Below are 72,089 nucleotides of genomic sequence, written 5' to 3'. Positions count from 1 at the left end.
GGGCCAAGGCTTGAATTGTTAATGATAGTCTTGGAATCCTTCGGTTTGGATGAATTCTAAAAATGCATGCATCAAAGTTCAGTGTTCGTGAAAATAGTACATTTGGTCATGTAAATGAGACCCAACAGGACTTTTCAAGTAGGATGATTACATTCAAGGAAATTAAACCAAAGAGTCCTTAAATGTGCTAGTAGTACTTATATTTATGCAATAGTTGTACAGGTGTAAATGATCTGCTGCTTTGAATATCGAGGACATATTTATTTTTTCTTTATTTAAAGTAAAAAAGTATTTAGGGGGCATAATCTTGTTAATCTCTCCCCTGTTTTATAAGGTATGTTTCAGTTAATCACTACAGTAATAAATGCTTTGAATCTGCATCATTAAAGTCAAGGTACATTGCAGAATGTGGCACGCACCATGTGAAAACAACCTGTTAGGGCATCTTGAGATGCTTTGCCTTTGGGCTTTACTCTGGTAATGTTATCAGTGGGATTCCCAACATTTAATAAATCACACCCCTTACTTGTTAACGAACATAAATCACAGATTGTGACGAGGGTCTGAAATGTTGTCCCAAACCACCTTGGAAAATAAATGTTTGGATATTTGATGATGGTTTGGCTAGGACAGTGTGAGTATTTCTGTCTAGCGAGGAACACGGTTTTATTTATTATTTATTTTTAACAGAGTACTTAACTAGGCAGCGGGTTGGTGGTGTAGGGTTCACTGCCATATTGTACACCAAGATCATATGTGGAAAAGTTTACATATAATTTAATTTCTACATCTACTTTCTAAACTTTCTCATTGTAGTCATCTTCCCCTTATGCTGTGACTATTTTGCCTAGTAATTCTTTCAAGACTTTCAGTAATAGTCGGGAAGAGAAGGAATTCTTGAGCAATCATTTTGGAATTGGAACTGAGGTGAAATTCCATCATTGAACCATTGAAACCGGGGTGTCTTATTGAGCTGACCTTTCTGAAATATGTACCCTTGGAAAGTATTACCGATCAACATGCAACAAATACTGCTGAATAGCCTAGCAGTGCCAATTTGGCTTATTTGCTTGTGTTGGGATCAAGAGGTTATCTTCCGTACACATTGGAGTTTTCTTTAGATGGAACAGATTAGATTGTGTATGGGAGTAGAGCGGAGTACTTTTTACTCCCTGGAAATGGGTCCAAACCTCAGCACGAATCTCCAAATTCTAGAAATCCATTACATCTACCGCAGGAGTTAAAATGGGGTAGGCAGGCAGTATATTACAGTAAATTATGGCTGAGTCCTGCCACCTGTCTTGCGAGTCCCAATCTTCTGTGAGGTGATGGCTGGTCAATGACTTGGCCAATTTGTGACCCGAATGTGCATTCACCCAGTTCAGTTTAACTACTGGAACACGTTCTGATGATAGCCGATTGGCTCCTAAGAGAGGAGGCTATTTTATCAGAACTAATTGGCTGCTATCAACCAATCAAATTGTGTCTGTGTGAACACCCTTTTCACCCATCTGATAGGCCTATAGTAGCCTTATCACAAACAAACTGTTTACATCTTACATTGGCAAATGTAGATTTTTGAAGTTTCTTTGAGGCACTTTATCAGACTTTTAGGAATGGTGATGCTTAAAGGAACTTGTCCAGTATCTTGCTTCAGGTAGCAATTTGTATGTGTGTTTCAAAAAAAAACCTATTGTAGGTTGTGTGGTTTACAAAAGGGCTTTTTAGACACCGAGGTGTCTCCAGCAACACTACTAAGTGTCACTTTTACATTAATATGACTTTACTTTGTTAGGATGTGCTGCATGTTGGCTTTCATTAATCTTCATTGTGTGTATTTTGTTCTTTCTCCTCATTCCTGATTTTTCCCTTTTTTATTGACTAATTCTAAGACTTTTCTAGGAGTGAAGTATAGGAATATTTTATATATATTTTTTTTTCCTCAAAAGGATGAATTTTGCAAAATGCTCAAATTTTTTGCAGTTATATTTTTGCTATAAATGGCACTTGTCAGATATGTTTCTTGTGTGAACGTGCTTGTTGCACTTTTGTAATCTATTAACGCATCACAGCTTCAGCTAAATTGTGCAACGATCGCTCCAATTTCTTTGAAAAGAAGGTCCTGAAAACTGTGGCTCATCTAGAGTTAAATCTAGCAACGTGCAATTTAGAGACGATCCATGTTGGTCCCAGATGGTCAACTACTGCTAACCTATCTGAATTTGTACAGATCTCTTTGGCAGAGTCGGGGCAGGCATTTTGATGTGCAAGTTGGGATCTTTGGCTGACCCTTGCCCGCTTCAGATTTTAGCATCTGGTGATTAATCCCATCTTTCAATCACCTATTCAATCTATCAATTCAATCTGCTAGTGTTCCTTTATAGAGGAAGGAGGCTAAGTCGATCCCTTTACTGAAAAAACCTTCTGGCAATGTAATGCAATTGTCTAACTTTAGGCCCAGATCATTGGTCCCTGAAGCGTCTAAGATGCTGGAAAAGTTAGGGACTTCCCTGCTTTCAGGCTATTTAGAACAGTGGGACGTACTTTGTTTTTCGCAATCGGGCTTCAGACCTCGACAAACCATAGAGACAGCACTGTTGAAAGTGGTAGACTTAATTAAACTGGCGCTGGATCAGGGCAAACTGGTGGCCCTGATCCAGTTAGATTTGTCAGCAGCCTTTTAAACTGTATCTATTCAATTCTGATGCAATGCTTAATGGAAGTAGATATTTCTGGTTCTGCTCTTGATTGGCTCTGGTCCTTCTTGGAAAATTGCAGTGAAGCAGTCTGGTTGGCTCCTTACTCTTCTGACTCTAAAATATGAAGTTTTCAGTGCCACAAGGTTCAGCACTACATCCTACCCTTTTTAATATTTACATGCAGCCCCTTGCCCCCCTAGTGGAAACATTTGGATTCAGGATTATAGCTTATGCTGATGATACGCCTCTTTTTCTTTCTATGGATAAAAACACAGCAGAGGCCTGTTCAGCCTTCAAGGATTGTTTAGCGGCGATCTTTAACTGGGTGCAGGAGAGCAATCTACAGTTGAACGGGAAAAACTGAAATCTTGAAGCTTGGATCACCATGACCAACTAGGGCTTGCACTGCTGGCCAGAGTGGGTGGCAGCTCCTACTCCTCCCCCCTCTTCTGGCTCGAAATCTGGGAGTTAAGATCGATTCAAATTTATCTATGCGCTCTCAGACCACTACCGTGTGGGCTCATGTTTTATGTTATCGAGATCATTAAAAAAATTGCCATGACTACTTTCATTTCAAGCTCAGTAGATGGTGATTCATTACACCATTAGCCTTTATCTTCTTGTGCCTGAATACCTCCTGAAGAGAATACGCTTTTTATGGTTCTGGTCTGCATTACCTTTTGGTAAGACTTCAGCCGTATCGTCGGAGTAGATCTCTTCGTTCATCAGAGGCCTGCAAATTACTGGATCCGAAAATCAAATGAAAAAAATTGTGAAAACATCATTTAACTATCAAGCATTATGTGTTTGGAATCTTCTTACAGTCCATCTTCGCAAGATTAGGTCAGAGACACTAGTCCGGAAAAGCATCAAAATGGCCGTGCCTTGTGAGAGGGCTTTTTTTCATTAGTTGGATGATTGAGCAGTTCCTCCTAGCGCCAGGACACTCTTCGGAGTAGCGGTAGCACTCTCTACATAACTGACTGATTGATTGATCACATGGCAAACCGTTTCAAAAGGTCAAACTCTATATAGATTGTGCTTTTGTTTAATGACCGATGTAAAGACCATATCACTGGCCATAAGCGATTTACTCTGCCCAGAAACTACCTTTACAGGGAGCAAGTTAAGTGGAAGAGGTAAAACAATGTATCTTAGTCAAAACGTTTTAAGGGTTTTAACATGTATTTCTTCTATAGTTTCTAAAACCTGCTTATCTTTCCATATTTCTGTCATGAAGCTCCTGACTTCCTTCACCTACTGTCAACACCTTCATAGACACTCTTATTCCACTGACCACTCCTGACGTAGACCCACTCATCTTCCACTGCCATTTCTACAAATCCACAGGCACTGTTGTGAGGGTTTAAAGCTACCAACTATCTATTCACTCTTAAACCCACCCTCCCTCTGCTGTAAATTAGGGCCCTCCTCCCTATTTTAACACCTACACAACCTCATCCAGTTTTTATTGGATGGATAATATAAGTAACATCCGTGGGGTTTGAGAGGGGGTGCGGCTCAGCCATTCATCCTTGAAAGGTTGATGAAATGCGTACCATAGACTTGGGTAATGGCAAACACGTGTTAGTTATTTTGCCTAGGAAGCCTCAGCATCAAGCACTATTTCACAAGCAAATTATTATTATTTATACTTCATTAAATGCTTGTGTATACCTGGGGGGCACAGCTTACCTCCTTTATTCTAGAGTCCTCTTGTTTCCCAAATCTTAATTGGTTGCCTCTTCTGAGACCATGAATTTAACCTTTTAACCTTTTGTATTCAAAAGGGTAGCTTGGCAGCCTAATGTGCTGGCTGTAGGTGTGTGTATGCTGCATGGTACTCACTCCAAAGTATTGAAGCACTGTATGAAGTTTGCAACAGAGCTTCTGTCACCTAGCACACAAGTAGTCTTTTTTTATTGACTTGAGAAGGATTAAAAGTGGAGTCCATGGTCGGGCTGGGAATAAATAGGCCTGGACACCAAAATAAGAGGGCCCTGCTGGTGAATTAGAAAGCTAAAAAAGTAGTCCTTGTTTGCAAATTGGGGCAGTTTTTCATTGATTCCCATAGCTTGTATCATTCCCCGTCGTCGGAATGGGAGCCTCGGTAAATAAAAAATAACATAGCAGTAGGTACAAAAGAGAAAGAAAGGCCTAGGCCTCATCTCATTTTGTAGCATATCCACCTCTTTTTGTAAAAGAGACCAAAAACATGGAACAACCAATCCGATTAGCCTCACCCCATAGAACATTCCTGAGAGCCTCAGATTTTCTACCGCACGTTGTGCTAAGGGAGTCTCCACTGAGCTCTGCTCAGATTTTTCTACAACTTTTGGATTTCAACTTTGTTCTCTTCAGGATGTCAGATGAGGAAAAGAAAGCTTTATTTAAGGCCTGTGCTACTTGTTCTAAAAAAATAAAAAGGCTTTACATTGAGGACAAGCATAAGGACTGCATTTATTGCTTGTACCCTGATCACAAGTCCACTAATTGTAGATCTGCAGAACCTTCTCTGCCAAGAGTCTGAGAGACAGGGAAGGACGACTTTTGACCTGGTTACAGAAGATGAAGTCACATAAAGAAGTAATATCTAGTGACGGTGAAGATTCCTCCTCCACTATATCTTCAAGGAGGTCTAAAAAGAGGAGTAGGTCTCCCCCTTCAACTTTGACTGAACCCCCTGCTAAGGCCTCTCAAAAGACCTCTGATACGTCTGACAGGCCCAGTCCCTCACCGAGGTGTAAAGGAGAGGGAGGGACTTGTTCCTGAGGTTCTTTCCGCTCAGAAGGGGAGTCATGGACCTTCTACTGCCTCTCCAACAACTGAAAAAGCAAAAGTGTTAAAAGAAAAAAAAAAAAAACATCTGCACCTCATGAGCAAAAATCTGACAAGAAAACCCGTTTGTCGTCGACTACATCATCAGGTACGTCGACAGCATCTAAAATTCACCAGGCGTCTATTGCAGCTCCATCGCTGGTCCCATAGTCGAGAGAGCTTCGCCGCCGACGACTTCGTCGACGTTACAGGTTCCTATCTCCGTGTCGTCGACGAGGATGACGCTGACGATGCTGTTGACTGACAACGACGACTATGTCAATGACAACGGCAACGATGGAACTGACGTCTACCTCGTCGACTGTACCGTTGACAGTCCTTTCTCAGACGACGATCATTCCAGATCCTGCTTCACCATCATCGAATCCTATAGACATCAGAGGTTTCCATAATCTTATGGAGAGAGCTTCCAAAAGGTTTGGCCTTCCCATTCCGGTGGTACAGTCGGACTGTTTCCTCTATGATATCAAGGAGCCTTATAGAAAATCCATCTGTTCTATCCCAATTGTGGAGCATGTATGGAGTGAGGGAATAAATGTGATGCAGCCTCCAGCTACCTTCATCCCGGTTCTTCCGCGACTGGAGAAAAAATATAAGGCTCCTGACAATATTCCCGCCTGCCTGGTTAATTAACCGAAGCCGGACTCTGTTATCTTTCAGGTGGCTCAAAGAAAGTCATAGAATCCATTGGCACCCCTTACAACACCACCTGATAAGGAGGGCAGGTGCCTGGAAAATGTGGGCAAGAGGTTTTCTTCTATGTCCAGACTCCTTGTTAGAGCTTCCAATGCACTTGCAATTTTGGAACATATGATCGCCAAATGTGGTGCGATTTATCTCCATTTATAGATCAACTGCCAGATAATTCTAAGGCTGACTCGAAGAAGATCCTGGAGGAGGAAGAGCGGTCTTCCTCAGAAATTACTGATTGTTAGGAGAACGTGAAGTTGCCCAAAATTCTGCGTTCCGCGACTTCGCGAAATTTTTTGCTTGTTCGCGTTCTCAAAATGCGTGTTTGCAAGATATTTCCCCCCAAGCACGCAAACAGCAATTGCGAACAGGAAAAAAGCATCGTGAACAAGCAATTCCGCGTGTTCGCGGAGATTTTTTACCGTTTTGCAGAGATTTGCGTAACGCGATTCCGCAAATTCTGCCCACCCCTATCGATTTTGCGATGGACATCGCCACAACTGCTTTTCGCTCCTTGGCAGGTTCAGCTGCCCTAAGACGGCAAGGCTGGCTTTAGGCTACCTGGTTTTGCCCACCTGGTTTCGCCCTGAGGCACAGAATAAGAATTTGGATTTGCCATTCGATGGAGACATGCTTTTTGGCAAGCATATAGACGACGCACTACAAGACACCAAAAAGACACAAACAGCAAGGTCCTTGGGGACATTGCAATAGAACGCTACTCCTATTCACAATCTTTACAATCATACAAACCTCAGTACTCCACGCCAAAGCCAGTCGGCGTCTTTCTCTCGCCAACCTTCAAGAGGTCGACTGGGGCGTCAGGGGACACCAATAGCGGCTTCCCGGCTCTACCTACTGTTCCTTCACCCCTTGTACCATCCGTAGGGGGCAGGATATCACAATGTCTCAACAGCTGGAAGATCATAACATCAGATCGGTGGGTCCTCAATATCATCTGGTTTAGCCACACATTACAATTTTGAAACCTCCCGCCATTCAGATCCCCTTGCGCCACCAAATCAAAACATCTACATCTTCTACGTCTCGAAGCTCGTCAGCTGCTCATCAACGGAGCGGTAGAGCCAGTACCTCTAAGAGGAGAAGGGTTCTATTACAGGTTTTTCCTGGTTCGCAAGACGAAGGAAAAATGGCGCCCAATCTTAGACCTGAGGGAGCTCAACACCTTTCTCATAAAACTCTTGTTTCGGATGGTATCTCTTCAGGATATCTTGCGTCTTCTGAATCCAGGAGATTACATGGCGACTCTGGATCTTGAGGACACATGCTTCCATCTCCCTATCCACCCAGCTCACAGGAGATTTTTACGCTTCACAGTAGCCAAGAGCCACTTTCAATTCAAGGTCCTGCCTTTCGGGCTCAGATCCACTCCGCGGATATTCACAAAGGTATTGGCCCCAGTTGCAGCATTCCTCGGGAAGCAGTATCTACAGGTTTTTCCCCACCTGGACGATTGGTTGATAAAAGCTCCATCTTCACAGGCAACTACAAGAGCAGTCGAAAGTTGCATTCAGCTTTTCAATCCTCTGGGTCTTCAACTCAACCAGGACAAGTCAGTCCTTCTTCCATCCAGGAAGGCCAAGTTTCTAGAATCCATTCTCGATTTGACTTGCTGCAAAGCTTTCCCATCAGAGGAAAGACAGAAAAAGCTGATTCTTTCTGCCCGTCAATTGCAAAGAAGACAATCTCTGTTGGTCCGTCTATACAAATCTCTCCTAGGATCGATTACATCCTGCATACCCTTAATTCCTCATTGCAGACTTCGTATGCGCCCCTTGCAAGAACAACTGGACATGCAATGGCGCCAGTCGGAGGGCACGTACGACGACATAATAGCGGTTACTCCTCCTATGAAAGAGGTGGCCAATTGGTGGACGATCAAAGACATTATATCAAAAGGTCTCACTTTCAGGGTTGCTCCAGCTTATTTGATACTGACCACGGATACCTCACTAGAAGGCTGGGGAGCGGTTTTGCAAGACCTCCAAGTAAGCGATCACTGAACACCCGAACAACGCACTCTCCACATCAATCTTCTAGAGCTCAAGACGATTCATTTAGCTTTGCAGGCTTTCCTTCCGAGGAGTTTGAACTCTACCGTCCTGGTCCGTATGGACAACACGCCGGCCATGCATTATGTGAACGAATAGGGTGGAACAAGATCTCAACTTCTTTCAAAAGAGGCTCAGGAAATTTGGAAATTGACAATTCTCCCAAAAATTGCTCTCTCAGCAGAGCATCTCCCAGGTACCCTCAACACGACAGCAGATACATTGAGTCATCTGATATCGGTCTGTCACAAGTGGGAAGTGGATCAGGACACTCTTGACAGAGTTTTCACATGTTGGGGCACTCCGTCCATAGACCTATTTGCTACCCCAGATAACCGGAAATGCCGGTTCTATGCAAGCAGGTATCACCATCGTGGTTCGTTGGGGAATGCTCTTCCGATGGCCTGGTCTGGCTCATTTGTTTACACCTTTCCTCCAATTCCCCTGATTACAAGGCTACTCTGAAAACTCAAGACGGAACCCTGTACAATGATTCTAATAGCGCTGGCGTGGCCCTGCCAATTCTGGTTCACAGAGCTTCTCCTACTCTCTCAGGAATAGCCGGTTCACCTACGTCCCATTCCGTCTCTATTGACCATATCCCAGGGCCAGGTGGTGCACCCTGATCCGAGCTCTCTTCAGTTGACAGCGTGGCTCCTGAGCACCAAGAATTCCAGAGTTTAAAGATTCCTCAGGAGTGTAAAGAAATTTTAACTCCAGCCTGCGCACCAAGTACAAATAAGACCTATTGCGCAAAATGGAAACGCTTCTGCTTATGGTGCCACAGAGAAAACCTTCATCCGTTCTCTTCTGCTCCTCATCAGATATTGCCATACATTCTATCTCTGGCCAAGTCAGGCCTTGCACATTCCTCTATCGAGGTACGCCTGGCGGCCATCTCTAGTTTCAAGCGGACGTCCTCTGGTCCTTCTCTCTGGTCTGCAAGAATTGTCAAACAATTCCTGAAAGGACTTTTTAGGGTTTTCCCTCCAGTTCGGCCTTGGCCTCCCATGTGGCAACTCAACTTGGTTCTGGCTCATCTCATGAGAACTCCGTTTGAGCCTATTCATAGAGCGGATCTTAAATTTCTGTCATGAAAAGTGGCCCTCCTCTAAGTCTTGACGTCAGCTAGGAGGGTTGTGGAACTTCAAGCTCTCACCATTATGGAACCTTTTTTACAGTTCAAAAACGACACTAATTCTAAGAACAAATCCAAAATTTATTCCAAAGGTCCCTTCGGATTTCCATTTGAATGAACCTGTCGTTCTAAAATCTTTTTTCCCTCGACCTGCGACTCCATCAGAAAGGTCTCTTCATTCCTTGGATGTCCAGAGGTGTCTGAAATTTTATCTGGAGCGCACAAAGGATTTCGGGAAATCTTCACAACTCTTTGTTGCTTTTAGTGCTCCTCGGAGAGGTTTTCCCCTTTCAAAACAAGGAATCTCACGTTGGCTTTATAGTGCATTTCACTATTGCCACAAAGCGGCGGGTAAGCCGCTAAAAGGACATGCAAGAGCTCACTCCACAAGATCAGTTTCATCATCTGCTGCTCTCTTCGCTGGAGTTCCTATCAAAGACAGTTGTAGGGCAACTACTTGGAGCAATGCCCACACTTTCACAAAGCACTACTGCTTGGACTCTTCCACAAGGAGTGAGGCGGCAGTGGGACAAACAGTCCTGAGGAACCTCTTCCAATGAGCGGGGAGCTTTCCCTTCTATCCCTACTGCCTATTATTGCACATTTTGTATCTTATGTTTACTTGATTACTGTTTCAATGTCTCTTAACTTCTTATGAAAGTATGGATACAGATTTATTTCAGTTTTTATGTTACAAAATGTGCTTTATTGTTTACTGCTAGCTACTCTGATACAAGCTATGGGAATCTATGAAAGTTACAATACTGGAGTAAGAAAACAAGTTACTTACTTGTAACTATGATTCTCCAGTATTGGTAACGTTCATTGATTCCCATGCGCCCACCCTCCTCCCCTGGGAAACCTCAGCCTTCAGCAATTGTGGTTACTGTTACACAACGGCTACGAAAATCTGAGGCTCGCTCTGGAAGGTTCTATGGGGTGAGGCTAATCTGATTGGTTGTTGCATGTTTTTAGTCTCTTTTAGAAAAAGAGGTGGATAGGCTACAAAATGAGATGAGGCATAGGCCTTTCTTTCTCTTTTGTACCTACTGCTTTGTTGTTTTTTATTTATCGAGGCTCCCATTCAGACGACGGGGAATGATACAAGCTATGGGAATCTATGAAAATTATCAATACTGGAGAACCAAAGTTACAGGTAAGTAACTTGTTTTCTTCAATATCAGGAAAATCAGTAGTAAAGATTGGCCAGATCCACCATAAAACAGGCCTAGAAACCACCAAAAAAAGGTCTGTACATTGACCTGTCAGACCAGCCCTTAGTGCGCTGCCTTGATGCCCTATAGATCAGTCTGACCATGGCTGAGTCGGGCCATTGGATTAAAGTCTGTTCAGCAAACTCATTAATATCCTGAGTCATTACAATCCTAACATGTTATGTTCTAAATAATGGGTTGCAATATTTGGTGCATAAAGAGGCCACCAATATTCACTGTCTTACTTTTTTTATACCTTTTCACAAACGATTTTTAGATGTAGGATTCCATTCAGCTGCTTTCCTATACCTAAGATGTTAAGAGGAAAATGGTTGCTATTCTGGTGTGCTTGATTACACACAGTCTTCAGTTTTACACAGCAGAAGCAGAGGAAACAGTTTTGTAGCCCCTCACTCTGAACTCTCACACTGCCTAAATTCTGGCTACTGGAAAGCATCCACTGTGAAAAGATCAACTCCTTTCTCATGCAATGATTAAAAAATGGTACATACAAATGTAATAGCTAGATCAATTTGCTCATAAACTGCAGTTTGAAGAATACTTCCATGTGAAACTATGCACTGCTTTTTTCCCAATACTCTGACCACCAGGAACTCGTTTACTTACTGTGCCTCCTGTCTTGGGACCACTAAACGGAGATACATAGCCAATACAAAGATAGATTTTGGCTGGTCATTAGTAGGTGAAGGAAGTGGTCGAATGTGCACACGAAGAGAAGAAGTTGAGATGGTGATGTGATAAAATGTCGTGGCCAGGAGAAGTGTGAGTGGCAGTGGAAAGAGGAGATTCAGAACCTGTGTGCACTACCTACCTGCCCAGTTACAAGCAACAACCTTTATTTCATATAGTTAAATGATGTGTTAAAATCGCTGCCTGCTATTGTCATTGATGCCTCTTGCTTTAATACGCTCTGTAAATGTTAGAAAGTGCTAAACTGGCTGACAACCGTGTGAAAGGAGATGACCCAAAGCAGAGAAAAAACTCAACAGCCAGGCAACTCTAAGAAAGGACTAATTTAAAAATAACCATGTTTTCACCTGCCTGTGAAAGATCAGATAAGATTTTGAACTCCTGATGTGTTCTGTGAGGAATTCCACAACATGGCTGCCACCACTGTGAAAGCCCGTCCTCCCTCCCCATTACCCCCCACCCCCCCACCCAACCTGGCTTTCCTACTCCTAGGAACCACCACCTTACTACGTCCCGCTGATCTCCGAGGCCTCATGGGAGCATACCAGTTGAAGGCCGTCCTAAGATAAGTCTACCCCTGTAGATGGAGGGTCTTATGAGCCAAGCAAATGGATTTAAAAAACTCCTGTACTGGCAATCAGTGGTGTAAGGATATCAGTCCCTCCCTGGCTGAGGATTGTTTTGGTAGTCCCAGAGCCAAACGTGCTGCCACATTTTTGATCCTGTGGAGCTTATTTAGTGAGTACTAGTCGACATTTAGGTAAAAGGTATTGCAGTAGGCCAAGTGAGATGTATTATGCGAGATGACTTTGATGAAAAAAGGCAGGATTTTCTCCAAGAACTTAAGATCCAGAAGCAGGAGCTCACTGTTCTATAAACCTGAGTGTCGAAGGTTAGTGCTATCGAAAATCACACTCAGATTACTGTCCGCAGCCACCGGAACAGGTAAAGTGCCAGAAGTTTCTGGCCACCATCGGTTGTTCCAGATCGAGATATCCATTCCGAAAACTATGATTTCTGCTTTCTCCCCATTCTTTTTGAGCCAGTTCTCCCTCATCCACTCTGATTCCAGTAATTCAAGCACTAGACCTGTCAGCCACCTCTTCGCTATTATCTGAGATGGAAACTATGATCTGGGTGTCATCCATATAGGACAACACCTAGAAACCAAAAAAACTCACTAGTTTTTCCAGAAGGGACGATCTGCAAATTAAATAGGGTAGGACAGATAGAGGACCCTTGGGGAATACCACAAGGGTGCTGGAACAGTTTAGCTTTGAAATCCCCACAGCGGACTGTAAGAGTCCTATCCAGCAGGAATGATTCCAACAAATTAAGTGCCTTGTCCTTCAGACCGGCCTGACACAGCCTTTGCACCAACAGAGATGGAGATATGGTGTCAAAGGCTACCGACCGGTCTATCAGTAGCAGAATAGCCGCTCCTCCCTGGTCAACTTGTCTGCGAATGGAAGCAGCAGTCAATATAAGTGCTGATTCGGTGCTGCGATTCCTCCTGAACACGTTTTGCGAAGGGTCAAGGACTTCTTGATCGGAGAGATACTGGGCCAATTCCGGGTTGATATGCTTCTCCAGGATTTTAGCTGGATCAGGCGAGAAAGCGATCAGGTGCAGATTTTTTTTAATCACCAGAATCCCCCCTAAGGCTTTTTCTTCAGATGATTGACAATGGCCTCCTTCCAACCCTGCTTGTACACACCAGACTCCAAGACCTGCGAATAGACCTTCTCCAAGGTCTCCGCAGTAAGGTCTAGGACAAGATGCAACATCCTGGGCAGACCAGGATTGTCCGGTGAGCCTGAGGTGATTCCTCCTAACCGAGTCTTAATTTTAGTCGTAGGCAGCTGAGCGAACTTGGCTAAGCGTCTTGGATTAGGCGATTCTGGAGTGACACCTTCCCTGCTGGAAGTAATAGTTCTTCCATCCCAAAATCCCTATGGCTATCTGTGTGTGCAGGGAAGTCTGTGAAGATCTTTGTGATCCGAAGAAATATTCCGCCTTATTGCCAGAAAACTTGAATTTTCTACTGTCTGATATATAGGAGGTGACTGGAGGGTGCGCACCATATTAAAGAGTTCTTTAGGAATGGTAATCGCAGATCTAATCCTCTGGGAGAAGTACGTTGATTCAGCTTCCTTGTTAGCACTTCTGCATTTGAGAATAAGTTCCCTAGGTTTGTTTTTCTCTTCCAATATAGGAGCCAATCTCCATCTTCGTTCTTACATCTTACACTGCCTTTGAAGGCCCTTAAGCTCCTCTGAAAACCACGGGGCAGATGGTTTCCTCCTGCCCTTCCGGCTAGCTCTAACCAGAGGGGCGACCTCCTCAATGGCCGACCTAACTCATTTAAGTCTTTGCCGGTGAACCAGGACCCCTTAGGTCCTTCTCATTAAATTTCACAAGGGCATGTGAGAAATTGCCCACAGTTAAATAGTTAACATTAAAATACACATTATCACAAGCAAGATGTATGGGTCGCTAGCACTACATTTGACCTTATGATCTGCAGTTAAACCTGTTGTGTACATCTTTATTGCAACGTTCTGTTTGTGCAGTACTTATCTATATATGTCAGATTGTGCTAATTTAATGATCTATGTTTTTAAAATGTGTCTGAGCTTTTTATTCATTTAGCAATTCAAATATATTTTGTTGAAAATATTTTTGAGATTGTTTAGATTGAATGTTCGAAAGAAAATCCCAGATTTGATGCATGATGAATAAGCTAAACCATTTTATACTTTGTGCACTGACGAGATTTCAATGAATAAATATTGCCATTGTTGTATAATTAATTGATTATGAAAACAAAATGTAACTTTTGGACAGAATTGTTCTGTAACAGGGTATGAATAAATATTGACACTCTGAACCACATTACATGCAACTTTAAATACCTCCTGAACTATAACTGACAACTGGGGTGGGGGAAAGAGAAATTATAACGTTTTTTTCTGTTTGTTTTACTGCTGGAATTTCAAAAGCCAGTTACAACTAAGTCAGAAACTTAAGTTGCAGTACCCCAGTACAAAATTTATTTTGAACGTTTAATGATGATTACCAAAGCGCTTTTTGCAACATGTGTAAATATATGGAATCGTGAAGCTGGTCAAAGAATAGGTAAAAAATAAAGAGTGTACCCTTACTCAAATGTTAAGTTGTCTAATTATCTGTTATTGTTACTTTCCCACACAACAGATGCACTTGATGAGATGTTAGTGCATGAGTATTGCCATCTTTGTATAATTAATTGATTATGAAAACAAAATTTAATTTATGAACAGAATTGTTATGAAACAGGGTATGAAGAAATATTGACACAGTGCGTGCACCTTTAGATGCCTCCTGAACTATAACAGATAACTGGGGGACCAAATAATAAAGCTTTTTTTCTGTTTCTTTTATTGATGGAATTTCAAAACCAGTCACACCAAGGTCAGAAGTATGTTAAAGTACCTCACAGTAAAATAACTTTAAAATAGGTCAGTGTGCGAAAAAAAAAATCTACATTTAATGAAGATTGCCGAGTTGCTTTTTGCAATATACATCATTATAATACAGATGCTGGTCAAGGAAGTGGTAAAAATATAGATTGTACCCCTTCTCAAAGCATACTTCCTCTGACAGAGTAAGGGTTGTCTGAGAAGGACATACCACTGCCAGTAATGGACGGTGTAATGATTTCCCTCCCCCCTCCACCCCCCGGATCTGTCACACCAGGAGAAACCTGGCGGTGACGGACAGGAAAATAACAGTAATGACCCCCCATCCTGGGAGAAAACTCCCAGGGTGTTGGGGGTGGGGGTCAATTCGTTTTTTTTTCCCCCCCCCCAAAACAAACTCTGTGAGAAAATTACTTTTTTCGCATGAACACCCCCAAATTTTGGACTTGAGCTGCTGCTTTTTCAGCTCTGAGGGTTCACTGAGGCCGGCTAACCAGACCTCTGTGCCAGTGCTCTGACCCTCAAAAGTGAATAGTTAATTGGCTTATACACAATTGATGTAAGTGATCTTAATTATAAGTCCCTAGTATATGGTACCAGGGGTGCCCATGGCCTGTAAATTAAAGTATCCCTCATAGGCTGCAGCACTTATTGTGCCACCATGAGTGTGACAAAGTAAAACATTTAAAAGCATCAATTTGGGGGTTTTACTATTAGGGCATTAAAAAAAATACATGCCCTGTTTTTAAATATATTGCACCCTGCAATGGGGTTCAATAGTCCTTGGCAAAGTTATAGTCCTTGGATCATATATTACCTACTGGCGGTCGCCAGTAGGTAGTTATAGTTAGGACCTAGGAAATCCACAACATTCTATTTGGAATAACTTTGGCGCCGGTTGACGAATCTTCGCGAAATTTTCAAAACTGGTGCAGCGCTCTGTTCCGCTCCTATCCTGAAAGTCTTGAGGTGATACGGGAAGCGGGAGCTGAAAAAAAAAAGGGGGGTCCCAAAACGTGTTTTCCCCATGCAATTCTCCATAGCTACCGTTCATCATAGCTACAGCCCGAACGGCTGAACGGAATTACACCAAATTTGGCAAAGTTATAGTCCTTGGTTCAGACGCGTGCCTTTTGCTTATATGGTGTAAATCTATTCAGTAGTTCCTGAGAAAATTACAAGTACATATATATCTACGCCTCGGTGGGTGCGCGGATTATAAGCGCATCGTCTCGATCACGATCACGCGCAGAATGCTGATTGGCTGTCAAGTGGTTGTCAACAGTCGAAACCAGGAAGTGTTGGCAGCCATTTTGTGCTTCGGTAGAAGCGAGGATCTAGAAATTAGTGGAACAAGTGTTTAAAACGTATAAAGGAGTCAGGTAAGAAATATTTTGACCCTCTAGACCTGCTTAGGGGGTCCCACAAGGACCCCTCGGGCCCCAAAAAGATTTTATTTTTTGTTTGAAAAAACTGAGAAATGTGCGGTGGGTGCATGGATCTGCTGTAAAAAAAATTACAACGAAGCGCGGGCTCCTGTGCTTGTTTAAAAATTAGCTACGTGGGAAGGAGAAATCCTGGGGTCTAAAATATTGTATTTGAAGCGGGGGCCGAGATAAAATGGGGGGTCCCAAAACGTATTTTACCCATGAAATTTTCTATAGGAACCGTTCATCACGGCTACAGCCCGAACGGCTGAATGGAATTACACCAAATTTAGCAAAGTGGTACTCTTTGGTTTAGACTAGTGCCTTTTGCTTAAATGGTGTAAATCGGTTCAGTAGTTCCTGAGAAAATTACAATTAAAAATACATATATATTTATGACCTCGGTGGATCTGCGCACTCTGAGCGCACCATCCCGATCACGCACTGAATGCTAATTGGCTTTCAAGTGGTTGTTAACATTTAAAACCAGAAAGTGTTGGCAGCCACTTTGTGTCTCGGTAGAAGTGAGGTTGAAGAAGTCAGTGGAAGAAGTGTGGAAAACGTATAAAGGGGGTAGGGTACAAATATCTTGACCCTCTATAGCTGCTTAGAGGGTCCGCAACGACTCCCAGGGCCCAATTTTATTTTATTTTTCTTCTAAATGCGGCAAAGTGCGCTTAGGGTGCACCGATCATGCCATAAGCAAACAAATAAAAGGAACCGCGGGTTGTAATATTTGGCTACCGGGGGGGCCAAATTCCCGGGGCAAAAGTTTTAAATTTTATGGGGTCCCAGAGGGGCTTCCTAGCACCGGAGATTGCCCCCCTCCGGGGCTAAAACATTAATGGGTGGCGGGGTGGCTCAACCGCCACCCCACCAGTAAAATAGATGGGTGGGGGGCTTTAAGGCCCACTACCCCTGGGGTTTTTTCAAAAATGGTGGAGAGGGTCTCAAAGGCTCCTCCAGTCCTAGGGACAGCCATTTCTGTTTGCAATGGCTCTCTGGTGTGCACGCGTTGCGTGCACGACTCCAAGGGAAAAAAAGTAATATTTTTCAGATATACATGAAGCTTATGTGTTTAGATTTTGGGTGGCTCTAAAAAGAGCCCTTGTGTTTGAGAGATTTTGAGTACCTATGCAGAGTCTAAAGTTCAAGAGGAAGACTGTTACCCTCATCTGTAAAATGTACACCATCTGTCCTATAGATGGCATCGATATTGAAACACAGATTGTTGTGATAAATGGACCCCATTCTATAATCTCGGAGAAAAGCAGAAACAGATTTATTGACCTGTTTCCTAGCTTTCTCAATCTGTGGACAAAATTGATTGGACCAGTTCCATTTCTGCCTTTGGCATATGTTGGAATAGACAAAGGCAGTTTGGGGGGGAAAAGTGATCTCAATTGTCCAAAGGTGTCCTTCATAAGCATTTACAGACCTACCCCAGTCAAAGTGCCTCGGTCATTGCCACCACTGAAAAAACCATAGGTTTCAGGCAGGTTATAGTTAGGAATTATCATTTAAAAAACCTTAGAAATTCACTGAAAAAACCATAGGTTTCAGACAGGTTATAGTTGGGAATTATCATTTAAAAAACCTTAGAAATTCACTGAAAAAACCATAGGTTTCAGGGATGTTATAGTTAGCTGGACATTTCACTCGTACAAAACCATTGAAATATTTCCGTTATAGTTAGTTGTACTAACTGTAACTCGCGCGCCCACAATCCACTGCTGACGATGTCACATATTACATCATTCATTACATGGTCCATGACATCACTGATGACCTCTCAAATGACATCACTGATGACATCATCCACGTGACAATCAGATACACCTCATCATACAGTAGTATAACCTTTCAACACTCCTAAAATATGGAGTACCATATTTGAAACCATTGACACACCAATACAAGTATCTAAAAACCCACTCAGTGGCCAAGATGGCGGAGTAGGGAGACGCTTCTATCCGGAGCTCCCGACCCCGTCTTGTTCCTGGGCCTTTAAAATAGCCTGTTCTCCCCCCTTTTGGCGCTCGATAGCGTTGGGAAAGTGGCGGAAACTACTGAGCCGCGTCCAGGCTTGTGACCGACCTGGAATTCGCCCGGCCGGCGGTGGATCGGGTGCGGAGCAGTCAGGCTCCGGGACCGGAGGCGGCGGCGGCCTACGGCTGAGACGCGGCCTGGGACGAGACTGATCCGGGTCGCGGAGGGAGCCGGCGGAGGCACCGCACAGAGAAGCGACAAAGCAGCTTGGGGACCGCGGCGGAGGCCGGGAGCGGCGCACAAGACACCGATCAGCCAGCCGAGTGACCCTACCCCTAGAGCGGGCAGCACCCTAAATCAAGGCCGAGGCTGAGGCCAACATCGCGGAGGCCCCCACGGAGCGGACGGCGGAGAGACCCCGGGGAATACGGGCAGGACCGGGGATTGCTACGAACGGAACTGAGGCCGTTACTGCTCTGGGGGCCGATCCGGAGGCGTCTCCCCGGGTGCGGCGCTCGGCGGGCCCAGTCTTCAGGAGCAGAGAAGGTCCGGAATCGCGTGGAGGCCGGAGGTGGCGAAGGGGCTTGGTGCGGTGCCGGGCCCGGCCTCTGACGCCCGGGAAGGTGAGGAGGACGCCAGCGGGACTCTGGATTGTTCCGGGGCCCCAGTGATCGCTTGGAAGGCCTGCAGGACACGCCGCCTAGAGGGTCGGGAGGCCACCAAAACAGAGACCGTGGTTGCGGCCTACAGTGGAAAGGACCAGCAGGGGGGGGAAGGCTTGCCCGGGAGAGGTCGGATCAAGTGGCCCATGGACAGCGGCTGAATCTCCTTTGCCCAGATCTACGGTGCCGGAGTGAGGTGAGGGCCCGTACAGCGGAGGGCACTACTCTAGGCCATGAAGCCCCGCAATTGAGACACTCAGTGGTGGGGCATAGAGGAGGACACTGTGCTGGGGGCCGCTGTCGCCTACACCCCCCGGGGATACAGACTGTGTGCTCGCGTGCGGCTCCCCCCGGAGTGCAGATGGGGGGGGGGTGGGGTCGAGCGGGCTGCTTGAGACGGAGAGGCCTACAGGCAACGAGCTGGGACACAAGCCAGTGCAGACAACCCTGCGGTGAAGCTCCGGTGCACCCACGCGCTGGCCGGCCCAGGAGACTGCGGGCGAGACGGTCCTCTGTGGGCCGTATCAGAAAGAGTGAAGATCAGACAGCCCCTGTGCCACCGGACACCGCAGTGCGGACGGCTGAACCCCCGGGGCACCGACTCAGCCGGGTTGCTGGTGTTATCGTCACTGACAGGGGTGTGACTGAGGTGACAGATTGGACGAGCGGAGTTAAATCTGGTGGGCACACCGGAAGGCGCCAACCTCTGCCAGGAAGTGGACGGCAGGGCAAGCACCCTGCGGACTGCCTTAGCAAAGTGGTACGAGAACGGAGTGAAAGGCCTTTGGGCAAGATGGCGGGACAAAAGGGCCGTAAAACGAATGAACGCACGCTCCCTGAGATGCTCTGCAGGACCCAAGCCAGAGGAGATAGGAGCCAGCCCTCGCCGGGCTCTGCGGGAGGCTCACACTCAGCGGGAGGCGGTGAACCTCCAGTCACCAGATACTTTTTGGAATCCCTATTTGGCACATTGCGAGACGATTTCCAAACGCTGAAACAAGAAGTGGCAGGAAAGGTACGCAAAGTACGGAGAGAAGTGGACGGCCTGGGGAGAGAGTGGCCACGGTGGAGACCTCCACGCAGCGGCAGGACGAGGAAATTGCGCAACTACAGCAAGAAGTGCTACGCCTTAGAGACCAACACTTGGACCTTCAGGCACACAATGAGGATTTGGAAAACAGGTCTCGACGGAACAACATAAGGGTTCGAGGAATACCATCTAAAGAAGAGGGCACGGATGTGGCAGGATTTCTACAGGACCTCTTCAGGGACGTACTAGGGGAATCTGCGGATTTCCCTGTACGTATAAACAGGGCGCACAGAGTGGGGCCCCCGAGGCGCGCATCGGCCCCGCCGCCAGACATACTAGCCTTTCTCCCGGACTTCCCTCTGAAGGAACGGATCATGGCGGAGGCAAGAAAGAAGCAAGCGCTGACTTTTTTCGCGGTCATCCTGTGGCTTTATATCAGGACCTGTCCGCTACCACGCTACAAAAACGTAAGCCGTTTAAAATAGCGACGGACTTTCGAAAACCATACGAAACAGCCTACTCGTGGGGACATCCTTTCCGCCTTCTCTTCAAATGGAACGGAGAAATGCATCAACTGCGGTCCCTGCAGGACACGTGTGAAGTACTGGGAATCACCTGGAGGAGGAGGAATCCGCCACGCCGAGACGGAGGCGCACCACCGGTGATGGATGGCGCAGGGTCTCGAGGCGCAGACCGTCGGCTGCAGCTCAGAGGCCAGGATCACCCACTATCAGAGCTGACATGGCAAGCGCCATCCAGGCAGCATCCAGAGACTCGGCCGTTGCTGAGGGTGTCGCGCTGACAGCGTAAGATTGCTCCGGGGGGAGAACGGCATAGCATTGCTGTTGCTGCAGGCTCTGGGATGCGAGGGGGGGGGAGGGGGCAGTGTGTGGCTGGACGTCCACCTAGATACCATACCACGGACCTGTCCGTCAGGGACATGACTGGGACAATTCGTTCAGAGGTTCTGGAGGGTTGGGAGAGAGAGAGGGGGGGAGGGGGGAGTTGGGGATGGGAGTTGGTAGAGAGAAGGGGGGGTTGAGGAGTTGTGGGACAAGGGGGTTGGGAGTTGGTTTTGGGGGGAGGAGTCCATCCAGTGCGTTCGGTGCCTTAGCACTGCCCCAAGGGGGCACCTGTGTCTGTTTTGCCCACAGTCTGACATCTTCTAGCTCTGTTCACTTGCTTCTATCCCACTGGTCTCATCACTCATGGCGACTCTAAAAGTAGTGACACTTAATGTCAAGGGGCTTAACAACCCAACTAAGCGGAAGGCAGTCCTGTCTTTACTGGAGGATACGCAAGCGGATTTTTGTCTCCTACAGGATACTCACCTGCTGGCGCGTGATAGCCATTGACTGCGCTCACGTAAATTTCCCACGCAGTTCTTTTCCTCGAATACCACTAACACAGCCGGAGTGGCAATCCTGGTGTCTAGGTCCTTCAGGGGAGAGATTCTACACAAATTTGCAGAACCGAAAGGGAGGCTTTTGGCGTATAGGCTTAAAACCCGAACGTTCACTATTGGGACACTATACAGTCAAAACGAGCATCAAGAACGCTTCCTTCACTCTGCACTGGTGGACATAACAGCGTCCCCGGACAGACACATCATACTGGGAGGAGATTTGAACGTGGTCTTCGACTCTTCTGTAGATAGGTCCACTCAACGCCACCCACAAACGGGGGAATTGTCACAGGCGGGAAAGACCCAACTCGTAGATTTGGATCTTCACGATCTTTGGCGCCGACTACACCCCACTGATAGGGATTACTCCTACTACTCACACGCCCACAAGACATATGCAAGACTAGACCATCTTCTAGTTACTGGACCGGTTCGGGATTTAGCCACGGCATCCAAGATTGGGGTCCTCTCTCTGTCAGACCATGCGCTGGTCTCAGGAACATTCGCTTGGCCGGCGGGTCGGACTCCACGTGGGGTGTGGCGACTCAGGGACACTCTCCTACACAAAAAGACAGTGGTAAAACACATCATAGAGGCGATTGATGAATACCAATCACACAATGACAACGCCGACACCTCGTTGGCGACCCAGTGGGCAGCACTCAAGGCAGTATTGAGGGGAGAATTCATTGCGATTTCCTCTGCAGAAAATAGAGACCGGTGCCAAAAACGTGACGAACTCACGCAGAAGGTCCGGGAACTGGAGCAGGTACATCGCCGTACGGGGGCCCCCAGGAAATGGAGGCAGCTGAAGGCAGCGAGGAAACTCCTGTCAGCCTTAGACATGGACAGGGCGGAATATGCGGCGCTGCGCCTGAAACACGCGTATTATACAGGAGGAGATAGATGTGGTTGTCTTTTAGCAAACAAACTCAGGTTCGCACATCAATGTCACCGGGTGAAGGAGATCGTGGCTGGTGATGGCACGAAAGTCACAGAGGATGGCCAGATAGCCGAGGCCTTCCATAGATTCTATGCTGAGCTCTACACAGGGGAACGAATGTCGACACGGGAGATGGAAGACTATCTAGACACGGTTACCCTATCATCGCTGGCGCCGATACAGGCAGAGTATTTAGAACGGGAGATTCGGGTCGAGGAGGTGTTGGCAGCCATCTCCAGACTCAAGCATGGGAAGGCCCCGGGTCCGGATGGCTACACCACACTCTTTTATAGGACATTCAGTACCACGTTGGCACCCATCCTCGCTAAACTTTTTAACTCCTTTCCCATCCCGGGGGCTATCCCGCCTGATCTCTTATCAGCCACGGTGTCGGTCATACCCAAACCGGGGAAAGACCGGACCCAATGCAGTTCGTATCGACCGATCTCACTCCTGAATGTCGACCTCAAACTGTACACCGGGATTCTTGCGGCGAGACTGGCACTCCATCTGCCGGGACTGGTGGAGCCAGACCAGGCGGGCTTTGTACCCGGGAGACAGAGGGTGGATAACACCAAGAGAGTGGTGCATATCTTGGAAAAGGCTTCTCGAGTTCCTGGGGAGAAAATGCTGTTGTCGGTCGACGCTGAGAAAGCGTTCGACCGGGTGCACTGGCCTTATCTAGAACGGGTGATGGAGAAAATGGGCATTGGCGAGAAATTCCGTTCCTTGGTGTTCAATTGCTACAAATTCCCGTCAGCGACGGTAAGGGTGAACGGTTGTAGCTCCCAGGGGTTCGCCATTGAGCGAGGCACCAGGCAGGGGTGCCCGCTGTCCCCCCTCCTCTATGCTCTGTACATGGAGCCATTCGCCCAGAGAATACGCCAGAACCCAGATGCGATTGGAGTAAAGATGGGAGGATATACCCATACAGTCAGCCTCTACGCTGACAATGTGATTCTGACTTTGGAGGACCCGAAGCGTGCTCTCCCAGCATGCGTCGGTGAGTTGGAGGCCTTCTCGAGGGTGGCAGGATTCAGAATGAACATGGGGAAATCGGTAGCGCTGGACATCTCCCTGACTGCTACCACGAGGTCGGCGATACAGGAGCGCTTCCCCATGCACTGGTCGTCGCGCCAAGTACAGTACTTGGGTATCCAGCTGGCACCCACGTTGCCAGCAATGGTGACCGCTAACTACGCGGCTCTGAGTAAGAAGATTAAGGAGGAATTGGAGAGATGTGGTAAGGGCATGATATCCTGGCTTGGCAGGGTGGCGGCGGTCAAAATGACAGTCCTGCCCCAGATCCTGTACCTGTTCCGGGCGTTGCCGCTCCAGCCACCCAAGGGATGGCTCCAGCAGACGTAGGCGGACTTATCCCGCTTCGTCTGGCAGGGCCGCAAACCCCGGATGAAGAGGACACTCTCCACACTGGCACCTGAGTCGGGGGGACTGGGTATTCCAGACCTACGCAAGTATTTTCAAGCAGCGCAGCTGAGGTACCTGGTGGAATGGAGCAGGTGGGAGTCAGACAAGCACTGGTTATTCCAGGACCAGGCGGTCGCGGGCCGCCCATTACAGGAAATACCCTTCCTGCGTAGGGCACATAGCCCTCCTAATCTCTACGCGTCCTTCGTCACACGGGTCCCATTTAGGGTATGGGACGCTACCAATAAGATCTACGACCTCACCACGTTCCCCTCTCCGTTCACCCCACTGGTGGATAACCCGGACTTCACCCCAGGGATGGAACCGGGGGCCTTCGCGCACTGGCGAACAGCTGGATGCAGGGCACTCTTCCAATTGTATGACGTGGGCGGGATTCTTCCCTTTCAGAGTCTCAAAGAGGACTTTCAGCTGTCTGAAACGGACAGGATGCGCTACTGGCAGGTGAGGCACTGGGCTCTGCAGCCACAGGTGAGAGAGACGGCAGACAGGAAACTGCTGCCATACGAGAAATGGTTGGTAACCCGCACATCGGATGCGAAACTCATTTCGGATCTTTACAAGATGCTACAACCCCCTCCCGTCCACCTTCATAACCCCGGTAGAGAACGATGGAACAAGGAGCTGGGTAGGACACTGAGTCATAAAGAATGGGAACAAATCTCGTACCGCGCACAGCACTCTGCTTATCACATAGGACTCACTGAAACATTTACTAAGGTGTCCACATATTGGTATCACACCCCGGAACGGCTGCACGAGATGAACAGACATGTAGAGAACACCTGTTGGCGGGAGTGTGGACAAATCGGTGCACTCACACATGTCCTGTGGGACTGCCCGCTGTTACATTCTTATTGGAAAGAAGTGATTGACGAGATCGATGCTCACTTCGAAATAGAGTTGCCCCGCCTCCCAGCGTACGTCCTGTTGGGTCTCCCTAACGGTTTAATGTACCCACTGAAATCTCGCAGGGGGAGGCAAATTGCCATTGCACTGGGCTCGGCAGTTCAAAACATCCTCATACTCTGGCGCACAACCACAGTCCCATCCACCACAGGTTGGCTACACAGATTGTGGCACGTATTGGGCATGGAAAAATTATCTCTCATGCTAGCCGAGGAAGTGGAACAATTTGAGGAGCTATGGCAACCATTCCATACACTACTGGCCGCGGAATTCAGGGAGCTCACCTGTCCAAAGTACCTGAGACTACTGAGAATCACTAAGGAAATCAAAAGGGGGAGTGAAGAGGTGATGCCTGTGGGCACCGAGGTGGGCACGTCCTCCTCTTATCAGGGATATAGGTTAATCAGAAAGGGCCACCTCACATTGGGTGGATGTGTATCCCGATGTCATTGGAATACACCATCTTTGTTAAAATACCCCTCACACACCAAAAGGGCCCTTGGTGTCATGCTTCATCATCGGGGTCTTCCCGTCCCGCTGCGGGGCGGGGCAGTGCTGCGACAAGCGGATACGCTGGAGCACCTTTAGATGGAGGTGCTTTATGTGTTGGGAGTGAGTGTCAGTGGGGTCAGGGGTGATATAAGGTGTGAGTTTAAAAAATACCTGGCCTAGTGGAAAGAAAATTTTTATTAAACACTGGCTGGTATTATTAAAAAAAGTGAAACGGAGAGATAGAGCAGGTTAATGGGCTCTCTCTCCTAAGTGGGTCAACATGTTTCGAGGCACGGGGCCTCTTCGTCAGGACCTAGGGGAGATCCCCCTGTCACTCACTAATGTTTTCTCCACAAAAGTAGAAAAAAGTGTATGTACAAATAGTGAACAAAAAGGACTATGTGAGTAACTACAAATTAATAATTACAACACATATATGCTACCACACTAATAATGTAGTATGCCTGCAAGGTAAGAGAGATAGATTAAAAAGGCGCCGATCCCAAGGTGCGCTTAATTCTAATTTACCTGTAAAGGAAAATGAGAAACACACACAGAAATATATACAAGTGTGGGATCATATGTAAACATTGAAGATTGTTGAAGAATTCCTTCAGCTCACATACAGCCAGGCATACACATAATAAGTAACATACATAAGTTCTACATAGCCAGAGGTTTTTGATATGGAAATGCATACTTATCAATGGGGGGGTCAATGCCTCATGAGCCAGCATAAGACTGAAGGGTATGGTGGGGTATCAGCTGCAGAGAAGAAAGAAGTGGATATAATGTAATCCTCCCCTCCAGAAAAGGTATGAGGTAACTCAATCAGGTAAGGTTAGAATAAAGGCTCCATCCTACTCGAGACGGCTATGCCGTACTTACTGTGCCCCTAGCACGCTTGTGCTTCCTCCTTCGTCCGCGGCTTCCGTGGATATGAAGGGGGGAGAGGGCGGTGTGTTTTTATACTAGATGGTAATTGGGTAAATGATCAATTAAGCGTGGCGGGAAGCTCGCCGGGTATGCATGGCCAGAAAGGGATATACGGGGGCGGCCATGTTGGAGTGTTAGATAGAACCCATAGAACTTGGTTCCTCCGTTTATAGTGCCCGTTTAGTAACGATTGTTGGCATTATTCTGGAGTATAAGGCTAATTCTGGCTAGATAGATAGCCGGACCGGGAGGTTTTGACCGCAGCGGCACCAGGCGCTGTCTGGTTTATCTCTGCGCAAGCGCCCTGGCTGGTACACTTCCGCGTATGCGCGTAGGGTAGACACAGAAGCCGGTGCGCATGCGCACCGTTTTGCCCGTGTAGTGCTGCTAGCTGACACGCGCGCTGCTCAGAGGAGTCATAAGAATGTAAAGGGATTATGACTGGAGGGGCTAGTATAAATGAAAACTATATTGTCAGGTAATTTTTATCTGGAGAGGTGTAATATGGAACAATAATATCCATTTTGGGACGGCTGGAGGAGTTAGAGATAAAGACAGTTATTTAGATATTAGAGCAGGGGATGTAACCACTATTGCGATACAATCCCGTCTATGTACACCCCTCAGATACCTGGGTGGCTGGAAGAGGTGGGACTCATGGGGAACTCGTGCTGTAGTACATCTATGTTACAGTGGCCATTATTCCAGACAGTGAAAATCTTATTTGTAGACAGGGTGTAAAGTACTCCAGGCCCTTAAAGATGCAGTTGAGACCACGGGATGTCATCGTTCAGGCCAGTGCGATGTGTCCCCAGGCGGAACACCCAACGCTGTTCTTTTGATAGGTCTCTATCATTGGGGAAGGCCTCAATGACCGTCCACTTTAGGTCATGGACACTGTGTCCTACAGTGGCAAAGTGTGCAGACATTTTTGTGGATGACCTGTTGCAGCGTACATTGCTGCGGTGTTCACCCATTCGAATTTTCACGGGTCTGCTGGTCATACCTACATACTCCTTGTTGCACGGACAGGTGATCAAATACACCACATTGCGACTGTTACAATTTGTGAACGATCGCTGCTCCCATGTAGAGTGGTTAGAGAAGGTGATGCTCCTGCTCTTTTTTGTGTATTGGCAAGATATACAAGCCCCACAGGGGTGGTGTCCACTAATCCCTGCGACTCTAGAGGGTTCAATTGTGCTTGTTGTTCTTGGTCTTGTGTGCACCAGGAGATCCTTAAGGTTCATTCCCCTCCTATGTGCAAACATTGGTTTGGGAAAATCCAGTTGGCCACATGATAGCACCCTCCAATGTTTGTTCACGATTTTCGTGATCTGGTTGGAGTTGGTGTTGTAGGTGGTAACGCAAATGGGGCGTGGATCTGGTTCTTTTGCTTCCGTGTCGTCCAGGAGGGCTTCCCTGTTGTTATTACGAGCACGCTTCAGACCTTTACGAACAATTTTCGCTGGGTACTGTCTGTTTAGGAGTTTGTTCTCCAGGTCTGCTGCTTGAGTCTTAAAGTCATCTATATTGCTACAGTTACGCCGTAGGCGGAGAAATTGTCCATATGGAAGATTCTCACGCAAGTGGCGCGGGTGGAAGCTACTGTACAGAAGTAGACTGTTCTTAGCTGTAGGCTTGAAATGGGTGCTAGTTGCAAGTTTGCCATTTTTCGGGAAGATGTTCAGGTCTAGAAATACCAGATTTTCGTTGGAAGCAGTGTGAGTAAATCTCAGGAACTGATCTTGCTGGTTAAGCCAGTTCATGAAGCAGTTAACAGAGTCTAGGTCGCCCTTCCAGATGACAAAAATGTCATCTATGTACCTCTTCCATGTAAGTACATGATGCCTATGGGGATTGCTCTGATCCAGGATTTTGGTGGATTCCAGGTGATGTACGTAAAGACCTGCCAGACTGGGGGCACAAGTGCTCCCCATGCTTGTCCCGTGTCTTTGGAGGTAGTAGGTGTCCTCATATTGAAAGAAGTTTTTAGTGAGGGACAGGGAGATGCATTCGAGGACAACTTGTCTGGGGGTGTGGTAATCCCATGGTGTGGAGAATAGTACTTCCTCTATTATCTCCAAGGTTTCTCTATGTGGGAGACTTGTGTAGAGGCTCTCCACGTCAAGTCCCACAAGAAGATCGTGTTCGGGGTCAAAGGGAACATCATTGATCAATTGAAGGACTGCCTTAGTATCCCTCAGGTAGGTGTCGGTGCTTTGTACAATTGGCCGGAGGAATGCGTCAGCAAACTTAGATAGTGGTTCCAAGATCGAGTTTATACCAGACACTATTGGACGCCCAGGTGGATATGGAGCGTCCTTGTGAATCTTAGGTATAGTGTAAAAGTACGGTACTTTTGGTTTGTCTTGGATTAGAAACTCACTTTCTTTTCTAGTCAGCCAATCATGCGCTCTCGCTTCCTCAATCATTATCTGGATCGAGATCCTCACTTCCTCTGTAGGATCTTCTCTTAGTACCTGGTAGTTCCGTACATCACTCAGTAGTTTTTTGCATTCCCTGTCGTAGTTACTATAGGTCTGTACAACCGTTGCCCCGCCTTTGTCGGCTGGTTTTATCACAATAGTTCGGTTATTCGCAAGTTCCTGCAGTGCAGCCTGTTCCTGTCTAGAGGTGTTCCTAAAGGGGATCTTGTCACCAATGGGTAGTCTCTCAAGATCCTCCATTACTGCTTTTTCGAAAGTCAGGAGTTCTACAGGTATTGTAGAATCTAGTGGGGTAAAAGTTGACTTTTTCTTTAACCCCGTATCGGACTCCTCGGTACCTATGTTAGTGGCATCCTGAAAAAAAGCCCGAAGTTTAAGTTTCCTCATGAACTCCTTCATCTCTTGGCAAATTTTGAATTTATCCATTTTTTTCGTGGGTACATAGCCTAAACCTTTTGACAGAACCTTCACTTGGTCTTCTGTTAGGTCTTGGTCCGACAAATTCACTACTAGGTTCCCCGGCTGGTGGAGGCTGTTTGGCTCCGTGTTGATACACCTGGGGCGGTCTCTGGAGGTTGGTTCCAATGTACCTGATTGCCTTTTCGATTTCTTCCCCTTCTGGGGCCTCGGCGCTGGCCTAAAAAAGGCTGCTGCCCATAGTAGTTATACTGGGGGGCCTGTGGGTCCCAAGGTTGGAAGGGATGACTCATGAAAGGTGGAGCCGGTGGGTATTGCATATATCCTGGGGGTACCTGGTATGGTATCCACCCTCTTCCACCTCTAGGAAATTGCCCTCTGAAAGGGGACTTCCCTCTGTTCGCACCCTGATTGCTATTTCTACTCGAGTTAGAGCTATTTGAGCTAGTATCAGAGAGGTTGGTGTCTTGATCACTGCTTTGACTTCTTGATACATAGTCTTTCTTAATGTATGGATAAATCCGCTCATGTGTGAACTCCTCTGTGTCTTTCTTATGTTTTTTACTTTTACTTTTTTTCAGAGTGAGTTCGAACTCGGTTCGAACTCGGTCATTTCTTGGTTCAATTCTTCGAGTCGTTTTTTCAGGGCCGCAGGGGATAGATAGCTTTTGATTTTAACTTCTAGTTTTGAAATTTCAATTTTCAATTCTTGAGTCAGCTTTGTCGCTGTCTTCACGATGAGAACCAACCAATCTCTGGTGCATCTCCAGCTAATCAAGGACCAGTCTCGTTTAAATTCGAGGTCATGGGTAAAGATGAAAGGTTCATTTTTAACTATCAGCCCTGAGGGGGCTGTCTTGGACTTCAGATATTCCGACATGAATAAACCGTGGAGGGCCGTCTTGATCTGTGTTCTTCTAAGCACTGCCAATTCGTCCCAGTCACTATCGTTCGTGCATGGTTCGGTGTTATTTTAACAAAGATACTGAGAATCACACCACCGATTGATCACACTGCTTAAAGTCTAGCTGACCAGACTGAGTTTGAAGTAATTCAGGGTTCTCAAGGCCTACACGCTCCAAAGATAACCCACTCACATTCAAGAACTGTTGGCACGGAAGCTGTAAAAGGCAAAGAACAAGTTTATTAAGACCCCATGGGGTGGTGGTACACTCAAACAGCACCCTTCGGTAATGCAAGAGGTATCACACCGAACACCGGTGTGACCCCGTTTATATACAGTTTTGGGGCAATAAAAGATAGGCGGCACAAGTTAGGACACATTTAAGGACATATATGGTCATGTTTTGGAATACTGCCAGCTCATTGGAGGGGGCACAACTCCGCTGGTCAGTTTGATACACATTCCAGAAGGTTTACGGGTCAGTGGGAACTGCGCATGTGCGACTTGACCGATACTAAAAATAGCTTGTTGCTGGGCAGAAAGGAGTGGTCAGCGGAACGGACAACGGACTAAAGGGCACGTCGGCCACGAGGCCGCTCATGATCTAAGATGGCCGCTGCAACATTCAAAATGGCGTTTTCATATATAGCCAAGTTAAGGAGGACAACGTGTAGGTTCAGCTAATCGCTTACGCGGCCGGGCCAATTACAACAGACGACCCTTTTAGCGGTTAGCTGAATCTACCTCATAGTGAACATAGTCAGGATGTTCGTCCTCGATGTCTATTAACATTATTTGTGTTACCTCCTTGTGAAGCATCATTTTGTCATGGGCAAGAGCTCGTCTTGATGGTATACAAGCTGATAAACACATTGAACATAAAGCTGGACCACATTGAATACATAAACATATGGAAAACATTGCTCCCACAAGTATACAGAGAATTGTCAACAGTTTCCAGCCCCAAGTTGCAATCATAGACCAGAACCATCCTGAAAGTGTCCAAGTTCCATTGTCTGGGTGGATTTCAGCAGCTATTTTATGAAGCTTGGAGATAGCATCATACACAGATGGAGAATTGTCCGGGACATATACGCAACAGCTGCTTCCGATAATTCTACATGCCCCCCCACGATCAGCCAAAACAACGTCCAACACCATCCTGTTTTGGAGGGTGACAATTCTGGAAATCTGTAGTTCCTCGGTAATATTCCCAAGAGCAGCGGCAGTGTCATTCGCAACAGCCTCGACAACGCGTGTCAGTCGTCTGATTTTCCGGCTGTTCAATGCAGCCCCCACAAAGGAGAATAGTCCCAGATTAAAATCCACATATTGTTGTAATGCAGTGTCCGTTTGATCAATGTCCTCTAGGGCAACCGTTCGTTTAACCCTGTTCAAAACGAAATCGTGATATAACGTGTAATCATTGTGGTACATTGGAGGGGCAATGAATACAGGAGGTAGCACAAACGATACATAGCACGTGCCCAACCACCCCACTGGGAGCTGATGGTACCCCTTCGTTCCACAGATAAAGTATGTGTTTCGGGATGCAACAAATGAAATGCCATTCGGACTATCAAACGTGAGAGTAATGTTACATTCACTCTTCCCCACTGCAATCGTGCCCTTGTTTCTAATACATAAATCGGCTTTGGTAGCAATAACATTTATGACATGAGCACTAGATACATTCACGTTTCGCTGATTGCTATATACGCGTGGGGCAGATACATTGTCAGGCCTGTACTCTTCCCATTCAAAACGTGTGCCCTCAGCCCGGGGAAACCCATCTTTGTCATGTAAACATATTCTATTCAAACGGAAAAGCACCCCTCCTTTAGTTGGCCATCTCAGAGTAAAAAGGAGGGTGTACCAGGCGTTGCATGACCCATTGTGTGAAAACGGAAGTGGAATAAGTGGGGTGCCCCTTCTTTTCTGGTGCCCAGGCAACATTCCACACACCCAACAATTAGAAGTATTGGTCATATTATGCGTGTGGTGAAGAATCTGAATGAAGCTGTTATTCAAATATGTTTGGCGATGGCGCTCTTCATGGAATGGCAATGTAAAATGAAAATGTTCAGACGGTGCCGGGGTAGTCGGCAGCAAATGTTCACGTACAGGCACCACAAGTTCGACTACCCAGGCTATAACAGCTATCACCACAATAGTCAAAACAAAGAGAAAGGCACCCAATATTTTCTTATCACGAGATGCCGTTAATGCCATAGTTCAAGAAAGTTAGTGCAAAGTCACAAGTGGCACAAATTGTTCACAAATTGTCCCAGATACACGCACGTGTATACCTAACAAAAAAGAAAAATGCGGTGCTGAACTCCGAGGTAGCCGTTGTTTTCTTCTCCGGGCCAAGACGGGTGTCGCTACTCTAGCAGAACTGATCCCCCCCCCTTGGAATTCCCGGTTTCCGTTTCACAAACCTGGAGCGGTAACCAACCAGTCATTTAAAAAGGACACAAAAATCTTCTTATCGTGGGCGTAGGTTGTAGCGCTCTCTCCCAATCGTAGTTTGGTCCGGGAAGGCTCCCTCCACTTCGGCCGACGTCACAGCTGGGCTCTTTTCTTTCTCCAAAATCTCCTTGTAATCAGTCAACACAGCAGGAGTCACCAGATCCGGAGAGACACGGCGACAATGTGTCGAATGCACCCACCGCTTCCTGTTTGTTACTCGTACTGCGGTGCGGGTCGCCAGGAGGACCTGCTCAGGACCCTTCCACCTGGGCTCCAAACTGCTTGCTCTCTCAAACGAGCGGACCATCACGTGGTCACCAGGACGAAGATCATGGCCTTCTCCAGTAGAGTTGTCAGGGAGCGCTTCTCGAACCTGTTGATGAATAGAGAGCAAATCATTTGTTAATCGTGCCAAATAATCATTCATCATAACACAAGGCACATCATGTATTAATCGCGGCTTGGGCACCCCCCAAATGTTCATAGGGCGGCCAAACACCACCTCATAGGGCGTAAGGCCGGTTCGTGAGTGGGGTACTGATCTAAGAGATAGTAGTGCCAGCGGCAACGCATCTGGCCACTTCAATGATGTAGACGCCACAATCTTGGCCAGCTTAAGCTTCAACGTGGCATTGTACCGCTCGACCAAACCTGCTGACTGAGGGTGGAATACAGCGTGGAATTTTTGCTGAATCCCTAACCCCTTCAGTACATATTCCACAATCTTTCCAACGAAATGGGGCCCATTATCGCTCCACAAAAATTTACAAACTCCAAAGCGAGGAAAAAATTCCTTAAGCAACACCTTAGCTGTTGTCAAAGCTGTATTGTCTTTCGTGGGGTAGGCCTCAACCCATTTGCTAAAAGCACACACCACCACTAAGACGTACTTCAGGTGGTTGCATCGCTCAAGCTGGATGTAGTCCATTTGAAGCACTTCAAATGGTGCTGAAGGTGGAACGAAACCTCCTTTCGGAGTATGGGTCCCCTTTCCAGGATTGTGTTGCAAACACACCAGGCAGGTCTGCACTACTCTCGTTGCAGTATTAGCAATCTCGGGATGTTCCCAAACTCGTGTTAAAAGCCGAGTGATTGCAAGAGCTCCGACATGAGCCAGTCCATGTGTCATCTGGACCATCGCCTGTAAATAAGCCGCAGGCAATTTCCACTTCTCCATGTCTTTGCTTCTCCAACACCCCTCGTCATCTAGTACCCCATCTGCTGCCCAAGCCGCAACTTCAGATTCTGTGGCTGATTTTTGGATATCCCGTATCTCTGCTCTAGCATCACTCCATCGCTCAGCCTGTGATTGTACCACGTACATGGGGGAGTTAGTTCGGGACATAGCCGTTTGCCTTGCTATACTGTCTGCAAAGGCATTTCCTTGACCCACTCTATCCGTAATCTTTTTATGGGCACTGCACTTTACTATCGCTACTTTCTTGGGGCCAAGCAACGCATTTAGGAGATCACGCACTAGCTCTCCGTGCATAATGTGCTCTCCGTGTGATGTCAGAAACCCCCGTTCTCTCCAAAGAAGCCCGAAGTCGTGGGCCACTCCAAAGGCATACCGGCTGTCCGTGTATATGTTCACACATAATCCGGCACTCAATTCACAGGCTCTTGTTAAGGCTATCAGCTCTGCTGCCTGAGCTGATTTTTGTGGTATCCTAGCTGTTTCTACCACTGTCTTAAGTGTCGTGATCGCATATGCTGCGGAAGTCGTGCCATCTGGCAGCCTTAGGCACGATCCATCAACCCACAGTTCCCCATCCACATCTGGAAGTGGCACATCCTGCAAGTCAACACGACCCTTTGTCTGTTCCTCGGTCAGGAAAACACAGTCATGATGTTTTTCTTCCTGGCCCTCCTCGGCCGGATAGGGCAATAAAGTGGCAGGGTTCAAAGTAGCGCATCTTTTCAATGTAATATGTGGCGCCAAGAGTGTCAGCTCGTATCCTGTTAGCCGTGCACTCGTGAGATATTGGGTCTTGGTTTGGTTTAACAGGGCGTCTACTGCGTGAGGAACTAATACCAACAATTTGTGTGATAACACTATTCCCTCACTCTGTCGTATGGCTACTGCAGTTGCTGCTACCGCTCGAAAACACCCTGGCAACCCTCGTGCTACAGGGTCCAAAATTGCAGAGAAATATGCACATGGTCTCTGCTTATCCCCGTGTAATTGCACTAACACTGACAACGCGCACCCATCATTCTCGTGCACGTACAATGTGAAAAGTTTCGTATAGTCTGGTGTACCTAACACGGGTGCGGAGCAAAGGGCCTGCCTCAACTGCTCAAAAGCTTTCTGACATTCGTCTGTCCACTCAAGAGGCATTGGTGTGGCTTTGGACAGTAATGCTAGCAATGGTTTTATGATATGCGAAAAACCCATGATCCATTGCCTACAAAAAGATGTCAACCCTATAAAGGCACGTACATCTCTCTGGGTGCGGGGGACTGGTGTGTCTAAAATTGCTTGAATTCGATCAGATGTTAATGCACGCCCCTCCTTAGACAACAGATGACCAAGGTATGTCACCTGGGGTCTACAGTATTGGAGCTTCTTCTTCGAAACCTTGTGATTGTTTTGCGCCAAAAAGGAAAGCAACGCAAGTGTACTCTGTTCACATTGTGCATAGGAGTCAGCGGCAAGCAGAAGGTCATCCACATACTGGATGAGCGCTACGCCGGACTGCAATTTAAACAAATCTAGCTGCCTTTTCAAAGCCTGGCTATAGATGCTAGGACTTTCAGTATATCCTTGGGGAACACGGCAAAATCTATACGATTTATTATTGAGCGTAAAACCAAACAGATATCTGCTATCAGGATGAACAGGGATGGAAAAGAACGCATTCTTTAAGTCAATAACGCTAAAGGTGGTGGCTGTCGGTGGGACTAAGGTGAGCAAAGTCGTAATATCAGACACCACCGGATATTGGGGAATGACAATTTTATTAATCTCTCGCAAATCGATGATAAAGCGATAGATCTTGCCGTCAGTGTCTCTCTTAAGAATCGGTAGAATAGGGCTGTTACAAACATTATAAGGGACCTCCTCCACCACCCCCACAGAAATCAAATCCTGAACAATATGAATCAGTGCAATTTCACCTTCTCTCGAAATCTTATACTGTGGCACTCGTGGTAGAGGAGCCCCCTCCTTAACAGTAATGTGTATTGGTGGAATGCGCATCTCTCCCACATCCGTATCTGAGGTCGCCCACAACGTGTGCGGCAGGGAAGCCAGAGCGGGGATGTCTAAAATGGCATAAAATCTGTCAGGGTCAGTGCAATCATCAGGGTCAGGGTAATTGTCGTTCAGAATAACCCGCACTCCCTCTGGAGCGCAGCGTATTGTCGCTCGAAAATATTTAAGCAAATCAATCCCCAGGATATTGTCTGGGGTGTGGGGTGATAACAAAAATTGACCAAAGCTAAAATATTTGTCAATGCATAGTGCAAGGGGCTTGGACAATGGGCTGGGGGAGGGTGTGCCATCAAACCCTACACACGTAATCATTTCGCCAGACAGGGGAGCCCTCGGAACCAAGTTTTTCGACAGAGCGCTACGAGTAGCTCCTGTGTCGACTAGAAATTGATCAGTAGAACCCAAAATACCCGCTGTTACATATGGACCTTGCTGATCTACCGGCACTTCAACTGATTCCTTACCCCATCCTACGCAATCCTATGCATGCACATAATCCTGGTGCTCCACATTCGCTCCTTCCAAAATCTGATATTGATTCCGTCTATCAAACGTATTTCGTTCGTCCTGGCCACGGCTCCTCTCCTCAATCTGTCTACGATCACCTCCGCTACCCCTCGCTCCAGTATAACCTCCTCTCGACCTTCCACTTCCTCGACCACGCTGACTACGCTGTTCACGAAGTACCGGACAATCTTCGGCCCAATGCCCAAACTCCTTACAATAAGCACACTGATCCTCCGCAATGTCCGTACGACCATACGACGCGTTTCCTCCACCCCGTCTACCTCTCTCATTCCCTCTACCCTGTGTTCCCCGAACCTGCGCCAACATCACCTTCGTTTTCAATTCCTTCGCCTTTTTCTCTACACTTTCTTTAGCCTCCACTTCCTGCCGCTCATAATACTGAGCCATAGTCAATAAAGACGCAGGGGTCGCCGTGGCCCAGGAACTTTCACTCGACTTCAATCGCTTTGCAATCTCTGGAAGGAGATTAGCTACATACTTATCTACAAACAAATGCCGACCCGTATCATCTGTTAAAGATTGACCACTGTAATCATGAAAAGCTTCCTCGAAGCGTGTAAAGAAATCTGAAACCGTTTCATCGGGTTTCTGCTTGCACGATGTTAGCATAGTCCAATCAATCTTTTTGGAGGGAACAAGCGTTTTTAATTTATTCAAGATAGCTGCCGGCAGATCTAGAATCAACTGGCAAGGCTTACAGGCTGGTTCTCTGTCTAAATCTGCGGCATTTATTTCCTTCCACGTCCCCCCCAGTACTGTTTCATCATTATTTTTACGAATCTGCCTCCACATATCGGGTGGTAATATCAGCCCAAAAAACAAGTCTATATCCACTAGAGTCATCACACAAGACGATATAGCCCCCTCTACTCCCTCATAAAATGCCGCCGGATTCTTCCGAAGATCAGGTAACGAATTTTTCAATGCCATGACATCTGCTCTATTCCATGGCGTATATACCCAATTATACACAAAATACCCTTTCGCATCCTTGGACAATTTATCATCATCCGTACCTTCCCCTTTTGGCGGAACATACAAAGGTGCGGCTTCCCGCATAGGCATAACATGCAACGCAGAACTCTTATCTGAACCACGGAGAGAACACTCCTTAGCCCGCCCATTATTCTCCGATTCGGACTCCTTTTGCCTCCGTTTCCGTTCCTCCCGCAATTGGGTTGTCTCATCCCGCAGCTTGATCAATTGCTTGAACAGGTCGTCAACATCTGAAAGATCAAAATCACCTTTAGCTAAATTCTCACGATGCACCGACAACACTTTAGGCTCTAACGTATCAGAAAGATCACGATATGCAGTTACAACTTCATCCGCCAGACTGGACAGAAAATACATTAATTCAAGATCCGACCACCCTTTCTTTTCTGTTAACAACTGCTCCTGAGTAACACAATGCTTATTCACTTTACGGGCCCAACTACGTAAATGAGCGGACCTCTCCGCAGTAAACCTGAGAGCCGATACCCCCTTCTTGCTCAACGAATCCCGTCCATCACCCTCGGGATCTGCAGCCGGAGCCGTCGGCGGAACGTACGGAGGCGGTGACCGATCTAACAAAGAAAAATCATCAATTTCATTATTAAGGACAGGATAGAGTGGTCGACGAATAGGAAATTGACCAGTCGTTTGCAAGTTACGTTCCCGTTCCTCCCTTTCTTTCTTCTCCTGAGCCTCCTTTTCCTCAAGCTGTAAAGCCTTATCCCGAGCAGCCTTGCGCTGCTCTTTGTCCGCCAAGGCAACCTCACGCTTCATTCGCTCACGCGCCGCTTTCTCCCACATTCGCACACAGTCAAACATGTTTTGTCTAGACCTACGTTGAAACATACATTGCTCTACAAATTGTATTTTACTCAAATCGTACGACCCGTGTAGAGGCCATTGCAATTCAGAATCGGCCTTGGTGTATTTATGCCATAATTTACTGTACATAATAGGGGGAAGGCCAAACTTTATATACATGTCCCTATTTGGAGTTCCCTCTGGGGGAGCCGGCTGTGATTCCGCTAACCTAATTGAGGTACCCTCACCAAAACAACACATTCCTCGGAGTGTGCTGAAAACAGGCATGTTCAAAAAGTATCACGAAAGCGTGACACCAGACTAAATGGCACTTACGGTTCTCCACACGATTGTGCCGCTCAAAGGAAAAAAAAACAAAGTTAGAGAAACATCTCTACATGCCTGCCTATGTGAAGTGCACTACACATATAAGTTCAAAGATCACAAATTCACAATGTTAGCTAACTCAAATCAAAGATCATAGGACTTTGGCAAGCGTCCGAGGACTACCTTACCGATCACAAAGCACAGATTTTCAGTAAGCGTCCGAAGACTACCTTACCGAACACAAATCGCAGAACTTCAGTAAGCGTCCGAAGACTACCTTACCGAACACAAAGCTTACCCAAATTCCCAAATGTCCAGATTCCAACTGCCAAGGTCTTGTAAGCCAAATCAGCCAAACGGCACTCTCTCGGCGATGCAGACACTTCGGAAACTCAGTCGGAGACCGGCGCCACCTGGAAGGTCAGATCGGAAGGAAAGGAAAAAACACCGTGGCAGCCAAGACTCGGGTCACTCGTGGCAGCGCGCGTCCATGGCGAGTTTCCAAGCCTTCGTCACGACCTCTCCTTCGGGCATCCGAGTCGCCGATGAGTCCCTTCGTGGTCGCCAATTGAAGTAATTCAGGGTTCTCAAGGCCTACACGCTCCAAAGATAACCCACTCACATTCAAGAACTGTTGGCACGGAAGCTGTAAAAGGCAAAGAACAAGTTTATTAAGACCCCATGGGGTGGTGGTACACTCAAACAGCACCCTTCGGTAATGCAAGAGGTATCACACCGAACACCGGTGTGACCCCGTTTATATACAGTTTTGGGGCAATAAAAGATAGGCGGCACAAGTTAGGACACATTTAAGGACATATATGGTCATGTTTTGGAATACTGCCAGCTCATTGGAGGGGGCACAACTCCGCTGGTCAGTTTGATACACATTCCAGAAGGTTTACGGGTCAGTGGGAACTGCGCATGTGCGACTTGACCAGTACTAAAAATAGCTTGTTGCTGGGCAGAAAGGAGTGGTCAGCGGAACGGACAACGGACTAAAGGGCACGTCGGCCACGAGGCCGCTCATGATCTAAGATGGCCGCTGCAACATTCAAAATGGCGTTTTCATATATAGCCAAGTTAAGGAGGACAACGTGTAGGTTCAGCTAATCGCTAACGCGGCCGGGCCAATTACAACAAGTTGATTAGGGGGGGTGGGAACAATGACACAAGCACTAAGTTGGGCTAGGCACTGGATGAGGGGGTGAGGGGGGGTGGGTGTGGGAATTGGGGGGGTAGTTCTAGTAAAATAGGAGGGGTACAAAGGGGTCCATTGTTGTATTTTGCTTTCAGATTGGGCGTCTGGGTGCGGAACGGAAGGGGCCCCAGCCATTAGACTTGAGGAGACTATGCATCGCTTTAAGATGGGCCCCTTGGTACATAGCATTGAAACTATTGCTTGAATGTCTTTCTCTCTTTGTACTCTTTCAATAAAATACTTTAAACATAAAAACCCACTCAGTGATTCCTAGATCTACATACACATCTAATCACTTACCTATAGATTCACTCCTACATGGTGACAATTATCAATGGAACACTATCAAATATACTTATACACCTCTATTGACATTACACACCAGCACACATAATAATTTGTTTACTGTATAGTTAATAAAAACCGTAATCATTTTACATAAAACAGCGTTCTGCAAACATTAATTTAAAATAATTACAAATTTACATAAAATTTCCCTTCATTTCGTGAACTCCGCATAAGACGTATAAAAACAATTCATAAATCAGTATTTACGTATTTCACAATCTTTATAAGAGGCATCCATCTAGCTTCTAGCCATTAGTCTGAAAATGAATGGCAATTGTTAAATAGATGATATATGTATCTCAAGTAGTCTGCGCTCACACCTGTTTCTTCTCCTCATTTTATCACTTCCGTCCCAAATTGAGATTATCTCATTAAGGTGCTACTGCTTTCAGTAATTTATCCTGAGCTTGCAAAAACGTTATCATTCTACAATTCATTTGGGGATCCGATGGATCCAGACCTCTAATGATGGCGGTTCTACACAAACGTATTTCCCTATCCAGGAAGACTTTCTTTAGAAAAGTGACACGCTCTAATTGCAGCTTCTTGCAATGGCATATTAGATGAAATAAGTCTTCCTTTCGTAGCCACAAAGACTGCATACTTTTGTCTCAATATGCCTCCAAGGTGGTTCGTCGGCCAGGGTAGGAAGTTTGCCGAAACGCAGTGCCATTAGTTGTTTTTTTAATATAGAGAACGTAGTGTCTAAGTAGGCCGCAGGTTTAAGAGATTTGTAGTTGTTAATCACTGTCCATGATTGAGAGCGATGGGAGAAAATGCCTTTATCTGTTACCAACTAATTAAATTTTGCTGCCCTGTTTAGTGCCAGCTTTAATGATGAGAAAGGCACATTTTTATTCCAAAGATTAGTAGAACTTGTTGCCTCCAATGCACTTGTCAAAAATGTGTTGGCCCGTGATTTTGTTTTTTGCACTTCCAGTTCCTGCCATAAGAATTTGTTGAGGCTGTTTTCCCCAGCTCTTTGCTTGATTCAATACCACACATTTTATATATGTATAAAGTCTGCCCAGTGTTTCATTCATTAGACAAAATTCTAATCGCATTTGCGCAGGTGAGGCTGTCTTGGGAATTTGAAGAACCCTTTTATAGATTGTTATTCATTTATTAAGAATTTCCGAGTTCTTTCAATGCATGGCTGCGCTGGCATAAGATAAGGTTGTCAATGCTTTGCCTGAGATAATCGTCAGGAGTGCCCTTAGGGTTGGCCCTTCCAACTTCTTTGCCAATGACCTAAAACCAAATATTAAGACCCCCGCTTTTTGTGTTATATAATTTTTCTGATCACGTAGGGATAACTTGTCATCTATGTAATATCCCAAGTACTTATAGCTGAATACTTTTTCCAGTTGTTTGCCTTCTATCCAGATGTTGTGTTGCGGGGCTAGTCGAGTGGTGAAAAGCATTGTTTTTGTTTTAGCTGAATTAAGGTCCAACTTATTTGCAGTCAGAAAATCTGAGAGTTCAGTTAGGAGCCTTGTCAGTCCAACTTTAGTTAAGCTCAATAGCACAATGTCGTCTGCATAGGCAAGGTGAGCGAGTTGTAACTTGCCTAATTTCGGAGAATGTGAGCTGGTACTATCAAGTTTTCCAGAAAGATCTGATAGAAACAGGTTAAATAGATTCGGGGCCAGTACGCATCTCTGTTTTAGGCCAATACTTGTATACACTTTTCTTGAGATTCTAGCACCATCCCCAAGTTTCACTTGAGTCAAGGTATCTGTGTAGAATAATAAAAAAAACTCCATATTCTCTCTGGGGTTTCCCATGCTTTCAACTTTGCCCACAGTAGATTCCAGTCCACACTGTCAAAAGCAGCTTTTAAATCTATAAAACACAGATGCAAGTACTGTTTCTCACGCTTACATTTTTCTGCTATCATATTGATTGATAGAATATTCAAGATGGTTCCAATCCCTTTTCTAAAACCTGTTTGATTGATTGGGATCAGATTACATTCCCCACACCAATTGACCAGATCTTCCAGAATTAATGAAGCAAAATATTTAGCTTCTACATCCTGTAGGGCAATTAGCCTGTAATTAGTTGGGTTTGTTCTTTCTCTTCCTTTGTAAATGGGGGTTATGTTCGATCCTTGCCAGCTGTCGGGTACTTGATTGTTGGTCTCTTCATCAGCATAAAGTTTCTCTAAATGTGAGCTCCAGTATTCAGAGGAATGTTTATAGATCACTTGTGGAATGCCGTTCGGGCCAGGAGCCCCATCGCTTTTGCCTTTGTTTATTGTATTTGCTATGTCCTCACCAGCACACATCCTATTCACCTATGCAGTAATCCTACTCACTTATGCAAACAATGTATCATACTTATATTTACTCAGCTACAACTTATACAAACACTGTTTCATTTATTCATATAGATAGTAACTCATATTCAGTGTGTTATAAAATCACTATTACAAGTATACACATATCCACACAGTCACTCATACAATCACTGTCTTATGTATACTTATTAATATACAACAAATGTCACATACACTGCCTTTTATTTTGCTAGTTTGTTGGATATGTACCATTGAGAGATATTTGCTCATCACCACACCCATAAAGATATTCAGTCATCCGAACAACTGTTATAACTTGTAGTCTTAACCTCATATACCTACTCAATCAACTATTCACACATCTTTGGGCAGTCACACACCTCCACCGAACCACACACACATTCACTCCCCATACAAATATTCAGTTAATTAATCAATAACTAATATAGACTTTCACGTAGCTAGTAACCAGCAGTTCTCTTCCAGGGGATCCTCATCAATAGTCATAAGCATTAGAATATTCCCGCCCATGTGCGGGACCCCGGAAACACTATATTATATGTGCCCCACATATATATCTATACTACTATAATAAAGGAAGAACTTTCAGCCTTTGAGGCGGGTAAACTCGGGAACCACAGCGCCAATCCACACACCCGATACACTGTTGGAATCGTCAGGGTGTGTAGATGGTTATAGGCTATATAAATTTAAAAAAGAAACGTTATTTAGAAAATTTACAGTAAAAAAAAAGTAGTCCCTCCGAAGTAGCGCCGGCCGCGACGTGCGTGCTCACGTCAGGAGCGTGGGGAGGCGCGGCGTCCAGGAGCGCGACGAGGAGTGGGGGACATTGTGCGGGGGAAGAGTGGTGACGTGAGGAGCAGCGGACAGGCCAGCGGCGGTGCGAGCAGCGGACAGGCAGGAGAAGCGGTGGCTGAGGTAAGGGGACCCATGTCGGGGCAGGCGGGGGAAGGGCTGGGCAGGGGCTCGGGCTGCAGGAGAAAAGAGAATGATCCCGTGTTTTTATGGTGAAACAGCAATTATTAACACACCTCCAGGCCAAAATGATTAGCTATGATGTAAGCTTTCCCAGCTAATGTACACTCTGTAGAATGGATTGGTCAGCTGTACACCTCTGCAAAGAAGAACAGACCTATTTAAAGCAGTATATCAGCAGCGGACAGGCGGGAGAAGCGGCGGCTGAGGTAAGGGGACCCATGTCGGGGCAGGTGGGGGTCGGGGCAGGCGGGGGTCATATATACATATATAAAAAACATGCAATAGCAGCCAAATAACATCAGAGCTGAAATATGCTGTGAAGAATTTCCACCATACATGAATAATAAGCATTAGAAACATGAGAAACAACACCAAAGATTGTTTAGAAACTGTTTTAATGCTCAGAAAGCAGTAGAAATTTTCATAACTCACTGGAAGCATAGGAAGCTCCCAGGCTGCATTGCAAATACACAGTCTAAAAAGACTGGAAAGCTAACCTGTAGCTGAATAGCAATAAACTGACACTGTGCCTTTAAGGCACTCATGACCCCCTTGTATCCCATCATGCCCCAGGGGTGACAGTTAGGTCAGTTGTTCTTTCCGGCTCCTTCAGAGAAGGACCCTGGTTACACAGCTCCACTAATTTTCTGGTTTTTGACCGAAAAATACTTCACTTTTAACAACTTTTGCTCTTACTTTGACAGTTAACATCTAGTCAAGTAAGGTACTGCCTTTTTCAGTCAGTTTAGTGAACATTTTCTTCTGAGAATGCCTTCACTCTTTGACAAATGTCCTTCTTGTGGCAACAAGAAGGCAAAAGCAGACAACCTCGACTTCTGTATCCTGTGTCTGCCTGAAGATCATGATCCAGGCACCTGTCCTCATTGTGAGCACCTGTCAGGAAGAACTCTCAAAGACAGGGAGATGATTCGCATTTATGGCCTGGCTCACAGGGCATCTAGAGGAAGATCACCGGTGAAGAAGGGCTCCAATAAGGTTCATACATCTTCAAAAAAGAAGCACCCTTCAACTTCAGCGTCGGGCTAGGCGCTGAGAAAAGAACCACCGGTGGATCATCTCTCTTCTAAACTACCGTCGACGGCGGGCTCGCCGTCGAAGAGAAGACCAGGTACGTCGACGACGTCGAAGGATCCAGTTCCGTCGTCCAAATGCCCTCCGCCGGCGTCAACTGGCCGACGATCGGCATTGAAGAAGGCGACTCCGCCGCCGTCAACCGGGCGACGGTCGGCGTCGAGATCCATAACCCCTCCGCCATCGTCAACCAGGCGACGACCGGCGTCGAGGGAGGTCACTCCTCCGCCGTCGTCATCCAGGCGACGTCCGGTGTCGAAGTGTGACCCCTCCGCCGTCGTCTAAGAAACGACGTTCGGCGTCGAGGACCAAGACCCCTCCGCCGTCGACAGGAAAAAGTTTATCAGCGTCGAGGAAGCAGTCTCCGTCGGCGTTTCGTCGACGCTCGGCGTCGGGGGTGTCCAATACCCCTCCGCCGTCGTCGCACAAACATTCGACGTCAAGGCAGAGGGCTCCGTCGACGGCTGGTCATCACCGTTCGACGTCGAGACAAAGAACTCCGTCAACGGCCGTCATCGCCGTTCGACGTCGAGGCAGAGTGCTATGTCGACGACTGGACATCGTCGTTCGACGTCGAGAGCGAAACCTCCGTCAACGACTAGACCTTGTCGTTAGACGTCGAGACAAAGAACTCCGTCAACGGCCGGTCATCGCCGTTCGACGTCGAGGCAGAGTGCTATGTCGACGACTGGACATCGTCGTTCGACGTCGAGAGAGAAACCTCCGTCGACGACTAGACCTCGTCGTTAGACGTCGAGGGAGAGGGCTCCGTCGACGGCTGGTCATCACCGTTCGACGTCGAGACAGAGAACTCCGTCGACGGCTGGTCATCGCCGCTCGACGTCGAGAGACCATGGATCCTCCCATAGATCAAAGTCGAGAGTGTTTGACCCGCCGACTCCCCGAAGGCGTTCGACGGCGAGGGAAGAACGCTCGACGTCGAGGTGTTCAGATGGGGTCATGGTAACGGAGTCAGCTTCCCGTCATTCCACTTCACGGTCCTCTGGCTCCTCGACTGCATCTTCAAAGTCCAGAAGTCCTGTGCGTAAATCTCCTGAGCGTCGGCCAGATCCTTCAGCTGACCAAATCAGACTATAACCTGGATGGTATAGGTCTTTGGACCATTGGAGAGATTCTGGGGCCGCCAAGCGTATGCAGGAACATGCCAGCCCACAACACAGGTCTCCTCTTCAGAGTCTGGTGGAGGAGATGGACAAGCGAAACCCTCCCAGGCGCAAATCACCTGTGAGAACACCAACCAGATCTCCCAGAAAAAGACCTCGGTCAGAAGATCGGATCAGGTCTCGCTCTCCTAGACGGGAGGAGCGCTCAAAAAGATCGCGAGAACGGAGACACAGTGCTCACCGTAGACGTCGACGAACTCCGTCTACTTCATCTACCTCTTCTACCAGGTCGTCCAAGAGGGACTACTCCCCTACGTTGACTGACAGTCCTACGTCCAGATCCTCCCCAGTGGATGACATTGGCACGTATCTGGATGTCCTGCAAAGAGGAGCGTTGAAACTGAACATTGAAATGTCTGTCCCTCAAGTAACAGACACAAGAAAGCCATCCCCCGTCCGCTGCTACCTTTAGTCCCGGGAATTATGGATCCGGTCAAGGAGGTTTTCCTAACTCCAGCGGCTATCAGAACGGTGCCAGCCTGCATTCAGAAAAAATACAAACCAGCATCTTCTGACCCGGTTTTTGTCAAATCTGACCCACCAGCAGACTCTGTAATTGTGGCAGCGGCGAGGAAGACGCACGCAGTCGCTGGTTCCTCTTCAGTCCCACCAGACAAGGACAGCAAAGCTCAAGACTCCTGGGGTCGCAAGGTTTGCAACTCAGCTGCTTCCACTCTTAAGGTTTCTAGTGCGGCTGCGCTTCTGGGTCGATACGACAGAGCCTTATGGGACTCTATGGAGAGGTTCAAATCCAAACTGCCAAAAGAAGACCAGCAGGATTTTGAAGAGACTGTTACAGAAGGGTGTCTGGTGGCGAATCAGATGATAAGCACGGCTGCGGATGGTGCAGTGCTTGCGGCACATTCCTATTCACATGGGGTTTGTGCCAGAAGGTCGGCCTGGTTGCGCCTTACAGGTCTGAAGCCGGATGCTCAGCATCGCATCCTTAATCTCCCTTTTTCGGGTTCCGCTCTCTTCGGGGAACATGCTGACGAAGAGATGACCAGAATGAAGACGGAGCTACATACGGTGAAAGCGGTGGGCTTGGAGAAGAAAAAAGAGTTCAAGCGCCACTTCAAGACCAACAGGGGGAGAGGGGCTCAACAGAGGGTTCAAACCCCTCAGTGGTCCCAAAGTAAGAACCAGGGGAAACCCCAGTTTCGAGGCAAGCCCAGCAGAGGTAGAGGAGGTCACCAACAATCCTCTAACACCACAAGAGGAGGAAAGGCCTGAGCAGTGGCTTCCTCTGGCGCCGTTACCCACTCCAGTGGGAGGAAGTGCTTCGCAACACCTGGCAGAGTGGGTCAGCATCACAAAAGATCAGTGGGTTCTGAATATACTGCGCAATGGATACAAGCTACGTTTCCGTGCTCCTCCGAAGAGCCTTCCTCCAAAGAGCTCTTGCCCTCACCAGCTAAGCTTGCTCCGAAGAGAGGTGAGAGTCCTACTGCAAAAAAGAGTGATAGAGGAGGTTCCTCCCGCTCTAAGAGGAAAGGGAGTTTACTCCAGATACTTCCTTGTCCCCAAAAAAGATCAGGAGGACAAGTTCAGAATAATACTCGATCTACGACTATTAAACAAAGTCATCGTCAAAGAAAAGTTCCGCATGTTGGCGCTTCACCAAATATGTCCACATCTTCAAGCCGGAGATTGGATGTGTTCGGTGGATCTGCAAGATGCGTACTTTCACATCCCAATTGCACAACAACATCGCAAGTACTTGAGGTTTGTCGTAGGGAACAAGCACTACCAGTACAAGGTGTTACCCTTCGGTCTCAAGTCCGCACCACGAATCTTCACCAAATGCATGGCAGTGGTGGCGGCTTTTCTGCACAAAAAGGGACTCTTCATTTACCCATACCTGGACGACTGGCTCCTAAAAGGTCCATCTCCGGTACAGGTAACGCACGATCTACAATTGTGACTGCACCAGCTACACAGGCTCAGCCTCTATGTGAACCTGGAGAAGTCAGTCCAGCGGCCTACACAGTCCATCCACTACCTAGGCTCCGTTCTGGACACAAGCTTGGGAAAAGCGTTTCCTTCGGAGGAGAGACTTTTTTCCATGAGTCAGAAATGTGGGATTCTACTAGAGTCTCGGCTTCCAACAGCCCGACAAGTAGCATCTCTGCTGGGTTCCATGGCGTCCTGCATTTTTCTAATCCCAAACGCCAGGCTGAGAATGCGTCCTCTACAACAGGCTCTGGAGGATCAGTGGGACCAAGCGACAGGACGCTGGGAAGATCGTATCACTCTTTCCCAGGCAACGAAAGATGCCATCAAATGGTGGACTCGGAGAAAGAATGTGCTGGTGGGGGTACCGTTTCACCAATCCGTTCCTTCCCAGTCTATAGTGACGGATGCCTCCCTGCAAGGCTGGGGAGCACACATGGGTCCCCTTCAGATTCAAGGCCAGTGGTCTGTGCAGGAGCAGACATACCACATCAACATGCTGGAACTCAGAGCGGTATTCCTGGCTCTCAAAGCTTTCTTTCCAGCGATCGAGTCCAACTCAGTCCTAGTTCAGACGGACAATACGACCACCATGTTCTATCTGAACAAACAAGGAGGCACAAGATCTCGCCCACTCTCTCAAGAGGCTCAGTCAATCTGGCATTGGCTTCTCTCTCGAGGCCTCACAGTAGTGGCAGTGCACCTTCCGGGTGAGTTGAATGTAAAAGCAGACGCACTCAGCAGGCACTTCGAAGATCAGCCAGACTGGGTGCTAAACGACAAAGTAGTAGAAGAGTTTTTTCGTTGCTGGGGTCGTCCATCCATAGACTGGTTTGCAGACGACGAAAACGCCAAATGCCACGCCTTCGCGTCCAGGTTCCACCGGCCAGGAACGCAGGGGAATGCTCTACTGATGGATTGGTCAGGGACATTCGCATACGCGTTTCCTCCCCTGGCTCTGATTCCGAGAGTAGTTTCCAAACTGCTCAGGTCGAACATGGAAATGTTCCTGATAGCTCCGGATTGGCCGCGGCAGTGGTGGTACCCGGACCTTCTACATCTGTCTGTGTGTCCACACAAACGACTCCCTTGCAGGCCGGACCTGTTGAGCAAGATGAACGGGAGGATAATGCATCCCAACCTCCCATCATTGAACCGAACAGCATGGCTCCTGAGGTCCTGCAATATGGACATTTGAACTTGCCTCCCGAATGCATGAACATTTTAAAGGAGGCTAAGAGACCTTCCACGAGAGCGTCCTATGCGTTCAAGTGGAAAAGGTTTTACTTGTGGTGTAGGGATCATCACTTGGATCCGGCTACAGGGCAGGAGGACGTCACCTTGCCATACCTCCTTTTCCTGGCAACTGCTGGTTTAAAGTACACTTCTATTAGAGTGCATTTGTCAGCCATTTTAGCATACAGAAAATCACCTGATCAGATGTCTTTCTTTCAGGTTCCAGTGGTTAAGGACTTCCTCCAGGGGTTGAAAAAAGTGTATTCCCCTGTGCGAAACTCTTCTCCTCCATGGGAATTAAACCTGGTCCTATCCAGGTTAATGTGACCTCCTTTCGAGCCCACCCACAAGGCCTCCTTGCAACATCTCTCTTGGAAGGCAGCCTTTTTGGTAGCGATTTCCTCTGCGCGCAGAGTAAGTGAAATACAAGCGCTCTGTGCGAAGGAACCATATACTGTTTTCCACCACAACAGAGTAGTCCTAACGGCTCATCCATCTTTCTTGCCTAAGGTAATTTCTGATTTTCATATAAATCAGTCTATTTCCCTCCCTTTCTTTTTTTCAAATCCTACGACCCCAGCCGAGCGCTCACTTCACTCCTTAGATCTTAAGAGAGTGCTCAAGTTTTGTTTGGAAAAGACTAAAGGGATTAGGAAAACGGATCAACTGTTTGTGAACTATGGTTCAATGAGTACAGGTTTTCCAGCGGCCAAGAGGTCCATCTCCAGATGGATTGTCTCTTGCATTAAATTGGCCTATCAGCTTGCAGGCAAGCCTTTGTTGATGTCACCAAAAGCACATTCCACTAGAGGGAAAGCCGCTACAGTAGCTTTCTTGCATGACATTCCAATGTCAGAAATATGCAAGGCTGCAACCTAGAAATCAGTTCATATCTTTACGAGGCATTACTGCCTGGAATCTGATTCCAGGGCCGATACTCAAGTAGGGCAAGCCTCCTTGAGGAATCTGTTTGGGTAGCCTATAGTCTACTCAGACTTGTTGATGAGATTACTGTCTTATCTTTCCTTTGCCCGCAGGGAAGAGGAGAGGCTCGCTATTCTATTCTAATGCTTATGACTATTGATGAGGATCCCCTGGAAGAGAAGGATTAGTTACTTACCTGTAATCCTAGTTCTCTTCCAGGGGTATCCTCATCAAAGTCATAAGCAACCCTCCCGCCTCCCCGAGCAAAGGACACTCTTTAATAAGGAGATATTGTTAACCTATTTGTTATTGGGTTTGTTTTTCAGTCTCCGAAAAGAACAACTGACCTAACGGTCACCCCTGGGGCATGATGGGATACAGGGGGCCATGAGTGCCTTAAAGGCACGGTGTCAGTTTATTGCTATTCAGCCACAGGTTAGCTTTTCAGTCTTTTTAGACTGTGTATTTGCAATGCAGCCTGGGAGCTTCCTATGCTTCCAGTGAGTTATGAGAATTTCTACTGCTTTCTGAGCATTAAAACAGTTTCTAAACAATCTTTGGTGTTGTTTCTCATGTTTCTAATGCTTATTATTCATGTATGGTGGAAATTCTTCACAGCATATTTCAGCTCTGATGTTATTTGGCTGCTATTGCATGTTTTTTTATATATATATGATATATATATATGTGGGGCACATATAATATAGTGTTTCCGGGGTCCCACACATGGGCGGGAATATTCTAATGCTTATGACTTTGATGAGGATACCCCTGGAAGAGAACTAGGATTACAGGTAAGTAACTAATCCGTGCAGCAGTTTACACAGCAACTGACAAAGTAATATAGATATTCTCACTGTTTAGTCACTATCCAATATATTTAGTGAGACACTATAAATTAGTCAAGTAAACAGTCAATCACACTGCTACTAAATCCTTCCTCAAGATAAGTATATATTCACTGATTCGTAAATGCACATTGCTATATATATATATATATATATATATATATATATATTCAAATAACTAACCAAACCACATTCACTGGATGATGTCATCAGTGATGTAATTTGAGATGTCATCAGTGATGTCACTGACCAGGTCAAGAATAATGTAATATGTGACATCATCAGCAGTGGATTGCGGGCGCGCGAGTTACTGTTTGTACAACTAACAATAACAGAGGAATTTCAATGATTTTGTACAAGTGAAATATCCAGCTAATTCTAACATCCCTGAAACCTATGGTTTTTTCAGTGAATTTCTACGTTTTAAAAAAAATGCAAATTCCTAACTATAACCTATGTTTTTTCCAGTGTATATATATAAATATAATATTAAAAGGGAGGTCTGGACTTTGTCTTAGCAGTTTTAAAACTACTCTACCAGTCAGCAGTGGCATGCTGGCAGACTGCTCGATAGCTGCGGGTTTGTGGGAGACTGGAACATGGCAGCAGGCGAAGACACTGTTGCAGGAATTTCTCCTTCTAGCAGTGGTCCTGCCCTGATGATAGGATAGAGCAGTGGTTCCCAAACATTTTAGAAACCAGAACCACTTTTTAGAAAATAGTCTTTCATGACCCACATAACTTTAATGGACATAAATAGGGGTGGTAGAATGTAACTAAAGCATTGTGTGGTAGCGCAATGTCATTTACAGATAACACATTTTCTATGAAATTGGCCATCAACTTAGCACAGACATACTGTTTTACTGATAAAAACGATATAGCGCACAAATGATATGTGGAAAAGGGGTTTCCGTGAATATAGTTTGTGTTTCAGCAAGTAGCATCGTGTTCCTATTATAATCTGTTTCCTGCACACTTCAGAATTTCAAAAATATTTGCTACTTTTTAATTTTTCCTAACTGCTGACTGAATACGGTTCATTTTAAGGTATCTACATTTTGTTGCATGTTGCAAAAAAGAAATCACACTGATGTACTCCAGCAAGATTTTCATTTCATGTAATGCACTTTAAAAAAACTCCTCTGACTTTGCAGTTGTGGGAAAGAAAAGTAAACACCATTCCCATAAGTAGCAGTTTGTCAGAAGACATATAGATTGTCATTTGAACTCCATTGTCTTTGAAGCACCAAATGCGAAAGATAAACGCAGTATTTAATGGCACTGTTTATTTATTGCCCAGTCCTTTGCGAACTACCAAGAATCAGCTGGCGACCCACAGTTTGGTAAACACTGGGCTAGAAGATAGTGCCCTCACAACATGTACATCGCTGCACCCACTGGGCCACCTCCCAAGGACCGAGACAACTACGATTATGTTGGTTCAACCAAGATGTAGCCTGTTATTCACTCAGTATCAGCCAGAAACGAAAACCATAGTTAAGCAGACATTGTTATGAGAACAAACAGCTCAAAGACTGTACAAGCAACACAGCGATTGTCTCCACTTTTCCATTACAGCACAACTCTCCAGAATGCCTTGTGCCAAAAGGCCCATTTTTCTTACCCATTACCCCAGCTCGCCACCAAGGGCATCAAATTGATTATTGGCTGCGGTTGTAGGTGCGGGACCCATGGCTTGAGGAACCTTGAGGGATTACCTGCTTCGCCCTTTAGTCTCTCCCTTGAGGGGGCTTTTTTTAATAACTTAATGAACATGGTCTCACCATTGCAATGGCATTATGTGATCCCTCAAAGCGCTTTCTTACCCCAACTTTTAAAGGGTATGGGAAGGGGACGTTTATTGATTACATGCTGTTAACCGTCCCCATGCAGGTGTTTGTGCGTTCATTCTCCATAGATAATAACCCATTTAGTGACCATAACCCTCTGACTATACACTTAAGGGGGCCCTGGGTGGCCAGAGAAAGACGTAACCTAGGTAAGGGTAGGGTAACAGCAACTGATGGTAGACGCCGCCTAAAATGGTCTATGTGCACCCCGGCCCTCATATATCAGAACATCCAAACTAATTGTAGTGATATTATCGCTAGATGTACTCAGGTTGACTCTGACCCAACCCAGGTTCTATCTGATTTTCAGAGCTTAACTGACAAAATAGCTATTTCAATGACAGAACCTCTAACGTGTAGAGGGAGGGAGGGCCCGAGGTGGTTCAATAAGGAATGCTCTAAAGCGGCCCGTGATCTCAGAGCGGCCTTGATGTTAAAACCTCGAAACAAGGAATTAGTTCAGAGATCACGTAAAGAGTATAAATCAGTTATTGCAACAAGAAAGGAGGTACTGAAGAATGAGGCTTGGGCTGAGATCCTGGAACCACAAACATTGAAAAATAGTGCTAGATTTTGGGCGGTGCTTAAGAAACCCTTCCTGGTGAAAGACTCAGGGGAAGGGTTAGAATGTGTCATTACAAAAGAGGAATGGGTTGCACACTTTAAACAACTGTATGGGGGAAGTGAAACTAATGCGGTACCCTTTGAACGCACTTTAGGGGGTCCTTGTATGAATGTCAGTATAGGAGAGGTCGTGGTGGGAATAGAGGGGCTTACAGCGGGCAAATCACCAGGCCCGGATGGGATACCCCCGGATCCCTTTAAATCTGATCCCAACTTCTGGGCACCGATTATTGCGGCGGTTATCAACGCAGCCGCAACAGTGGGATGCCTGCCATCATGGGGGCTCTCCACCATTGTGCCCATATTTAAAAAGGGGGATAGCCCCCTCTGTTACAGGCCTATCTCCCTGATTAATTCCATGGCAAAACTTGTGGGGAGAATAGTATTACGGCGACTCTCTAATTGGACACGGGACAACGATATTATGTCCATCACCCAATATGGTTTTTGTAATGGCCGCTCGACCACAACTCAATGTCTGAACCTCTTTCTAATAGTAAGTAAATATACCACTGTCCAAAATGGCACAGTCCACTTGGCCTTCATGGACCTACCCTCAGCTTTCGACTGTGTCAACAGGGGGAAGCTGTGGAGGTCCATAAGGGACAAGGGAGTGGACAATGACATTATAAACTTTCTGGTTGACCTCCATAACAACACTAGTGCAAATATAAGGTACTGCCAAGACCTATCAGTAACCGATAATTTTAGAACTGGGAAGGAGGTACGGCAAGGCTGTATACTGCCCCATTTCCTTTTTAACTTTTATATAAATGAGTTGGATGGTGTTCTACGGGAGATGAAATCAGATAGTCCAAGAGTGGGGAATAGAAGCATCCCCGTTCTGCTATACGCAGATGATGCGGTGTTGTTAGCAAGAACGGAAAAAGGCCTTCAATTGCTACTTAATGCATTCAGAAAGTTCATGGAAGATAGAGATCTGTTAGTGAACAACTCCAAATCTTTCGTTATGCAGGTGGGGAAACAGCCAAAGAGACAATACACCTTCAAACTAGATAAGGCAGCTATACCATTTTCTAGTACATTCTCCTATCTAGGAGTACTCTTTGATTCCAAATTATCCTGGGCCCCGCAACTTGCTAAAAAAAAAGTGATGTGTCTAAGGTCAATGCCTCCATTTTTAACTTCGCGTCAAAGCTTGGTAAAAAACCTACGGCTGCTATGATTAAATTATATGACGCAAAATCTGTAGCAACCGCAGCATACGGGAGTGAGCTCTGGGGCTATATGGTTGGGGAACAACTTCAGACCACAGAAAATTTGTTTTATAAACGGCTCTTGTGTGTTCCGGCCTCTACTTCCAACTTCATGGTACATGAGGAACTAGGAGTGGGGTATTTCAGTGATATCCTGTCCCTACGACCTCTGTTATGTTGGTTGAAAATGTGGTTATGCGAGGAAATTCCCCTAACACACTTAATTGTTAATGACTTCATGGCTCTTGAACGCGTCAGGCACTCCCTGGCTGAAGTACTTAAAACATGTTTTACTGAGATGGGCCGCCCTGATCTGTTTGAACACCCATCAGGAATTGGGAAGGCGGACATTGATCTAGTCAAGCAGGTGTTTTTTCAGCGTAAGAAGGCTGAGAGGGAGGGTGTTGAGCTACAAAAAGTTAGTGTGAGGAAATTTATCATGGTTAAAACATGTTTGACAACAGAGCCTTATTTACTCGGCACTTTCAGCACTCACAATAAGTTCTTGCTTACAAGATTCAGATTTAACCAGTTTCAACATCTGCTTATTAGACCTATAAAGGAGAGCTTCTGTAAAAATCCTTCGTCCTGTGGCTGCGACGGAAAGTCTCCACAGGACATGATGCACTTTATGTTTCTATGTAAATATTATGAATTCCCCCGTAAACGCTTTTTAATTGCCCTTTTAAAAGAAATGAATTTTAAACAGATACGACCAGCCTTTTTATACTTACAACTGCTATACAGTAATAGTGTCCTTCAAGTTCTTGAATTTTTAAAATTGGCTCTTAAACTGCAACTTTGTCTGGACCAATGAATGAACTATTGTATGTAATGTATACAGCTCTTTTATCTTCTGGATTTATAATGCAATTTGATGTATGTACTGTATGTTTTGTTGTACTTTTATGGTTGAAATATACCGAATAAAGTCTGTTTTGAATTTGAATTTGATTATTGGCAAGCATATATTAGTCACGACTTCCCCTGCAACTCACAGAGGGATGGGCAATACACACAGTTCCATACCAACACCTACACCAGGGCACTGCATGGTGCTCCATCCCTGTTGGGGTAACTGTCACCAGGCAAATCACCTCCCCCACCCCCAAATGTTCAACTCCAGGCATCACGGGGTAGGGCAGAAAGATTGATGACCACCAGCAGGTCAGTCCCCCCCTCCTGTCAGCCCAGTGCCCACACAAACCAACACCCCGCTAAGGGGTCAGTCCAGTAAATCAGTCTAAATTGGGTAGCCCATTTTTTCTTCTGCTAGACATTTTGCCTTCCTCCAGGAGTGGGCCTGATTGTGTGTGTGATCCAGTGATCTGGTGTGCGGTAGAGTGAAAAAGAGCCCAATCTCATGCCTACTGATGCTTTAAATACCCCAGTCCCGGGTGCCTCCTTATGACGTCATGATCTTCCTTTACGGCGAAACAGAGAGAACATATTTTGCGCCTTGGCTCCTGCCTGTGGACTGACTTATGGTGCCCCTTCTGCTATTTGCGGGAAGTGCCTGGCCAAGAGCAGTGGCGATATGATTTCTAAGCTTTGCATACCTTTGAACTGCTGTTCTTTTTTTTTTTTTTTTTTTTTTTTTTTTTTTAATTCATGGTGTGCTTCCCCTCAAGCTTTTCTGCCCAGGTAGCATTTGCAGTTTGTGTCTGTGCTGCCCTCGCCCGAGAGTGTGAGGCAGCGTGGCGGCTGTCCATGCAGGGTAGAAGTAGCAGGAACAGCACTGGGTGCTGTGTGAAAGCATGCAGAGTGGTGAAACCTAGAGCCTTTTCTGGAGCCCCGGAAAGACAGCGAAGAACATCAATCGAGCTGAATTATGGAATACTCCTGCTTTTGCTGATGACCTCCCTTTACTCCCTAGCAGTGAGACTCTGGCACCGTCAATACAGGATAAGTTTCAGATTAAGTGATCCGATTGGGTTTGTACCCGAGCACTGGAAGTAAGTTGGATATTTAAGCAGAGGGCTACTGTAAACTCACTAATATCAGATGCTGGGGTTAGAGCTATCAGCTAAGATTGCTAGAGGCTGGAGTAGAGTCATTAGAGTACCTGGTTGGTGAAACTAGAGTATCAGTGAAGAGCCTCATGGGTAATAAAACAAATAAAATAAATAAAAAGAATGTACTTAAAAGAGGTGGCAGAACAGCCTCTGTTTGTAATGTGAGTTCACAGTGACCCTATGGAAAAGCTCTCTAAAACCCACGCCGTCACTAATATCATTCTTCAGTCCTGCTAAAGACTTGCAGGTATTAGAAATGGGTAGGGTAATGGACTCTCAACAAAGTGGATTAGAGTGGCCAAGTGCTACTTCATCCCCTGTACACAGGACACATCATCATAGTCCATTGTTCCCCGGGTTGACTAATTTGGTTATTGTCCTGATGGCACAGATGAAACTGTGTTAGAGCTTAAGATTACAAGACCAGGAGAATTATGTGTTAGTGGCTGGACTCCGTTTAAGGAATAGATAATTTTCAGAAGCCAGGTCCCAATGGCCCCACTGGCACTAGTGTCTCCAATGTTTTCCGAGGGTACGGCTAGTGAAAAATGAGCCCCCCTGCATTTTAGGAGCCAATAACTTAATGCTGTAACAAGGCTCAAAAATCCCTTGAATTATTTAGAGCAGAATATTTCTACAGCAGGTGGGCCAAGATGGTTCCAATTGGAGTGAGAGCAGTAAGGAGGGACTTGAAACAATATTAAAAGGAATACCTGAGGACCTTAAAACTACGTTTACTATAGCAGATGCAACTAGGGTCGTATTTGTGACAAATGTGAAGCTCTTGAGCTGAAACTGGACGAGCTTGCTATGGGGTCATTGACCCGGGAGGCCATATTGGCAAAGATCATGCAGGAGGTAAAAGGAACTCTAGAGACCTAGCTTTGTTAAAGGCCCGTGACAAGTCCGTTCAAGAGACACTGGAAAGGCTTGCGAATCATGCTAGAAGGAATAATTGTATTGTAATTGCATTTGCATTTATATAGTGCTTGCTACCCCAGACAATTAAAACAAAAACAATGCCTATGGTAAAGGTTTTGAACAGTATAACTTAATTATAGAAAAGACACCACTAATTGTCCTTTCTTTACCTGTAATAATGGTCATACGAAAATGAATCAAAAGACCTTGTTTTCCTATGTAACTCGAGGTTACACCAATCACTCTTTTAGTAACACATATTTTTTAGTTATACGTATTTTTACAAAGTAATTGTACAAAACACACATATACATATACACAAATTATACAATACTTACAAACAACATTTCAAAATGTAACCAATTAGCTGGTCTAAACGGCCCACATCTATTTCAAAAGAAGGACGTTGACTAAAATTATGTTAAAACATTCCCTATATCTGGTCATCAACAACAAAGCAAAAAAGGGCTTCATAGGGTCAACCCTATGAAGCCCTTTTTTGCTTTGTTGTTGTTGTCAACCCTATGAAGCCCTTTTTTGCTTTGTTGTTGATGACCAGATATAGGGAATGTTTTGACATAATTTTAGTCAACGTCCTTCTTTTGAAATAGATGTGGGCCGTTTAGAACAGCTAATTGGTTACATTTTGAAATGTTGTTTGTATGTATTGTATAATTTGTGTATATGTATATGTGTGTTTTGTACAGTTACTTTGTAAAAATATGTATAACTAAAAAATATGTGTTAATAAGAGTGATTGGTGTAACCTCGAGTTACATAGGAAAACAAGGTCTTTTGATTTATTTTCGTATGACCATTATTACAGGTAAGGAAAGGACAATTAGTGGTGTCTTTTCTATAATTAAGTTATTCTGTTCAAAACCTTTACCATAGGCATTGTTTTTGTTATAGTTGCCTTATTCCCAGATGCCTTTGGGTTAATCGGGTTCCCCTGTTTATAGATAGTGCTACCCCAGACGAGGCGTCAACGTGCTTTTTCGGCGAGTAACACAGTACTCCGGAACCCACAAAGGATTAATGATAGAAAATACTGAAAGTTCCTGAAGGCGTAGAAGGCACCAATATAAAAACCTTTGTGATTCACTTAATTCAGGATGACCTCTTTAAGGTGGGGATGGGTGGAAGATTAGGAGACCTGGCTACAGATATTCAAATAGTACAGGGATCTCCACAGAATGAATCCTAACAGGAAACGTCCTATGAAAATGTTGTTCACTTTGATACTTATGCGGTGAAAGAGATGATTCTGACCACGGCACTAAAACCCAAATCTATAGTATATAAGGATTTAAAATGTGAAATTAGGTCAGATCTATGGCATGCTACAGAGAGACAATAGCTTCTTGGTTGAAAAATGATAGTTCTACATGACATGGAAGTTAAAACAAAGCCAGCCTTTTTGAGGTGATGTGGGATAAAAAGACAAATTTAGTGCAGACCGACGGCAAAGTGGATGACTTTGATTCAAAGTATAAAGGGAAGAAAGTTGTAGTGAATACTATTTTTTCCAATTGCATCATGTGCACAAGCCTCAGGGGCTACAGAAATGGCAGATAGCGTAATGCAGGGGTCACATTGGGTGGGGAGCAAATTGGGGTAAAAATCAACAAATATATTTTCCTCCTCTCCTATGCTTTCTAAAGTTAGTGTCCAGTCCATGAACATTTTTGGATAAGAGTATCGGGATCAACTGGAATACGTACAGACCTAGGTAGTATACTATCTTGGAATATAAATAAGATGAGGGACAAGAAGAGACAAAGAAACATAATAAAATAATTTTTAAAAACAGGTGTCACACAAGTAATTCTCCTACAAGAAAGACATTTAATTGAGTTGGAGCTACAGCTTGTAATCGGAGGTCCGCATTGGGTCCAGGAAGTGATCTGTATCTACCTCCTAGGTTAGACATAAGGGGGTAGGTCTTCTGGTTAGGAGAAATGCAAACATCCATATTCAGATGGATAATTGCTAAACTCCAAATAGAGCAGGACCAGTTCACTTGTCTTGTGTATAATGGTCCTGCTCGATCCAAATATTTCGTCACACATTTTCACTAAACGCTTGAATTACTAGGCTCCTATTTTGTGTGTGTGGGGGGAGGAGGGTGTTAATACACTGCTGAATAACAAGCTGGACCACTGAACTTCTAGGCCACATTGTACCTCTCACCAGGATGGTGGCCTGTTTATAGAATATTGTGGAAGACCTAGGTTTAGTCGGCATATGGAGAAAAAGGAAAAGTCATTAAAGGGTATACTCATTTTACAGCAAAAAAGTATAGGCACAGCTCCTGGTTAGATTATTGGCTTGTAGATCAGGGAATTAAAGATCAAGTATTGCAGGCTACATATAATCTGTCCTTTCTCTCTGATCATGCCTTTATGACTTTGGTTTTGTTCCTCGGGCCAAGGCACATGGGTCGAAGATGGACTATGGAACGAACGTTACTGTCAGGCCCAGGGGCGCTTGCGGTCTAGGGCCCGCCCCATTTGGCCTTCGGCCATGTCCCAAACGTTTATGTGGAAAGACTCATGGGTCTTCCCCTGCTGGACATTGGTGGTTGCTTTGTTATAGGGCTAGGGCAGGCTAAGCTTTGGAAATGTATTTTGCCCTAAAAATTCCATTGATTCCCTATGGTCCGCGAGATGAGTGAGGTTTGGCAGGGTACGCGAGATGAGTGAGGTTTGGCAGGGTACGCGAGATGAGTGAGGTTTGGCAGGGTACGCGAGATGCGTGCACTTTGGCAACCGCGTACCGCGAGATGCGTGCAATTTGGCATGCTGTCGCATTTCAACGCCGCAAGCAGGGGAAATTACGCGGGTGTGGTTACGTTGATGTACGTGACCACACCCAAGGATCTGTGCTCACTATTCTGGAGATTTCTGAGAAGGAGGTTGATTCCAGGCAGGCTCTGTGTTTTGGTATGCTGTTTAACCCTTTGATGCAGATTCGTGTGTGCCGCGCTGGAGCAGACCTTTCCGGAGGAGCTTCTTGAGTTGGTAACTTCTCCGGCAGTCTTTGAGAAGGTGGGTTTGGACCGGATTTCTTCGAGGAATTTCTTCCTTTGGGGTCCAGAGTTTGCAGATGAACCTATAATTAAGAGTAGGTCGTACTCTTTAGGTATGAAGGCGATTTAATGCACAAAAAGGTTTTTATTTTTTGTATTTACAGAATCTAAAGAGCAAGAAAGATTTAAACGCTGTTTCAGTTTTTTATATCATGTTATTTAAGGAATTAGAAATCTTCAATGTTTTTGGTATGAAGTAAACCCAACATAATATTTCGAATAGAAAGTTATTGTTTTAGCACAGAAACAAGATAAATCTCTTGCTTATGTTTTCTACATGTAACTTGATTATGAAGCTATAACAAGACAAAATTAGAGTGTTTTGCAATACACAGTTTCTTGCTATGTGAACAAGTTTAAAGGTTTTGATACTATCTAACAGTGGACAATTTACAGAAGATAATGTAAATCGTGCTATTTTTTCTGAGAGAGTTTTATCAGAAAAGTACAGATGTTTTATGTGCAAAGAAATATCAAGCATTTGGAGAATAATTGGTATAAAAGGTCAAATTGCAAGAGGTTTAACTGCGATATTACTCCACAGAATTTTGTGAAGTGAATCTAGTTTTACATGAAAACTCCATGCTTAGATTGCTGCTTGCATTAAGGAAAATTTACTGAAATATAAGTAAATAGGTATTAGTGTGTGTAACTTTTTCCTTTTCAGATCTCCCTCCCAGCTGTTCCCTTCCCAACTCCCCTTTTCCCCCCGCTTGATCACTTCAATATTCTGTGTAATAATTACAATCAGAATTGGAGGTATTGAGAGGTGGGCCCTTATATCATCGCATCAGATTCCGAGGAAGATTTCGTCTGACAGAATAGTGAGCCCACAAATTATTTTCCTCCCGATCTGACTGTGTTGACATAATGGCCACCATGGATGATTTACTTGCGGCAATAGTTAAAATGCAGGCAGATTTAAATGAAACTATGGCTGCTACAGCATTGTTGTCTGATAAAGTAGATAATATTCAGATTTTGAACACTCCCCTTCCTGAGGAGGCGCAAGACACTAGAGCTTCCACAAATATATCAGTAACTGTTCCACCACAAATTCCTCTGGCTGCGCCAGAACGTTTTTCAGGCGACCCTTCTAAGGTTCAAATATTTTTAACAAATAGAATTGCATTTCTCTTGTAGACCTGCAGCATTTCCCACCCCTCAATCCAGAATAGCTTTTCTAATTTCTTATCTGTCTGGAGATGCTGCAAATTGGGCAGTTCCGCTAGTACGTCAAGATAGCGCTCTATTGTATAACTGGCGGCGCTTTGTAGAAGAATTTGAGAAAGTATTCGACAGACGAACAGTAACTTTGTCTGCAGATCGAGAACTGTTACAATTAAGACAAGGAAATCGAGATCTCATTGCCTACTTGTCACATTTTAATAGATTGGTCGCAGAAACCTCTTGGCCTGAAGAAAAAAGAGCAGCACTTTTCTATCAAGGGTTGAAGGACGATCTGAAAGATGTGTTAGCTCAAATTGACCCACAACCAACAACTTGTTCAGATTTAATTAATCTAACTTTGAGATTGGATCACAGACTATCAGAACGAAGGGGTAATAAAAAAAGAGGAGAGAAACCTAATTGGAAAAGTGAAACTAAACCCAGAACTCAGTTCACACATTCTGAATCTAGCTCTGAACCAATGGAAATTGGAACCCTTAGACAACCATTGTCAAAAGACGAGAAAGAGAATAGACGCAAAAATGGACAGTGTCTCTATTGTGGACGCAAAGGACACTTTGTGAAAGATTGTATGTTGAAACCTAAGAATAAAACTCCAACCACAGGTAAAGTGTCAGTTTTGGAAACAAAAGACTTTGAGTCGGGAAACTAACATGCCCAGGATTGGTAGAAGGGGATATCTTGGGAACCATTGCTTACCCTTCAATAAACTCTTGTGTAAGTAATTACAAAGCACATTTTCGATTAGCAGTTCAAATACAACTGATTCACAAAATCTGGCAAATGGAAGTTTTATTTGACTCTGGGGCCACAGGAAACTTTGTCGATTTAAAAACCGCCCAGCGATTGAGTATCATCTGTGAGAAAAAAGACACTCCTGAAATAGTCCAAGCCGTAGATGGAAAAGTTTTGTCCGGAGGTCCAGTCACCATGCAAACCTCAAAGGTAATAATGTGTTGTGAAGACTCAAAAAAGAGATATCGTAGAGAGGAGGTTCAATTCGATGTAATCCAAGCACCTCAATACGGCTTTATTTTAGGAATGCCATGGCTCTGTCTACATAATCCAATTATTGACTGGCAAAAGAGAGAACTTGTATTCCAATCTGATTTTTGTCAATCATCTTGTATGGGAACTCTAACAAAAACAATCAGTCAAATTACTACTGCAGAAGAAAAAGAGACAATTCTACCCAAATGTTACAAAATGTTTCAGGAGGTATTCAGTGAAGAGAAAGCAGCAGTCCTTCCTCCTCATCGCAGCTATGATTGCCAAATCGATCTCATGCCGGGTTCATGTGTACCGAACTGTAGGATTTATGCACTCTCCTAAACAGAAAATGAACACTTGAGAGAATACTTGGATCAATATCTTGAAAATGGGTTCATTCGTCCTTCAAAGTCACCAGCCGCCTCCCCTTTGTTTTTTATTCCAAAAGCAAATGGTGAATTAAGAACGTGCATTGACTATAGGGCTTTGAACAAAATCACCATCAAAAACAAATATCCCTTACCATTAATCCCAGTTCTTTTAGATCAATTAAAAACAGCAGTAATTTACACCAAGCTTGATCTAAGAGGAGCATACCATCTGGTGAGAATCAGACAAGGAGACAAATGGAAAACTGCATTTAAAACTAGATATGGACTGTTCGAATATTTGGTAATGCCGTTTGGTCTTTGTAATGCGCCAGCAGCCTTCCAGTTTTTCCTCAATGATGTTCTACGGGAATTTCTAGATTTATTTGTTATTGTCTATATAGATGATATCTTAATTTATTCCGATTCAGAAGAAAAGCACGAAGGTCATGTCAAACAAGTTTTAAAGGCATTACAATCACACAATCTGTATTGCAAGTTATCCAAATGCGATTTTCATGTCTTTGAGGTCGAATTTCTTGGAGTACTGCTCACACCAACGGGCATGAAAATGACTGATAGAAAAATAAAGGCAGTAGCAGAATGGCCAATCCCAAAATCTGTTCGAGATGTGCAATGTTTTTTGGGCTTCGCAAACTTCTATCGACGATTTATCGATCACTTTTCAGCAGTCGTAGCTCCCATAACTCATCTGTTACGAAAAAAGGTGAAGTTCGAATGGACTACAGAAGCAAATGAAGCATTCCAAAGTTTGAAAAAAGCTTTTACTGAAGCCCCAATTTTGATGCATCCTGATGTGAATGAACCTTTTATAATTGAAGCGGATGCCTCAGATGTTGCAATTGCAGCCATTTTATCTCAGAGACATCACAAAACTGGTCAAATGCATCCTGTCGCTTATATGTCTCGTAAATTGAATGCAGCTGAACAGAATTACATAATTGCAGAGAAAGAGTTGCTTGCAATACTTGAAGCATTCAAGGAATGGAGACATTATATAATGGGAGCAAAATTCACAGTAACAGTGTATACAGATCACAGAAACTTACAATTCATGAGTTCAGCCAGAATGTTAACTTCACAACAAATGAGATGGATGATGTTCTTTGCAGAATATGATTTCATAGTAACCTATCGACCTGGACAAGACAACAAAAAGGCGGATGCTTTATCCAGGAAAGACTCAACATTACATAAGTGTGAAGGAACTCCACAAGCAATAATAGAACCTGACAAAGTGATCTGTTTGTTGAATGCTGATCAGTTCTTAGACAGTATACATGAGAATTTTCCTCCATCACAATGGGAGAAATGGAATAACAAAAAGAAAAACCAAACGATCAAAGTAGGAATACCATTTCATGGAAAACAAGTCTACCTTCCAACCAAGGAATTACAAGAGACGGTCTTTAATTGGCTACATTCCCATCCTATGGCAGGACATCCAGGTCCAAAAAAGACTGTAGAAAAGATTCAAAACTTGTTTTGGTGGCCAACTCTCAAAAAGGATGTTTCTTTGATGGCTCAAAACTGTGAAACATGCGCTAGATTTAAAACTGATCATAGCAAACCAAAAGGTTTGTTACAAGTCTTACCAACACCAATCAAACCATGGGAACATGTTTCTTTAGATTTCATCACGAATTTACCACTAGTGATTCTTCATTCAGTAATTTTGGTAGTAGTGGACAGTTTAACAAAATATGCCCATTTCATTGCTTGTAAAAAATTGCCAACAGCAGGACAATTAGCGCAAATACTACTAACAAACATTTTGCGATTACATGGTTTGCCTTCAGTGTTACTGTCTGATCGAGGGTCTCAGTTTTCATCTAAATTCTGGCAGCAATGGTGTCAAAGTCTACAAATCACATCTAATATGTCTACTAGTTACCATCCCCAAACTGATGGTCAGACTGAACGATTAAATCAGACATTAAAGCAATACTTAAGATGTTACGTAGAAGACTCCAAGAGATCTTGGTATGATTTGCTTTGGATTGCAGAAATGGCTTATAACACATCACCGCATTCTTCAACTGGGTCATCTCCATTTGAGGCGCTCTATGGCTATTTACCAAACACAATTCCTTTAGTATTGCCCAAGCATGTAAGTGATACACCTGCAGTACAGGATGCTCTACAACATATGCAAACTGTTCACCAACAAACTCACCAACGTTTACTACAAAGTAAGGAAGAGTACAAACAGCAGTATGATAAACATCATAGACCTGGTCCAAGATATGTTGCTGGGGATAAAGTTTGGTTGTCTACCAAGAACTTAACCTTCAAAAGAAAAAGTATGTTTCATCCTAAGTTTATTGGACCATATTCAGTACTTCGTCAAGTCAATCCAGTAACGTACAAATTGTTACTTCCAAAAACTTTGAGAATCCATCCAGTGTTCCATACATCCCTTTTGAAACCAGCTAGACAAAATGTTGCAACTAGGCCAGCGCCAGTTTTGGTTCAGGGTAACTGGGAATACGAGGTAAAGGACATACTGGATTCTAACCTAAGGAGAAGCAGATTGTGGTATCTTGTCTCCTGGAAAGGTTACGGAGCTGAGAACGATTCTTGGGAACCGGCAGAGAACATTCATGCCTCTCACTTGGTGCGACGTTTCCACCTCCTTCATCCCTCGAAGCCGGGCCCTAGACCGCTCCAGGGAGGGGGGAATACTGTCAGGCCCAGGGGCGCTTGCGGTCTAGGGCCCGCCCCATTTGGCCTTCAGCCATGTCCCAAACGTTTATGTGGAAAGACTCATGGGTCTTCCCCTACTGGACATTGGTGGTTGCTTTGTTATAGGGCTAGGACAGGCTAAGCTTTGGAAATGTATTTTGCCCTAAAAATTCCATTGATTCCCTATGGTCTGCGAGATGAGTGAGGTTTGGCAGGGTACGCGAGATGAGTGAGGTTTGGCAGGGTACGCGAGATGCGTGCACTTTGGCAACCGCGTACCGCGAGATGCGTGCAATTTGGCATGCTGTCGCATTTCAACGCCGCAAGCAGGGGAAATTACGCGGGTGTGGTTACGTTGATGTACGTGACCACACCCAAGGATCTGTGCTCACTATTCTGGAGATTTCTGAGAAGGAGGTTGATTCCAGGCAGGCTCTGTGTTTTGGTATGCTGTTTAACCCTTTGATGCAGATTCGTGTGTGCCGCGCTGGAGCAGACCTTTCCGGAGGAGCTTCTTGAGTTGGTAACTTCTCCGGCAGTCTTTGAGAAGGTGGTTTTGGACCGGATTTCTTCGAGGAATTTCTTCCTTTGGGGTCCAGAGTTTGCAGATGAACCTATAATTAAGAGTAGGTCGTACTCTTTAGGCATGAAGGCGATTTAATGCACAAAAAGGTTTTTATTTTTTGTATTTACAGAATCTAAAGAGCAAGAAAGATTTAAACGCTGTTTCAGTTTTTTTATATCATGTTATTTAAGGAATTAGAAATCTTCAATGTTTTTGGTATGAAGTAAACCCAACATAATATTTCGAATAGAAAGTTATTGTTTTAGCACAGAAACAAGATAAATCTCTTGCTTATGTTTTCTACATGTAACTTGATTATGAAGCTATAACAAGACAAAATTGGAGTGTTTTGCAATACACAGTTTTGTGCTATGTGAACAAGTTTAAAGGTTTTGATACTATCTAACAGTGGACAATTTACAGAAGATAATGTAAATCGTGCTATTTTTTCTGAGAGAGTTTTATCAGAAAAGTACAGATGTTTTATGTGCAAAGAAATATCAAGCATTTGGAGAATAATTAGTATAAAAGGTCAAATTGCAAGAGGTTTAATTGCGATATTATTCCACAGAATTTTGTGAAGTGAATCTAGTTTTACATGAAAACTCCATGCTTAGATTGCTGCTTGCATTAAGGAAAATTTACTGAAATATAAGTAAATAGGTATTAGTGTGTGTCTAACTTTTTCCTTTTCAGATCTCCCTCCCAGCTGTTCCCTTCCCAACTCCCCTTTTACCCCCGCTTGATCACTTCAATATTCTGTGTAATAATTACAATCCGAATTGGAGGTATCGAGAGGTGGGCCCTTATATCATCGCATCAGATTCCGAGGAAGATTTCGTCTGACAGTTACTCACCTAAGAATTAGTCCAACATTTGGAAATGAATACACGCTTTTTCTTTCAAGATAACCAGAATAGTTGCTGGGTGGCCATTGTTTGGGATATTTATAAAGCATACATAAGAGGTGTCATTACTAAGTGTGCAGTTAGGCAAAATAGAAGTAAAATCAAAAGAGGAGGATTTGTTGCTTTGCGAGCTTAGAAGATTGGAAATCCAATTATTGCATTCTGAGCAGGAGAAGCATTGTGATGTGGTAATAGATTATTTGAAAAGAATTACAATAAGGTGTAAGAGCATTTAGAATCAATCGTTTTTATTGTGTGGTAAAGCATCTTATTACACAGCTCAGCTGCCTACATCAAATTGCCGGCAGAGCGCAATCTCTTGTCATCTACACAGCGTACGGGTCCACAACCCGGAGGGCGACCACGCGAAAGAGATTTCGAGCCATCACGGACAGCCAAGTCGATTGTGTAGATACCACTGTAATCAGTAAGAGACAAACAAATAAGACAAACAACCAAACCCTCCACCCCCCCACCCAGCTCCGCAACAGTGTCTAGCACCACTGTCCACCCTCCAAAACTCTCAGACTCGTCCCACCACCACTCGGGCAACATTAGTGGCCCCCAGAGGTTCCAAAGGAATGAGCTGTAGTATTTGTATGCACTTCGGGCACGTGACCTCCCTCAGATCTTTAGAGAGGAGTTGCAGGAATGGACCCCATAGCTTGGCATATTCGGAACCCTTTCCGCTAAGGCCCAGCGAGAGGCGTTCCATAGCCAAGAGATGCCAAAGCCTTTGGATCCAATCCCTTGGATCAGGTATAGCTGAGGAGCCCCCACTGCACCAAAAGAACCTGCCGAGCCGCAAGTAAAGCTAATGCAATCTGTCTACCTCTCAGCGAGCGCAGCGGAAAGGATTTAGGATGAGGGAGCCCCAACATCATGTACTCATGTGCTCGGCGGAATGTAATCTGAAAGGCCTCATCTAAGTCATCAAGAACCGTTTTCCAATACCGCACCAACTTCGGGCAATGCCAAAGCAAATGTACTCGAAAGACCACATCCCCGCCAGCAGAGACCTGACTTCGCCACATCCCATGCCTTGATGCGCGCCAGTGTATAGTACCAATAAGCTACCACTTTATAGGCAGATTCAGTACCCGCAGTGTTAGAGGCAGTCTGGTGTACGCAGTAGAAGATGTGCTCCCATTCTTTGTGTCTAAGGGCGCCCCAACTCCGTCTCCCAGCGAACCTGCGCCTTTTTACGCTGTTTCTTGGGGTGCAAGAGAATCCTCGCATAGAGTTCAGATATGAGCTTACGGTCATCCTTCTTGCAGACTAGCCATTTCTTAAAAGTGGTCAAGGGGCGGGACATGGAGACGAAGTTAGATGGTTGGGTCACCTAATGCGCTAATTGCGAATAGTGAAAAGCGTTAGCCTCTGGTAGATGAAAGTATTCCTCACACAATTGGGGAGTTGGGGAGGTCATCGGGGAAGAATAAAGGCCCCACGCCCTGTGCTTGCGCGGCAGCGACAACTCACGTCCGATATTACAGCCCGTTACCGTCAGATCCATAAAGTTCAAATGTTTGCTAGACAAAAGCCTATTCCACTCCCTAATGTATCGGAGACAGGACGCTTGATAGTAAGCCGCCAGCAAGGGAAAGTCCAACCCCCCATGCAGCTTTTGGCGTGGTGGCAAGTGACAATGAAAGCCTTGGCCTCTTGTTGCTCCACAAGAATTTATTAAGAAGCCCCTACAGTTTCCGGCGAGGGATTCAGAGGCAGCATTTAGAAAAGATATAGAACACGCGAGAGCACCGTCATTTTCACTACTGCCAGCCTCCCATACCAGGCCAAATTGAGGTGGGACCTGTCTGAAAGGGCTTTGGCAGTTTCATCAACCAATAGTCTATAGTTAATGGAGACCGTGCTAGCGATAGAGGAGGTCAACCGAATACCCAGATATTGAATATCAGAATGCACCCACTGAAAAGCGAAGTCCTGCTGCAGATCTTGTACCTCTGTGTCAGGTATAGAGACATTAAGAATTTGCGATTTTGAGAAGTTAACTTTGAAGTCCGCGACCTTTCCAAATTCAAGGAGCTCCGATGATAGGTAGTGCAAGGAGGAGTCAGGCTGAGTCAGCGACAGAATAACATCATCAGCAAATAAACTAATCTTGTGAGTAACAGCCCCAAACTTAATCCCCGCAATACCCACATTCAACTGTATGCGCTGAGCAAAAGGCTCCATATAGTGCGCAAAAAGCAGCGGGGATAGGGGACACCCCTGTCTCTTCACTCTAGTGATGGGGAAAAAGGCTGATCTGCACCCATTCCACTGCCTTAGGGGCCGCATATAGACACCGAACCCAACACACAAAGTTGTCACCCATCCAGAAGGCCTTCAGAACTGCAAATAGGTACTCCCAGTCCACCCGATCAAAGGCCTACTCGGCGTCGATAGAAAGAAAAAAGGCCTGAGCTCGAGATCGGTGGACCAGGTCTATGAGGTGTAAAAGCAGTTTGGCATTATCCCCCCCCCCTCCCGCCGCTTCGGGATAAAGCCTGCCTGATCCGGATCTATGATTCCGTCCATCAGTGGGCTGTGCCTCGCCGCTAATATACTTGCAAAGAGTTTTGCATCGACATTGAGTAAAGAAATCAGCCTGTACGAACCACAGTCTTTGGGGTCCTTCCTAGATTTAAGAATGACTGTAATTGCTGCCTCCGACATGGAGGGAGTCGCCCCTCCTGTATCCAGAAAGGAATTGAATAGACGGGTTAAGATCGCGGAATTTAAAGCGTCCGCCGATGTCTGAAAAAGAGGTGTAATGTCACAAGACGCCAAGTAGTCCGCTATTCCCCCTGTGTACGCCGCCTCCCCCTTGTACAGGTTCTGGTAGAACTGCCGAAAAGACTCCACAATAAGGGTGTCAGTGGTATGTTCAACTGCCTGAGGGTCTCTAATGGATTGTATGGCCGTCGACTGAGCCTGTGCCTGCAATCTATGCGCTAACATCCTCCCCCTTTGTCCCCGCTAAGATAAAATTTGTGTCGCAAGCGCAGTAGGGCGCGTGCCGCTCTATCCAAATCAAGATGCTTCAACATGCACCGTTTTGTCTCTAACTCCCTCCAAACTCTCGGGGCCCTCTCCTCTTATGTATCGCTTCCAGAGCACCCACCTCGTTCTCCACCTCATCGCGCTTCTCTTTGTGCAATCGTGCATATGTTGTCGCTAGCACAATAAACTCCCCCCGCACCACTAATTTCAATGCCTCCCATACTGATGCCAGGGATGTATCTTCCCGATAATTATCTGCAAGATAGTGGATGATAGTATCCCGTATCCGTGTGACTACGGAATCCGAGTGAAGCAGGGAGTCCCGGAGGCGCCAGGTGAGAAGAACTGAGATGAGGGCATGATCTGATAGCAAGCGTGGGGTAATATCTGCTGCAGATAAATTAGGCAGGAGAGAGTATGTGGCCAAGAAGTAGTCTAGGCGGGCGTACGTCTTGCGGGCTGCAAAATAGTAGGTGTAATCGCGCTCTAGGGGGTGTTGGACACGTAACACACATCATGCAACCCTCCCTCAAGGAGCCACTGCCTCCCCCCTGCGTCCTCGCACCCGTCTGATAAGACCTCTGCTCAGACCTGTCCATCCCCGGGTCCATCATAATAGTCAAATCCCCACCCACTAAGATAGCTGAGTCTGGAGACGCTAAAACCTCAGAAAGGGCCACCCTCAGAAAGGGCTCTTGTCGTTCATTCGGGTTATACAGCAACCCTACAGTTAGCTGCGTTTCTACCCACTAGACGCGGACAGCTAATAACCTACCTTGATGTCAGCCACCTGAGAAAGGACTTTGCAGTGCATGCGCTAAAAAGAACCACCACCCCATGTTTCTTAGCCGGACCGGAGGACCATAGCTGCAGTGGGAAGCGCTTATCTTTCATGCTCCTAGTATCCCTAGAAAGCAGATGATTCTCCTGTAGCAGGAACACATCGCCCCCCGCATTCTCCAGGAGGGAGAGGATGGGAGAGGATGGCCGAGCGCTTGACAGGGCTGTTTAAGCCCCGAACATTCCGGCTCAAAATCTTCAACTCCCTACCCATAACACCCAAAGGAGAGGGAATAGCTAATGTGGTTCCCAATGCCAGCAGGTCTAAGTGGACAAAGATACACTGTCTGCAGTCTGGGTTCTCGTCTGGCCTGTCGGAGAGCTGATGCGGAGCCCCCAAAACCCCAGACCCCTCTAATCCCCCAACACAAGAATACACAACCTAGAAAGCGGCTCGGATGCTGCCCAAAGTGACAACAGTCTGTCTTACAAGACCAACCATCAGGGGAACATGGCGCCATCCTAGAACACTTCTGACTCACAAGGATGGAGAATATCCATCAATCCACATCAGAGAACAACCTGCCTCTGGCACCGGATAATGGCCCAACTAATGCTAGCCTTTCGGATCTCAAGAGACCCTAGAATTGTCAGTCACCAGGGCCACGCAAGGTGACATCAGCCTCCCTCTCCAGCAGACTTGCAGACACATCTGGCTTTACAGGCTGAGAGGGCCTCCCCACTCGTTGCCATTCGGTGGAGCGCCTGCGACGTCTAGTAGGTGATCCGAGGGTCCCTGGCGGAGGGGCGGGCCACTCCAGACCCAAAATCTCAAAGGCAGCATCCAGCGAACGGACCTGTATGAGTTTACTCTTAAGCTTGAAAATAAGCTGAAACGGGTGTCCCCACGAGTAGGGGATGCCTTGCTCATGAAGAAGATTAGTGATGGGTTTGAAGTCCTGATGCTTGACAAGAGTGGAGGCCGCTAAGTCTTGGAAAAGCGCTGGCTGATGACCCCGGAATTGTATGGGATTGAGGTCACGGGCCTTCCGAAGAATCCTCTCTTTAAACTGGAAGTCGTGGACACACACCAATATGTCCGGAGGAGGGGCCCTGGCACAACGCGGCAGACTAACTCGGTGGACACGGTCCATCTGTACCTAGAAACTGCCGGAAAAGCGCACCAACATACTCGCGTAGGCAGTCTCCCTCCCCATTCCACGGAACAACCCGGATTTGAATATTGTTCCGCCGGGACCCGTTCTCCAAATCCTCAGCGTGAGCCTGTAGATCTAGGTTTTGCTCCGTGAGGCCTAAGACATCTTGCTGGAGTTGATGGATGTCGTCCGCAGCTCCCAGGTCGTGATCCTCCAATGTTGCCATCCGCTCCCCAACACCGTCTACATCGCGCCGCAGCTCGCGCAGGTCCGAGGAGAGCTGCGAGTGAAGCTCCAGAATGTCCTCCTTTATGGCAGAAAACAGCTCTAACATGAAGGCCTTGATCGCCAGGACCTCATTATCTTCAGATCGCAGGGATGATTCATCCAACTGAGAAGCAGCCTGACCCGCTGCCTTTTGAAGCATGTCTTTTAG

Source organism: Lissotriton vulgaris, chromosome 6, assembly GCF_964263255.1.
Source record: "Lissotriton vulgaris chromosome 6, aLisVul1.2, whole genome shotgun sequence".
Classification (NCBI taxonomy): Eukaryota; Metazoa; Chordata; class Amphibia; order Caudata; family Salamandridae; genus Lissotriton; species Lissotriton vulgaris.
This window is presented reverse-complemented; position numbering follows the sequence as displayed.